The sequence below is a fragment of the Narcine bancroftii genome, chromosome 1 (genome assembly GCF_036971445.1).
Source record: "Narcine bancroftii isolate sNarBan1 chromosome 1, sNarBan1.hap1, whole genome shotgun sequence".
Taxonomy (NCBI): Eukaryota; Metazoa; Chordata; class Chondrichthyes; order Torpediniformes; family Narcinidae; genus Narcine; species Narcine bancroftii.
Genome location: NC_091469.1, coordinates 181,656,141 through 181,728,081, shown reverse-complemented (window position 1 = coordinate 181,728,081; position 71,941 = coordinate 181,656,141).

The window sequence follows — 71,941 nt, the reverse complement described above, 5'->3', positions numbered from 1 at the left end:
TGGGGAATCAGTGCGGGGAATCAGAGTTGGGGAATCAGATGCGAGGAATTAGATATGGGGAAACAGAGGCGGGGAATCAGAGGCGGGGAAACAGAGGCGGGGAATCAGATATGGGGAATCAGAAGTGGGGAATCAGAGGCAGGGAATCAGATGTGCGGAATCAGAGATGGGGAATCAGAGGCAGGGAATCAGAATCAGAAGCGGGGAATCAGAGGCCGGGAATCAGAGGCCGGGAATCAGATGCCGGGAATAAGAGGCCGGGAATCAGAGGTGGGGAATCAGAGTCCGGGAATCAGATATGGGGAATCAGAGGTGGGGAATCAGAGGCCGGGAATCAGAGGCCGGGAATTAGAGGTGGGGAATAAGAGGCAGGGAATCAGATGTGCAGAATCAGAGTTGGGGAATCAGAGGCGGGGAATCAGATATTGGGTAACAGAGGCGGGGAATCAGAGGCAGGGAAATGGAGGTGGGGAATCAGATATGGGGAATCAGAGGAGGGGAATCAGAGGTTGGGAATCAGAGGCAGGGAATCAGAGGTGGGGATTCAGAGGCAGGGAATCAGATGTGGGGAATCAGAGGCGGGGAATCAGAGGCGGGGAATAAGAGGCAGGGAATCACAGGCAGGGAATCAGACGTGGGGAATCAGATGCGGGGAATCATAGCTGGCGAATCACAGGCGGGGAATCAGAGTTGGGGAATCAGAGGCGGGGAATCAGAGGCAGGGAAATGGAGGCGGGGAATCAGATATGGGGAATCAGAGGAGGGGAATCAGAGGTTGGGAATCAGATGCGGGGAATCAGAGGCGGGGAATAAGAGGCAGGGAATCAGAGGCGGGGAATCAGATATGGGGAATCAGAGGCGGGGAATCAGAGGTGGGGAAACAGAGGCGGTGAATCAGACATGGGGAATCAGAGGCGGGGGATCAGAGGTGGTGAATCAGAGATGGGGAATCAGAGGCGGGGAATCAGAGGCAGGGATTCAGACGCGGGGAATCAGAGGCGGGGAATCAGAGCTGGGGAATCAGAGGCGGGCTATTAGAGTTGGGGAATCAGCGGCGGGGAATCAGATATGGGGAATCAGAGGCGGGGAATCAGAGCTGGGGAATGAGAGGCCGGGAATCAGATATGGGGAAACAGAGGCGGGGAATAAGAGGCGGGGAAACAGAGGCGGGGAATCAGAGGTGGGGAATCAGAGGTTAGGAATCAGAGGCAGGGAATCAAAGGCGGGGAATCAGAATTGGGGAATCAGAGGAGGGGAATCAGCGGTTGGGAATCAGAGGCAGGGAATCAGAGGTGGGGATTCAGAGGCAGGGAATCAGATGCGGGGAATCTGAGGCGGGGATTCAGAGCTGGGGAATCAGTGCGGGGAATCAGAGTTGGGGAATCAGATGCGAGGAATTAGATATGGGGAAACAGAGGCGGGGAATCAGAGGCGGGGAAACAGAGGCGGGGAATCAGATATGGGGAATCAGAAGTGGGGAATCAGAGGCAGGGAATCAGATGTGCGGAATCAGAGATGGGGAATCAGAGGCAGGGAATCAGAATCAGAAGCGGGGAATCAGAGGCCGGGAATCAGAGGCCGGGAATCAGATGCCGGGAATAAGAGGCCGGGAATCAGAGGTGGGGAATCAGAGTCCGGGAATCAGATATGGGGAATCAGAGGTGGGGAATCAGAGGCCGGGAATCAGAGGCCGGGAATTAGAGGTGGGGAATAAGAGGCAGGGAATCAGATGTGCAGAATCAGAGTTGGGGAATCAGAGGCGGGGAATCAGATATTGGGTAACAGAGGCGGGGAATCAGAGGCAGGGAAATGGAGGTGGGGAATCAGATATGGGGAATCAGAGGAGGTGAATCAGAGGTTGGGAATCAGAGGCAGGGAATCAGAGGTGGGGATTCAGAGGCAGGGAATCAGATGTGGGGAATCAGAGGCGGGGAATCAGAGGCGGGGAATAAGAGGCAGGGAATCACAGGCAGGGAATCAGACGTGGGGAATCAGATGCGGGGAATCATAGCTGGCGAATCACAGGCGGGGAATCAGAGTTGGGGAATCAGAGGCGGGGAATCAGAGGCAGGGAAATGGAGGCGGGGAATCAGATATGGGGAATCAGAGGAGGGGAATCAGAGGTTGGGAATCAGATGCGGGGAATCAGAGGCGGGGAATAAGAGGCAGGGAATCAGAGGCGGGGAATCAGATATGGGGAATCAGAGGCGGGGAATCAGAGGTGGGGAAACAGAGGCGGTGAATCAGACATGGGGAATCAGAGGCGGGGGATCAGAGGTGGTGAATCAGAGATGGGGAATCAGAGGCGGGGAATCAGAGGCAGGGATTCAGACGCGGGGAATCAGAGGCGGGGAATCAGAGCTGGGGAATCAGAGGCGGGCTATTAGAGTTGGGGAATCAGCGGCGGGGAATCAGATATGGGGAATCAGAGGCGGGGAATCAGAGCTGGGGAATGAGAGGCCGGGAATCAGATATGGGGAAACAGAGGCGGGGAATAAGAGGCGGGGAAACAGAGGCGGGGAATCAGAGGTGGGGAATCAGAGGTTAGGAATCAGAGGCACGGAATCAAAGACGGGGAATCTGAATTGGGGAATCAGAGATAGGGAATCAGAGATGGGGAATCAGAGGCGGGGAATCAGACGCGGGGAATCAGAGGTGGTGAATCAGAGCTGGGGAATCAGAGGCGGGGAATCAGTGTTGGGGAATCAGAGGCGGGGAATCAGATATGAGGAAACAGAGGCAGGGAATCAGAGGCGGGGAAACAGAGGCGGGGAATCAGATATGGGGAATCAGAGGTGGGGAATCAGAGGTTGGGAATCAGAGGCATGGAATCAGAGGTGGGGCATCAGAGGCGGGGAAACATAGGTGGGGAATCAGAGGCAGGGAATCAGATGTGCGGAATCAGAGATGGGGAATCAGAGGCAGGGAATCAGAGGCGGGGAATCAGAGCCGGGGTATCAGAGGCCGGGAATCAGAGGCCGGGAATGAGAGGTCGGGAATCAGAGGCCGGGAATCAGAGGCCGGGAATCAGAGGTGGGGAATAAGAGGCCGGGAATCAGAAGCGGGGAATCAGACGCGGGGAATCAGAGGTGGTGAATAAGAGCTGGGGAATCAGAGGCGGGGAATCAGTGTTGGGGAATCAGAGGCGGGGAATCAGATATGAGGAAACAGAGGCAGGGAATCAGAGGCGGGGAAACAGAGGCGGAGAATCAGATATGGGGAATCAGAGGTGGGGAATCAGAGGTGGGGAATCAGAGGCGGGGAATCAGAGATGGGGAATCAGAGGCGGGGAATCAGAGGCGGGGAAACATAGGTGGGGAATAAGATATGGGGAATCAGAGGTGGGGAATCAGAGGGGATGAATCAGAGATGGCGAATCAGAGGCGGGGAATCAGAGGCAGGAAATCAGACATGGGGAATCAGAGGCTGGGAATCAGACGCGGGGAATCAGAGGCGGGGAATCAGAGCTGGGGAATCAGAGGCGGGGAATCAGAGTTGGGGAATCAGAGGCGGGGAATCAGATATGGGGAAACAGAGGCGGGCAATCAGAGACAGGGAAACAGAGGCGGGGAATCAGATATGGGGAATCAGAGGAGGGGAATCAGAGGTTGGGAATCAGAGGCAGGGAATCAGAGGTGGGGATTCAGAGGCAGGGAATCAGATGCGGGGAATCAGAGGCGGGGAATGAGATATGGGGTATCAGAGGCGGGGAATCAGAGGCGGGGAAACAGAGTCAGGGAATCAGAGGCGGGGAATCAGATATGGGGAATCAGAGGCGGGGAATCAGAAGTGGGGAAACAGAGGCGGTGAATCAGACATGGGGAATCAGAGGCGGGGGATCAGAGGTGGTGAATCAGAGATGGGGAATCAGAGGCGGGGAATCAGAGGCAGGGATTCAGACGCGGGGAATCAGAGGCGGGGAATCAGAGCTGGGGAATCAGCGTTGGGGAATCAGCGGCGGGGAATCAGATATGGGGAATCAGAGGCGGGGAATCAGAGCTGGGGAATGAGAGGCCGGGAATCAGATATGGGGAAACAGAGGCATGGAATAAGAGGCGGGGAAACAGAGGCGGGGAATCAGATATGGGGAATCAGAGGTGGGGAATCAGAGGTTGGGAATCAGAGGCAGGGAATCAAAGGCGGGGAATCAGAATTGGGGAATCAGAGATAGGGAATCAGAGCTGGGGTATCAGAGGAGGGGAATCAGTGTTGGGGAATCAGAGGCGGGGAATCAGATATGAGGAAACAGAGGCAGGGAATCAGAGGCGGGGAAACAGAGGCGGGGAATCAGATATGGGGAATCAGAGGTGGGGAATCAGAGGTTGGGAATCAGAGGCATGGAATCAGAGGCGGGGCATCAGAGGCGGGGAAACATAGGTGGGAATCAGATATGGGGAATCAGAGGTGGGGAATCAGAGGCGATGAATCAGAGATGGCGAATCAGAGGCGGGGAATCAGAGGCGGGGAATAAGACATGGGGAATCAGAGGCTGGGAATCAGACGCGGGGAATCAGAGGCGGGGAATCAGAGCTGGGGAATCAGAGGCGGGGAATCAGAGTTGGGGAATCAGAGGCGGGGAATCAGAGTTGGGGAATCAGAGGCGGGGAATCAGATATGGGGAAACAGAGGCGGTTAATCAGAGGCAGGGAAACGGAGGCGAGGAATCAGATATGGGGAATCAGAGGAGGGGAATCAGAGGTTGGGAATCAGAGGCAGGGAATCAGAGGTGGGGATTCAGAGGCAGGGAATCAGATGCGGGGAATCAGAGGCGGGGAATGAGATATGGGGAAACAGAGGAGGGGAATCACATATGGGGAATCAGAGGTGGCGAATCAAAGGCGGTGAATCAGACATGGGGAATCAGAGGCGGGGGATCAGAGGTGGTGAATCAGAGATGGGGAATCAGAGGCGGGGAATCAGAGGCAGGGATTCAGACGCGGGGAATCAGAGGCGGGGAATCAGAGCTGGGGAATCAGAGGCGGGCTATTAGAGTTGGGGAATCAGCGGCGGGGAATCAGATATGGGGAATCAGAGGCGGGGAATCAGAGCTGGGGAATGAGAGGCCGGGAATCAGATATGGGGAAACAGAGGCGGGGAATAAGAGGCGGGGAAACAGAGGCGGGGAATCAGAGGTCGGGAATCAGAGGTTAGGAATCAGAGGCACGGAATCAAAGACGGGGAATCAGAATTGGGGAATCAGAGATAGGGAATCAGAGATGGGGAATCAGAGGCGGGGAACCAGACGCGGGGAATCAGAGGTGGTGAATCAGAGCTGGGGAATCAGAGGCGGGGAATCAGTGTTGGGGAATCAGAGGCGGGGAATCAGATATGAGGAAACAGAGGCAGGGAATCTGAGGCGGGGAAACAGAGGCGGGGAATCAGATATGGGGAATCAGAGGTGGGGAATCAGAGGTTGGGAATCAGAGGCATGGAATCAGAGGTGGGGCATCAGAGGCGGGGAAACATAGGTGGGGAATCAGAGGCAGGGAATCAGATGTGCGGAATCAGAGATGGGGAATCAGAGGCAGGGAATCAGAGGCGGGGAATCAGAGCCGGGGTATCAGAGGCCGGGAATCAGAGGCCGGGAATGAGAGGTCGGGAATCAGAGGCCGGGAATCAGAGGCCGGGAATCAGAGGTGGGGAATAAGAGGCCGGGAATCAGAAGCGGGGAATCAGACGCGGGGAATCAGAGGTGGTGAATCAGAGCTGGGGAATCAGAGGCGGGGAATCAGTGTTGGGGAATCAGAGGCGGGGAATCAGATATGAGGAAACAGAGGCAGGGAATCAGAGGCGGGGAAACAGAGGCGGAGAATCAGATATGGGGAATCAGAGGTGGGGAATCAGAGGTGGGGAATCAGAGGCGGGGAATCAGAGATGGGGAATCAGAGGCGGGGAATCAGAGGCGGGGAAACATAGGTGGGGAATAAGATATGGGGAATCAGAGGTGGGGAATCAGAGGGGATGAATCAGAGATGGCGAATCAGAGGCGGGGAATCAGAGGCAGGAAATCAGACATGGGGAATCAGAGGCAGGGAATCAGACGCGGGGAATCAGAGGCGGGGAATCAGAGCTGGGGAATCAGAGGCGGGGAATCAGAGTTGGGGAATCAGAGGCGGGGAATCAGATATGGGGAAACAGAGGCGGGCAATCAGAGACAGGGAAACAGAGGCGGGGAATCAGATATGGGGAATCAGAGGAGGGGAATCAGAGGTTGGGAATCAGAGGCAGGGAATCAGAGGTGGGGATTCAGAGGCAGGGAATCAGATGCGGGGAATCAGAGGCGGGGAATGAGATATGGGGAATCAGAGGCGGGGAATCAGAACGGGGAAACAGAGTCAGGGAATCAGAGGCGGGGAATCAGATATGGGGAATCAGAGGCGGGGAATCAGAAGTGGGGAAACAGAGGCGGTGAATCAGACATGGGGAATCAGAGGCGGGGGATCAGAGGTGGTGAATCAGAGATGGGGAATCAGAGGCGGGGAATCAGAGGCAGGGATTCAGACGCGGGGAATCAGAGGCGGGGAATCAGAGCTGGGGAATCAGCGTTGGGGAATCAGCGGCGGGGAATCAGATATGGGGAATCAGAGGCGGGGAATCAGAGCTGGGGAATGAGAGGCCGGGAATCAGATATGGGGAAACAGAGGCATGGAATAAGAGGCGGGGAAACAGAGGCGGGGAATCAGATATGGGGAATCAGAGGTGGGGAATCAGAGGTTGGGAATCAGAGGCAGGGAATCAAAGGCGGGGAATCAGAATTGGGGAATCAGAGATAGGGAATCAGAGCTGGGGTATCAGAGGAGGGGAATCAGTGTTGGGGAATCAGAGGCGGGGAATCAGATATGAGGAAACAGAGGCAGGGAATCAGAGGCGGGGAAACAGAGGCGGGGAATCAGATATGGGGAATCAGAGGTGGGGAATCAGAGGTTGGGAATCAGAGGCATGGAATCAGAGGCGGGGCATCAGAGGCGGGGAAACATAGGTGGGAATCAGATATGGGGAATCAGAGGTGGGGAATCAGAGGCGATGAATCAGAGATGGCGAATCAGAGGCGGGGAATCAGAGGCGGGGAATAAGACATGGGGAATCAGAGGCTGGGAATCAGACGCGGGGAATCAGAGGCGGGGAATCAGAGCTGGGGAATCAGAGGCGGGGAATCAGAGTTGGGGAATCAGAGGCGGGGAATCAGAGTTGGGGAATCAGAGGCGGGGAATCAGATATGGGGAAACAGAGGCGGTTAATCAGAGGCAGGGAAACGGAGGCGAGGAATCAGATATGGGGAATCAGAGGAGGGGAATCAGAGGTTGGGAATCAGAGGCAGGGAATCAGAGGTGGGGATTCAGAGGCAGGGAATCAGATGCGGGGAATCAGAGGCGGGGAATGAGATATGGGGAAACAGAGGAGGGGAATCACATATGGGGAATCAGAGGTGGCGAATCAAAGGCGGTGAATCAGATATGGGGAAACAGAGGCGGGGAATCAGAGGCGGGGAAACAGAGGCGGGGAATCAGATATGGAGAATCAGAGGTGGGGAATCAGAGGCCGGGAATCAGAGGCCGGGAATTAGAGGTGGGGAATAAGAGGCAGGGAATCAGATGTGCAGAATCAGAGTTGGGGAATCAGAGGCGGGGAATCAGATATTGGGTAACAGAGGCGGGGAATCAGAGGCAGGGAAATGGAGGTGGGGAATCAGATATGGGGAATCAGAGGAGGGGAATAAGAGGTTGGGAATCAGAGGCAGGGAATCAGAGGTGGGGATTCAGAGGCAGGGAATCAGATGCGGGGAATCAGACGCGGGGAATCAGAGGTGGTGAATCAGAGCTGGGGAATCAGAGGCGGGGAATCAGTGTTGGGGAATCAGAGGCGGGGAATCAGATATGAGGAAACAGAGGCAGGGAATCAGAGGCGGGGAAACAGAGGCGGGGAATCAGATATGGGGAATCAGAGGTGGGGAATCAGAGGTTGGGAATCAGAGGCATGGAATCAGAGGTGGGGCATCAGAGGCGGGGAAACATAGGTGGGGAATCAGAGGCAGGGAATCAGATGTGCGGAATCAGAGATGGGGAATCAGAGGCAGGGAATCAGAGGCGGGGAATCAGAGCCGGGGTATCAGAGGCCGGGAATCAGAGGCCGGGAATGAGAGGTCGGGAATCAGAGGCCGGGAATCAGAGGCCGGGAATCAGAGGTGGGGAATAAGAGGCCGGGAATCAGAAGCGGGGAATCAGACGCGGGGAATCAGAGGTGGTGAATAAGAGCTGGGGAATCAGAGGCGGGGAATCAGTGTTGGGGAATCAGAGGCGGGGAATCAGATATGAGGAAACAGAGGCAGGGAATCAGAGGCGGGGAAACAGAGGCGGAGAATCAGATATGGGGAATCAGAGGTGGGGAATCAGAGGTGGGGAATCAGAGGCGGGGAATCAGAGGCGGGGAAACATAGGTGGGGAATAAGATATGGGGAATCAGAGGTGGGGAATCAGAGGGGATGAATCAGAGATGGCGAATCAGAGGCAGGGAATCAGAGGCAGGAAATTAGACATGGGGAATCAGAGGCTGGGAATCAGACGCGGGGAATCAGAGGCGGGGAATCAGAGCTGGGGAATCAGAGGCGGGGAATCAGAGTTGGGGAATCAGAGGCGGGGAATCAGATATGGGGAAACAGAGGCGGGCAATCAGAGACAGGGAAACAGAGGCGGGGAATCAGATATGGGGAATCAGAGGAGGGGAATCAGAGGTTGGGAATCAGAGGCAGGGAATCAGAGGTGGGGATTCAGAGGCAGGGAATCAGATGCGGGGAATCAGAGGCGGGGAATGAGATATGGGGAATCAGAGGCGGGGAATCAGAGGCGGGGAAACAGAGTCAGGGAATCAGAGGCGGGGAATCAGATATGGGGAATCAGAGGCGGGGAATCAGAAGTGGGGAAACAGAGGCGGTGAATCAGACATGGGGAATCAGAGGCGTGGGATCAGAGGTGGTGAATCAGAGATGGGGAATCTGAGGCGGGGAATCAGAGGCAGGGATTCAGACGCGGGGAATCAGAGGCGGGGAATCAGAGCTGGGGAATCAGCGTTGGGGAATCAGCGGCGGGGAATCAGATATGGGGAATCAGAGGCGGGGAATCAGAGCTGGGGAATGAGAGGCCGGGAATCAGATATGGGGAAACAGAGGCATGGAATAAGAGGCGGGGAAACAGAGGCGGGGAATCAGATATGGGGAATCAGAGGTGGGGAATCAGAGGTTGGGAATCAGAGGCAGGGAATCAAAGGCGGGGAATCAGAATTGGGGAATCAGAGATAGGGAATCAGAGATGGGGAATCAGAGGCGGGTAATCAGACGCGGGGAATCAGAGGTGGTGAATCAGAGCTGGGGTATCAGAGGAGGGGAATCAGTGTTGGGGAATCAGAGGCGGGGAATCAGATATGAGGAAACAGAGGCAGGGAATCAGAGGCGGGGAAACAGAGGCGGGGAATCAGATATGGGGAATCAGAGGTGGGGAATCAGAGGTTGGGAATCAGAGGCATGGAATCAGAGGCGGGGCATCAGAGGCGGGGAAACATAGGTGGGAATCAGATATGGGGAATCAGAGGTGGGGAATCAGAGGCGATGAATCAGAGATGGCGAATCAGAGGCGGGGAATCAGAGGCGGGGAATAAGACATGGGGAATCAGAGGCTGGGAATCAGACGCGGGGAATCAGAGGCGGGGAATCAGAGCTGGGGAATCAGAGGCGGGGAATCAGAGTTGGGGAATCAGAGGCGGGGAATCAGAGTTGGGGAATCAGAGGCGGGGAATCAGATATGGGGAAACAGAGGCGGTTAATCAGAGGCAGGGAAACGGAGGCGAGGAATCAGATATGGGGAATCAGAGGAGGGGAATCAGAGGTTGGGAATCAGAGGCAGGGAATCAGAGGTGGGGATTCAGAGGCAGGGAATCAGATGCGGGGAATCAGAGGCGGGGAATGAGATATGGGGAAACAGAGGAGGGGAATCACATATGGGGAATCAGAGGTGGCGAATCAAAGGCGGTGAATCAGATATGGGGAAACAGAGGCGGGGAATCAGAGGCGGGGAAACAGAGGCGGGGAATCAGATATGGAGAATCAGAGGTGGGGAATCAGAGGCCGGGAATCAGAGGCCGGGAATTAGAGGTGGGGAATAAGAGGCAGGGAATCAGATGTGCAGAATCAGAGTTGGGGAATCAGAGGCGGGGAATCAGATATTGGGTAACAGAGGCGGGGAATCAGAGGCAGGGAAATGGAGGTGGGGAATCAGATATGGGGAATCAGAGGAGGGGAATAAGAGGTTGGGAATCAGAGGCAGGGAATCAGAGGTGGGGATTCAGAGGCAGGGAATCAGATGCGGGGAATCAGAGGCGGGGAATAAGAGGCAGGGAATCACAGGCAGGGAATCAGACGTGGGGAATCAGATGCGGGGAATCATAGCTGGCGAATCACAGGCGGCGAATCAGAGTTGGGGAATCAGAGGCGGGGAATCAGATATGGGGAATCAGAGGCGGGGAATCAGAGGTGGGGAAACAGAGGCGGTGAATTAGACATGGGGAATCAGAGGCGGGGGATCAGAGGTGGTGAATCAGAGATGGGGAGTCAGAGGCAGGGAATCAGAGGCTGGGATTCAGACGCGGGGAATCAGAGGCGGGGAATCAGAGCTGGGGAATCAGAGGCGGGCTATCTGAGTTGGGGAATCAGCGGCGGGGAATCAGATATGGGGAATCAGAGGCGGGGAATCAGAGCTGTGGAATGAGAGGCCGGGAATCTGATATGGGGAAACAGAGGCGGGGAATAAGAGGCGGGGAAACAGAGGCGGGGAATCAGATATGGGATATCAGAGGTGGGGAATCAGAGGTTGGGAATCAGAGGCAGGGAATCAAAGGCGGGGAATCAGAAATGGGGAATCAGAGATAGGGAATCAGAGATGGGGAATCAGAGGCGGGGAATCAGACGCGGGGAATCAGAGGTGGGGAATCAGAGGCGGGGAATCAGTGTTGGGGAATCAGAGGCGGGGAATCAGATATGAGGAAACAGAGGCAGGGAATCAGAGGCGGGGAAACAGAGGCGGGGAATCAGATATGGGGAATCAGAGGTGGGGAATCAGAGGTTGGGAATCAGAGGCATGGAATCAGAGGTGGGGCATCAGAGGCGGGGAAACATAGGTGGGGAATCAGATATGGGGAATCAGAGGTGGGGAATCAGAGGCGATGAATCAGAGATGGCGAATCAGAGACGGGGAATAAGACATGGGGAATCAGAGGCTGGGAATCAGACGCGGGGAATCAGAGGCGGGGAATCAGAGCTGGGGAATCAGAGGCAGGGAATCAGAGTTGGGGAATCAGAGGCGGGGAATCAGATATGGGGAAACAGAGGCGGGGAATCAGAGGCAGGGAAACGGAGGCGGGGAATCAGATATGGGGAATCAGAGGAGGGGAATCAGAGGTTGGGAATCAGAGGCAGGGAATCAGAGGTGGGGATTCAGAGGCAGGGAATCAGATGCGGGGAATCTGAGGCGGGGATTCAGAGCTGGGGAATCAGTGCGGGGAATCAGAGTTGGGGAATCAGATGCGAGGAATTAGATATGGGGAAACAGAGGCGGGGAATCAGAGGCGGGGAAACAGAGGCGGGGAATCAGATATGGGGAATCAGAAGTGGGGAATCAGAGGCAGGGAATCAGATGTGCGGAATCAGAGATGGGGAATCAGAGGCAGGGAATCAGAATCAGAAGCGGGGAATCAGAGGCCGGGAATCAGAGGCCGGGAATCAGATGCCGGGAATAAGAGGCCGGGAATCAGAGGTGGGGAATCAGAGTCCGGGAATCAGATATGGGGAATCAGAGGTGGGGAATCAGAGGCCGGGAATCAGAGGCCGGGAATTAGAGGTGGGGAATAAGAGGCAGGGAATCAGATGTGCAGAATCAGAGTTGGGGAATCAGAGGCGGGGAATCAGATATTGGGTAACAGAGGCGGGGAATCAGAGGCAGGGAAATGGAGGTGGGGAATCAGATATGGGGAATCAGAGGAGGGGAATCAGAGGTTGGGAATCAGAGGCAGGGAATCAGAGGTGGGGATTCAGAGGCAGGGAATCAGATGCGGGGAATCAGAGGCGGGGAATCAGAGGCGGGGAATAAGAGGCAGGGAATCACAGGCAGGGAATCAGACGTGGGGAATCAGATGCGGGGTATCATAGCTGGCGAATCACAGGCGGGGAATCAGAGTTGGGGAATCAGAGGCGGGGAATCAGAGGCAGGGAAATGGAGGCGTGGAATCAGATATGGGGAATCAGAGGAGGGGAATCAGAGGTTGGGAATCAGATGGGGGAATCAGAGGCGGGGAATAAGAGGCAGGGAATCAGAGGCGGGGAATCAGATATGGGGAATCAGAGTCGGGGAATCAGAGGTGGGGAAACAGAGGCGGTGAATCAGACATGGGGAATCAGAGGCGGGGGATCAGAGGTGGTGAATCAGAGATGGGGAATCAGAGGCGGGGAATCAGAGGCAGGGATTCAGACGCGGGGAATCAGAGGCGGGGAATCAGAGCTGGGGAATCAGAGGCGGGCTATCAGAGTTGGGGAATCAGCGGCGGGGAATCAGATATGGGGAATCAGAGGCGGGGAATCAGAGCTGGGGAATGACAGGCCGGGAATCAGATATGGGGAAACAGAGGCGGGGAATAAGAGGCGGGGAAACAGAGGCGGGGAATCAGAGGTGGGGAATCAGAGGTTAGTAATCAGAGGCAGGGAATCAAAGGCGGGGAATCAGAATTGGGGAATCAGAGATAGGGAATCAGAGATGGGGAATCAGAGGCGGGGAATTAGACGCGGGGAATCAGAGGTGGTGAATCAGAGCTGGGGAATCAGAGGCGGGGAATCAGTGTTGGGGAATCAGAGGCGGGGAATCAGATATGAGGAAACAGAGGCAGGGAATCAGAGGCGGGGAAACAGAGGCGGGGAATCAGATATGGGGAATCAGAGGTGGGGAATCAGAGGTTGGGAATCAGAGGCATGGAATCAGAGGTGGCGCATCAGAGGCGGGGAAACATAGGTGGGGAATCAGATATGGGGAATCAGAGGTGGGGAATCAGAGGCGATGAATCAGAGATGGCGAATCAGAGGCGGGGAATAAGACATGGGGAATCAGAGGCTGGGAATCGGACGCGGGGAATCAGAGGAGGGGAATCAGAGCTGGGGAATCAGAGGCGGGGAATCAGAGTTGGGGAATCAGAGGCGGGGAATCAGATATGGGGAAACATAGGCGGGGAATGAGAGGCAGGGAAACGGAGGCGGGGAATCAGATATGGGGAATCAGAGGAGGTGAATCAGAGGTTGGGAATCAGAGGCAAGGAATCAGAGGTGGGGATTTAGAGGCAGGGAATCAGATGCGGGGAATCTGAGGCGGGGATTCAGAGCTGGGGAATCAGTGCGGGGAATCAGAGTTGGGGAATCAGAGGCGGGGAATTAGATATGGGGAAACAGAGGCGGTGAATCAGAGGCGGGGAAACAGAGGCGGGGAATCAGATATGGGGAATCAGAAGTGGGGAATCAGAGGCAGGGAATCAGATGTGCGGAATCAGAGATGGGGAATCAGAGGCAGGGAATCAGAATCAGAAGCGGGGAATCAGAGGCCGGGAATCAGAGGCCGGGAATCAGATGCCAGGAATCAGATGCCGGGAAAAAGAGGCCGGGAATCAGAGGTGGGGAATCAGAGTCAGGGAATCAGATATGGGGAATCAGAGGCGGGGAATGAGATATGGGGAATCAGAGGCGGGGAATCAGATGCGGGGAAACAGAGGCGGGGAATCACATATGGGGAATCAGAGGTGGCCAATCAAAGGCGGGGAATCAGATATGGGGAAACAGAGGCGGGGAATCAGAGGCGGGGAAACAGAGGCGGGGAATCAGATATGGGGAATCAGAGGTGGGGAATCAGAGGTTGGGAATCAGAGGCAGGGAATCAGAGGCAGGGAATCAAACACGGGGAATCAGAAGCGGGGAATCAGATATGGGGAAACAGAGGCGGGGAATCAGAGGCGGGGAAGCAGAGGCGGGGAATCAGATATGGGGAATCAGAGGTGGGGAATCAGAGGTTGGGAATCAGAGGCAGGGAATCAGAGGCAGGGAATCAGAGGCGGGGAATCAGAGGCAGGGAATCAGATGTGCGGAATCAGAGATGGGGAATCAGAGGCAGGGAATCAGAGGCGGGGAATCAGAGGCGGGGAATCAGAGGCCGGGAATCAGAGGCCGGGAATGAGAGTTCGGGAATCAGAGGCCGGGAATCAGAGGCCGGGAATCAGAGGTGGGGAATAAGAGGCCGGGAATCAGAAGCGGGGAATCAGACGCGGGGAATCAGAGGTGGTGAATCAGAGCTGGGGAATCAGAGGCGGGGAATCAGTGTTGGGGAATCAGAGGCGGGGAATCAGATATGAGGAAACAGAGGCAGGGAATCAGAGGCGGGAAAACAGAGGCGGGGAATCAGATATGGGGAATCAGAGGTGGGGAATCAGAGTTGGGGAATCAGAGTCGGGGAATCAGAGGCAGGGAATCGGATGTGCAGAATCAGAGATAGGGAATCAGAGGTGGGGAATCAGAGTCTGGGAATCAGAGATGGGGAATCAGAGGCGGGGAATCAGAGGCGGGGAAACATAGGTGGGGAATAAGATATGGGGAATCAGAGGTGGGGAATCAGAGGGGATGAATCAGAGATGGCGAATCAGAGGCGGGGAATCAGAGGCAGGAAATCAGACATGGGGAATCAGAGGCTGGGAATCAGACGCGGGGAATCAGAGGCGGGGAATCAGAGCTGGGGAATCAGAGGCGGGGAATCAGAGTTGGGGAATCAGAGGCGGGGAATCAGATATGGGGAAACAGAGGTGGGCAATCAGAGGCAGGGAAACGGAGGCGGGGAATCAGATATGGGGAATCAGAGGAGGGGAATCAGAGGTTGGGAATCAGAGGCAGGGAATCAGAGGTGGGGATTCAGAGGCAGGGAATCAGATGCGGGGAATCAGAGGCGGGGAATGAGATATGGGGAATCAGAGGCGGGGAATCAGAGGCGGGGAAACAGAGGCGGGGTATCACATAAGGGGAATCAGAGGTGGCGAATCAAAAGCGGTGAATCAGAGATGGGGAAGCAGAGGCGGGGAATCAGAGGCAGGTAATCAAACACGTGGAATCAGAGTCGGGGAATCAGACCTGGGGAATCAGAGGCGAGGAATCAGAGTTGGGGAATCAGAGGCGGGGAATCAGATATGGGGAAACAGAGGTGGGGAATCAGAGGCGGGGAAACAGAGGCGGGGAATCAGATATGGAGAATCAGAGGTGGGGAATCAGAGGCCGGGAATCAGAGGCCGGGAATTAGAGGTGGGGAATAAGAGGCAGGGAATCAGATGTGCAGAATCAGAGTTGGGGAATCAGAGGCGGGGAATCAGATATGGGGTAACAGAGGCGGGGAATCAGAGGCAGGGAATTGGAGGCGGGGAATCAGATATGGGGAATCAGAGGAGGGGAATCAGAGGTTGGGAATCAGAGGCAGGGAATAGAGGTGGGGATTCAGAGGCAGGGAATCAGATGCGGGGAATCAGAGGCGGGGAATAAGAGGCAGGGAATCACAGGCAGGGAATTAGACGTGGGGAATCAGAGGCGGGGAATCATAGCTGGCGAATCACAGGCGGGGAATCAGAGTTGGGGAATTAGAGGCGGGGAATCAGATATGTGGAATCAGAGGCGGGGAATCAGAGGTGGGGAAACAGAGGCGGTGAATCAGACATGGGGAATCAGAGGCGGGGAATCAGAGCTGGGGAATGAGAGGCCGGGAATCAGATATGGGGAAACAGAGGCGGGGAATAAGAGGCGGGGAAACAGAGGCGGGGAATCAGATATGGGGAATCAGAGGTGGGGAATCAGAGGTTGGGAATCAGAGGCAGGGAATCAAAGGCGGGGAATCAGAATTGGGGAATCGGAGATAGGGAATCAGAGATGGGGAATCAGAGGCGGGGAATCAGATGCGGGGAATCAGAGGTGGTGAATCAGAGCTGGGGAATCAGAGGAGGGGAATCAGTTTTGGGGAATCAGAGGCGGGGAATCAGATATGAGGAAACAGAGGCAGGGAATCAGAGGAGGGGAAACAGAGGCGGGGAATCAGAGGCAGGGATTCAGACGCGGGGAATCAGAGGCGGGGAATCAGAGCTGGGGAATCAGAGGCGGGCTATCAGAGTTGGGGAATCAGCGGCGGGGAATCAGATATGGGGAATCAGAGGTGGGGAATCAGAGTTGGGGAATGAGAGGCCGGGAATCAGATATGGGGAAACAGAGGCGGGGAATAAGAGGCGGGGAAACAGAGGCGGGGAATCAGAGGTGGGGAATCAGAGGTTAGGAATCAGAGGCAGGGAATCAAAGGCGGGGAATCAGAATTGGGGAATCAGAGATAGGGAATCAGAGATGGGGAATCAGAGGCGGGGAATTAGACGCGGGGAATCAGAGGTGGTGAATCAGAGCTGGGGAATCAGAGGCGGGGAATCAGTGTTGGGGAATCAGAGGCGGGGAATCAGATATGAGGAAACAGAGGCAGGGAATCAGAGGCGGGGAAACAGAGGCGGGGAATCAGATATGGGGAATCAGAGGTGGGGAATCAGAGGTTGGGAATCAGAGGCATGGAATCAGAGGTGGCGCATCAGAGGCGGGGAAACATAGGTGGGGAATCAGATATGGGGAATCAGAGGTGGGGAATCAGAGGCGATGAATCAGAGATGGCGAATCAGAGGCGGGGAATAAGACATGGGGAATCAGAGGCTGGGAATCAGACGCGGGGAATCAGAGGAGGGGAATCAGAGCTGGGGAATCAGAGGCGGGGAATCAGAGTTGGGGAATCAGAGGCGGGGAATCAGATATGGGGAAACATAGGCGGGGAATGAGAGGCAGGGAAACGGAGGCGGGGAATCAGATATGGGGAATCAGAGGAGGTGAATCAGAGGTTGGGAATCAGAGGCAAGGAATCAGAGGTGGGGATTTAGAGGCAGGGAATCAGATGCGGGGAATCTGAGGCGGGGATTCAGAGCTGGGGAATCAGTGCGGGGAATCAGAGTTGGGGAATCAGAGGCGGGGAATTAGATATGGGGAAACAGAGGCGGTGAATCAGAGGCGGGGAAACAGAGGCGGGGAATCAGATATGGGGAATCAGAAGTGGGGAATCAGAGGCAGGGAATCAGATGTGCGGAATCAGAGATGGGGAATCAGAGGCAGGGAATCAGAATCAGAAGCGGGGAATCAGAGGCGGGGAATCAGAGGCCGGGAATCAGATGCCGGGAATCAGATGCCGGGAAAAAGAGGCCGGGAATCAGAGGTGGGGAATCAGAGTCAGGGAATCAGATATGGGGAATCAGAGCGGGGAATGAGATATGGGGAATCAGAGGCGGGGAATCAGATGCGGGGAAACAGAGGCGGGGAATCACATATGGGGAATCAGAGGTGGCCAATCAAAGGCGGGGAATCAGATATGGGGAAACAGAGGCGGGGAATCAGAGGCGGGGAAACAGAGGCGGGGAATCAGATATGGGGCATCAGAGGTGGGGAATCAGAGGTTGGGAATCAGAGGCAGGGAATCAGAGGCAGGGAATCAAACACGGGGAATCAGAAGCGGGGAATCAGATATGGGGAAACAGAGGGGGGGAATCAGAGGCGGGGAAGCAGAGGCGGGGAATCAGATATGGGGAATCAGAGGTGGGGAATCAGAGGTTGGGAATCAGAGGCAGGGAATCAGAGGCAGGGAATCAGAGGCGGGGAATCAGAGGCAGGGAATCAGATGTGCGGAATCAGAGATGGGGAATCAGAGGCAGGGAATCAGAGGCGGGGAATCAGAGGCGGGGAATCAGAGGCCGGGAATCAGAGGCCGGGAATGAGAGTTCGGGAATCAGAGGCCGGGAATCAGAGGCCGGGAATCAGAGGTGGGGAATAAGAGGCCGGGAATCAGAAGCGGGGAATCAGACGCGGGGAATCAGAGGTGGTGAATCAGAGCTGGGGAATCAGAGGCGGGGAATCAGTGTTGGGGAATCAGAGGTGGGGAATCAGAGGGGATGAATCAGAGATGGCGAATCAGAGGCGGGGAATCAGAGGCAGGAAATCAGACATGGGGAATCAGAGGCTGGGAATCAGACACGGGGAATCAGAGGCGGGGAATCAGAGCTGGGGAATCAGAGGCGGGGAATCAGAGTTGGGGAATCAGAGGCGGGGAATCAGATATGGGGAAACAGAGGCGGGCAATCAGAGGCAGGGAAACGGAGGCGGGGAATCAGATATGGGGAATCAGAGGAGGGGAATCAGAGGTTGGGAATCAGAGGCAGGGAATCAGAGGTGGGGATTCAGAGGCAGGGAATCAGATGCGGGGAATCAGAGGCGGGGAATGAGATATGGGGAATCAGAGGCGGGGAATCAGAGGCGGGGAAACAGAGGCGGGGTATCACATATGGGGAATCAGAGGTGGCGAATCAAAAGCGGTGAATCAGAGATGGGGAAGCAGAGGCGGGGAATCAGAGGCAGGTAATCAAACACGTGGAATCAGAGTCGGGGAATCAGACCTGGGGAATCAGAGGCGAGGAATCAGAGTTGGGGAATCAGAGGCGGGGAATCAGATATGGGGAAACAGAGGTGGGGAATCAGAGGCGGGGAAACAGAGGCGGGGAATCAGATATGGAGAATCAGAGGTGGGGAATCAGAGGCCGGGAATCAGAGGCCGGGAATTAGAGGTGGGGAATAAGAGGCAGGGAATCAGATGTGCAGAATCAGAGTTGGGGAATCAGAGGCGGGGAATCAGATATGGGGTAACAGAGGCGGGGAATCAGAGGCAGGGAATTGGAGGCGGGGAATCAGATATGGGGAATCAGAGGAGGGGAATCAGAGGTTGGGAATCAGAGGCAGGGAATAGAGGTGGGGATTCAGAGGCAGGGAATCAGATGCGGGGAATCAGAGGCGGGGAATAAGAGGCAGGGAATCACAGGCAGGGAATTAGACGTGGGGAATCAGAGGTGGGGAATCATAGCTGGCGAATCACAGGCGGGGAATCAGAGTTGGGGAATCAGAGGCGGCGAATCAGATATGTGGAATCAGAGGCGGGGAATCAGAGGTGGGGAAACAGAGGCGGTGAATCAGACATGGGGAATCAGAGGCGGGGAATCAGAGCTGGGGAATGAGAGGCCGGGAATCAGATATGGGGAAACAGAGGCGGGGAATAAGAGGCGGGGAAACAGAGGCGGGGAATCAGATATGGGGAATCAGAGGTGGGGAATCAGAGGTTGGGAATCAGAGGCAGGGAATCAAAGGCGGGGAATCAGAATTGGGGAATCGGAGATAGGGAATCAGAGATGGGGAATCAGAGGCGGGGAATCAGACGCGGGGAATCAGAGGTGGTGAATCAGAGCTGGGGAATCAGAGGAGGGGAATCAGTTTTGGGCAATCAGAGGCGGGGAATCAGATATGAGGAAACAGAGGCAGGGAATCAGAGGAGGGGAAACAGAGGCGGGGAATCAGATATGGGGAAACAGAGGTGGGGAATCAGAGGTTGGGAATCAGAGGCATGGAATCAGAGGCGGGGCATCAGAGGCGGGGAAACATAGGTGGGAATCAGATATGGGGAATCAGAGGTGGGGAATCAGAGGCGATAAATCAGAGATGGCGAATCAGAGGCGGGGAATAAGACATGGGGAATCAGAGGCTGGGAATCAGACGCGGGGAATCAGAGGCGGGGAATCAGAGCTGGGGAATCAGAGGCGGGGAATCAGAGTTGGGGAATCAGAGGCGGGGAATCAGATATGGGGAAACAGAGGCGGGGAATCAGAGGCAGGGAAACGGAGGCGGGGAATCAGATATGGGGAATCAGACGCGGGGAATCAGAGGCGGGGAATCAGAGGCAGGGGAATATGAGGCGGGTAATCAGTGTTGGGGAATCAGATGTGGGGAATCAGATATGAGGAAACAGAGGCAGGGAATCAGAGGCGGGGAAACAGAGGCGGGGAATCAGATATGGGGAATCAGAGTTGGGGAATCAGAGGTTGGGAATCAGAGGCATGGAATCAGAGGCAGGGCATCAGAGGCGGGGAAACATAGGTGGGGAATCAGATATGGGGAATCAGAGGTGGGGAATCAGAGGCGATGAATCAGAGATGGCGAATCAGAGGCGGGGAATCAGAGGCGGGGAATAAGACATGGGAAATCAGAGGCTGGGAATCAGATGCGGGGAATCAGAGGCGGGGAATAAGAGGCGGGGTATCAGATATGGGGAATCAGAGGCGGGGAAACAGAGGATGGGTATCAGATATGGGGAACCAGAGGTGGGGAATCGGAGGGCGGAAATCAGAGATGGGGCATCAGAGGCAGGGAATCAGATATGGGGAATCAGAGGCGGGGAATCAGTGCCAGGGAATCAGAGGCGGGGAATCAGAGGCGGGGAATCAGAGGCAGGGAATCAGATGTGGGGAATCAGAGATGGGGAATCAGAAGCAGGGAATCAGAGGCGGGGAATCAGAGGTGGGGAATCAGAGTCCGGGAATCAGAGATGGGGAATCAGAGGCGGGGAATCAGAGGCGGGGAAACAGAGGTGGCTAATCAGATATGGGGAATCAGATGTGGGGAATCAGAGGCGGTGAATCAGAGATGGGGAATCAGAGGCGGGGAATCAGATATGGGGAATCAGAGGCGGGGAATCAGAGGCGGGGAAACAGAGGTGGCTAATCAGATATGGGGAATCAGATGTGGGGAATCAGAGGCGGTGAATCAGAGATGGGGAATCAGAGGCGGGGAATCAGAGGCAGGGAAACAGTCACGGGGAATCAGAGGCGGGGAATCAGAGCTGGGGAATCAGAGGTGGGGAATCAGAGTTGGGGAATCAGAGGTGGGGAATCAGATATGAGGAAACAGAGGCGGGGAATCAGAGGCGGGGAATCAGAGGCGGGGAATCAGGGGCAGGGAATCAGATGTGGGGAATCAGAGATGGGGAATCAGAGGCAGGGAATCAGAGGCGGGGAATCAGAAGCGGGGAATCATAGGCTGGGAATCAGAGTCCGGGAATCAGAGATGGGGAATCAGAGGCGGGGAATCAGATATTGAGAATCAGAGGCGGGGAATCAGAGGCGGGGAAATATAGGTGGCTAATCAGATATGGGGAATCATAGGTGGGGAATCACAGGCGGTGAATCAGAGATGGGGAATCAGAGGCGGGGAATCAGAGGCAGGGAATCACACAGGGAATCAGAGGCGGGGAATCAGAGCTGGGGAATCAGAGGTGGGGAATCAGAGTTGGGAAATCAGAGGTGGGGAATCAGATATGGGAAAACAGAGGCGGTGAATCAGAGGCGGGGAAACAGAGGCGGGGAATCAGATATTGGGAATCAGAGGTGGGGAATCAGAGGCAGTGAATCAGATGTGGGGAATCAGAGCTGGGGAATTAGAGGCGGGGAATCAGAATTTGGGAATCAGAGATGGGGAATAAGAGATGGGGAATCAGTGGCGGGGAATCAGACGCGGAGAATCAGAGGTGGTTAATCACAGATGGGGAATCAGAGGCAGGGAATCAGAAGCAGGGAATCAGACGCGGGAATCAGAGGCGGGGAATCATAGCTGGGGATTCAGAGGCGGGGAATCAGAGTTGGGGAATCAGAGGCGGGGTATCAGATATGGGGAATCTGAGGCGGGAAATCAGAGGCGGGGAAACAGGCGGGGAATCAGGTATGGGGAATCAGAGGTGGGGAATCAGAGGCGGTGAATCAGAGATGGGGAATCAGAGGCGGCGAATTAGCGTCAGGGAATCAGACACGGGTAATCAGAGGTGGGGAATCAGAGCTGGGGAATCAGAGGCAGGGAATCAGAGTTGGGGAATCAGAGGCGGAGAATCAGAGATGGGGAATCAGAGGCGGGGAATCAGAGTTGGGGAATCAGAGGCGGGGTATCAGATATGGGGAATCTGAGACGGGAAATCAGAGGCGGGGAAACTGAGGCGGGGTATCAGATATGGGGAATCAGAGGTGGGGAATCAGAGGCGGTGAATCAGAGATGGGGAATCAGTGGCGGGGAATTAGCGTCAGGGAATCAGACGCGGGTAATCAGAGGTGGGGAATCAGAGCTGGGGAATCAGGGGCGGGGAATCAGAGTTGGGGAATCAGAGGTGGAGAATCAGAGATGGGAAATCAGAGGCGGGGAATCAGAGGCCGGGAATCAGAGGCCGGGAATCAGAGGCCGGGAATCAGAGGTAGGGAATCAGAGGCGGGGAATGAGCGGTGGTGCATCAGAGATGGGGAATGAGAGGCGGGGATTCAGAGGCGCGGAATCAGACGCGGGGAATCAGAGCTGGGGAATCAGAGCTGGGGAATCAGAGGCGGGGAATAAGAAATGGGGAATCAGAGGCGGGGAATCAGATATGGGGAATCAGAGGAGGGGAATCAGAGGTGGGGCATCAGAGGCGGGAATCAGAATTGGGGAACCTGACATGGGGAATCAGAGAAGGGGAATCAGAGGCAGTGAATCAGAGATGGTGAATCAGAGGCGGGGAATCACAGGCAGCGAATCAGACTCAGGGAATCAGAGGTGGTGAATCAGAGATGGGGAATCAGAGGTGGGGATTCAGAGGCAGGGAATCAGACGCGGGGAATCAGTGGCGGGGAATCAGAGGCAGGGAATCAGACGCGGGGAATCAGTGGCGGGGAATCAGAGCTGAGGAATCAGAGGCGGGGAATCAGACGCGGGGAATCAGAGGTGGTGAATCAGAGCTGGGGAATCAGAGGAGGGGAATCAGTTTTGGGCAATCAGAGGCGGGGAATCAGATATGAGGAAACAGAGGCAGGGAATCAGAGGAGGGGAAACAGAGGCGGGGAATCAGATATGGGGAAACAGAGGTGGGGAATCAGAGGTTGGGAATCAGAGGCATGGAATCAGAGGCGGGGCATCAGAGGCGGGGAAACATAGGTGGGAATCAGATATGGGGAATCAGAGGTGGGGAATCAGAGGCGATAAATCAGAGATGGCGAATCAGAGGCGGGGAATAAGACATGGGGAATCAGAGGCTGGGAATCAGACGCGGGGAATCAGAGGCGGGGAATCAGAGCTGGGGAATCAGAGGCGGGGAATCAGAGTTGGGGAATCAGAGGCGGGGAATCAGATATGGGGAAACAGAGGCGGGGAATCAGAGGCAGGGAAACGGAGGCGGGGAATCAGATATGGGGAATCAGACGCGGGGAATCAGAGGCGGGGAATCAGAGGCAGGGGAATCAGAGGCGGGTAATCAGTGTTGGGGAATCAGATGTGGGGAATCAGATATGAGGAAACAGAGGCAGGGAATCAGAGGCGGGGAAACAGAGGCGGGGAATCAGATATGGGGAATCAGAGTTGGGGAATCAGAGGTTGGGAATCAGAGGCATGGAATCAGAGGCAGGGCATCAGAGGCGGGGAAACATAGGTGGGGAATCAGATATGGGGAATCAGAGGTGGGGAATCAGAGGCGATGAATCAGAGATGGCGAATCAGAGGCGGGGAATCAGAGGCGGGGAATAAGACATGGGAAATCAGAGGCTGGGAATCAGATGCGGGGAATCAGAGGCGGGGAATAAGAGGCGGGGTATCAGATATGGGGAATCAGAGGCGGGGAAACAGAGGATGGGTATCAGATATGGGGAACCAGAGGTGGGGAATCGGAGGGCGGAAATCAGAGATGGGGCATCAGAGGCAGGGAATCAGATATGGGGAATCAGAGGCGGGGAATCAGTGCCAGGGAATCAGAGGCGGGGAATCAGAGGCGGGGAATCAGAGGCAGGGAATCAGATGTGGGGAATCAGAGATGGGGAATCAGAAGCAGGGAATCAGAGGCGGGGAATCAGAGGTGGGGAATCAGAGTCCGGGAATCAGAGATGGGGAATCAGAGGCGGGGAATCAGAGGCGGGGAAACAGAGGTGGCTAATCAGATATGGGGAATCAGATGTGGGGAATCAGAGGCGGTGAATCAGAGATGGGGAATCAGAGGCGGGGAATCAGATATGGGGAATCAGAGGCGGGGAATCAGAGGCGGGGAAACAGAGGTGGCTAATCAGATATGGGGAATCAGATGTGGGGAATCAGAGGCGGTGAATCAGAGATGGGGAATCAGAGGCGGGGAATCAGAGGCAGGGAAACAGTCACGGGGAATCAGAGGCGGGGAATCAGAGCTGGGGAATCAGAGGTGGGGAATCAGAGTTGGGGAATCAGAGGTGGGGAATCAGATATGAGGAAACAGAGGCGGGGAATCAGAGGCGGGGAATCAGAGGCGGGGAATCAGGGGCAGGGAATCAGATGTGGGGAATCAGAGATGGGGAATCAGAGGCAGGGAATCAGAGGCGGGGAATCAGAAGCGGGGAATCATAGGCTGGGAATCAGAGGCCGGGAATCAGAGGTGGGGAATCAGAGTCCGGGAATCAGAGATGGGGAATCAGAGGCGGGGAATCAGATATTGAGAATCAGAGGCGGGGAATCAGAGGCGGGGAAATATAGGTGGCTAATCAGATATGGGGAATCATAGGTGGGGAATCACAGGCGGTGAATCAGAGATGGGGAATCAGAGGCGGGGAATCAGAGGCAGGGAATCACACAGGGAATCAGAGGCGGGGAATCAGAGCTGGGGAATCAGAGGTGGGGAATCAGAGTTGGGAAATCAGAGGTGGGGAATCAGATATGGGAAAACAGAGGCGGTGAATCAGAGGCGGGGAAACAGAGGCGGGGAATCAGATATTGGGAATCAGAGGTGGGGAATCAGAGGCAGTGAATCAGATGTGGGGAATCAGAGCTGGGGAATTAGAGGCGGGGAATCAGAATTTGGGAATCAGAGATGGGGAATAAGAGATGGGGAATCAGTGGCGGGGAATCAGACGCGGAGAATCAGAGGTGGTTAATCACAGATGGGGAATCAGAGGCAGGGAATCAGAAGCAGGGAATCAGACGCGGGAATCAGAGGCGGGGAATCATAGCTGGGGAATCAGAGGCGGGGAATCAGAGTTGGGGAATCAGAGGCGGGGTATCAGATATGGGGAATCTGAGGCGGGAAATCAGAGGCGGGGAAACAGGCGGAGAATCAGGTATGGGGAATCAGAGGTGGGGAATCAGAGGCGGTGAATCAGAGATGGGGAATCAGAGGCGGCGAATTAGCGTCAGGGAATCAGACACGGGTAATCAGAGGTGGGGAATCAGAGCTGGGGAATCAGAGGCAGGGAATCAGAGTTGGGGAATCAGAGGCGGAGAATCAGAGATGGGGAATCAGAGGCGGGGAATCAGAGTTGGGGAATCAGAGGCGGGGTATCAGATATGGGGAATCTGAGACGGGAAATCAGAGGCGGGGAAACTGAGGCGGGGTATCAGATATGGGGAATCAGAGGTGGGGAATCAGAGGCGGTGAATCAGAGATGGGGAATCAGTGGCGGGGAATTAGCGTCAGGGAATCAGACGCGGGTAATCAGAGGTGGGGAATCAGAGCTGGGGAATCAGGGGCGGGGAATCAGAGTTGGGGAATCAGAGGTGGAGAATCAGAGATGGGAAATCAGAGGCGGGGAATCAGAGGCCGGGAATCAGAGGCCGGGAATCAGAGGCCGGGAATCAGAGGTAGGGAATCAGAGGCGGGGAATGAGCGGTGGTGCATCAGAGATGGGGAATGAGAGGCGGGGATTCAGAGGCGCGGAATCAGACGCGGGGAATCAGAGCTGGGGAATCAGAGCTGGGGAATCAGAGGCGGGGAATAAGAAATGGGGAATCAGAGGCGGGGAATCAGATATGGGGAATCAGAGGAGGGGAATCAGAGGTGGGGCATCAGAGGCGGGAATCAGAATTGGGGAACCTGACATGGGGAATCAGAGAAGGGGAATCAGAGGCAGTGAATCAGAGATGGTGAATCAGAGGCGGGGAATCACAGGCAGCGAATCAGACTCAGGGAATCAGAGGTGGTGAATCAGAGATGGGGAATCAGAGGTGGGGATTCAGAGGCAGGGAATCAGACGCGGGGAATCAGTGGCGGGGAATCAGAGGCAGGGAATCAGACGCGGGGAATCAGTGGCGGGGAATCAGAGCTGAGGAATCAGAGGCGGGGAATCAGAGTTGGGGAATCAGAGGCGGGGAATCAGATATGGGGAATCAGAGGCGGGGAATCAGAGGCGGAGAAACAGAGGAGGGGTATCAGATATGGGGAACCAGAGGTGGGGAATCGGAGGGCGGGAATCAGAGATGGGGAATCAGAGGCAGGGAATCAGATATGGGGAATCAGAGGCGGAGAATCAGAGGCAGGGAATCAGATGTGGGGAATGAGTGATGGGGAATCAGAGGCAGGGAATCAGAGGCGGGGAATCAGAAGCGGGGAATCATAGGCCGGGAATCAGAGGCCGGGAATCAGAGGCGGGGAATCTGAGTCCGGGAATCAGAGATGGGGAATCAGAGGCGGGGAATCAGATATGGGGAATCAGAGGCGGGGATTCAGAGGTGGGGAAACAGAGATGGCTTATCAGATATGGGGAATCAGAGGTGGGGAATCAGAGGCGGGGAATCAGATATGGGGAATCAGAGGCGGGGAATCAGAGGCGGGGAAACAGAGGTGACTAATCAGATATGGGGAATCAGAGGTGGGGAATCAGAGGCGGTGAATCAGAGGTGGGGAATCAGAGGTTGGGAATCAGAGGCAGGGAATCAAAGGCGGGGAATCAGAATTGGGGAATCGGAGATAGGGAATCAGAGATGGGGAATCAGAGGCGGGGAATCAGACGCGGGGAATCAGAGGTGGTGAATCAGAGCTGGGGAATCAGAGGAGGGGAATCAGTTTTGGGGAATCAGAGGCGGGGAATCAGATATGAGGAAACAGAGGCAGGGAATCAGAGGAGGGGAAACAGAGGCGGGGAATCAGATATGGGGAATCAGAGGTGGGGAATCAGAGGTTGGGAATCAGAGGCATGGAATCAGAGGCGGGGCATCAGAGGCGGGGAAACATAGGTGGGAATCAGATATGGGGAATCAGAGGTGGGGAATCAGAGGCGATGAATCAGAGATGGCGAATCAGAGGCGGGGAATAAGACATGGGGAATCAGAGGCTGGGAATCAGACGCGGGGAATCAGAGGCGGGGAATCAGAGCTGGGGAATCAGAGGCGGGGAATCAGAGTTGGGGAATCAGAGGCGGGGAATCAGATATGGGGAAACAGAGGCGGGGAATCAGAGGCAGGGAAACGGAGGCGGGGAATCAGATATGGGGAATCAGAGGAGGGGAATCAGAGATTGGGAATCAGAGGCGGGGCATCAGAGGCGGGGAATCAGAGGCAGGGAATCGGATGTGTGGAATCTGAGATAGGGAATCAGAGGTGGGGAATCAGAGTCCGGGAATCAGAGATGGGGAATCAGAGGCGGGGAATCAGAGGCGGGGAATCAGAGGCGGGGAAACATAGGTGGGGAATAAGATATGGGGAATCAGAGGTGGGGAATCAGAGGCGATGAATCAGAGATGGCGAATCAGAGGCGGGGAATCAGAGGCAGGAAATCAGACATGGGGAATCAGAGGCTGGGAATCAGACGCGGGGAATCAGAGGCGGGGAATCAGAGCTGGGGAATCACAGGCGGGGAATCAGAGTTGGGGAATCAGAGGCGGGGAATCAGATATGGGGAAACAGAGGCGGTTAATCAGAGGCAGGGAAACGGAGGCGGGGAATCAGATATGGGGAATCAGAGGAGGGGAATCAGAGGTTGGGAATCAGAGGCAGGGAATCAGAGGTGGGGATTCAGAGGCAGGGAATCAGATGCGGGGAATCAGAGGCGGGGAATGAGATATGGGGAATCAGAGGCGGGGAATCAGAGGCGGGGAAACAGAGGAGAAGAATCACATATGGGGAATCAGAGGTGGCGAATCAAAGGCGGTGAAACAGAGATGGGGAAGCAGAGGTGGGGAATCAGAGGCAGGTAATCAAACACGTGGAATCAGAGGCGGGGAATCTGACCTGGGGAATCAGAGGCGGGGAATCAGAGTTGGGGAATCAGAGGCGGGGAATCAGATATGGGGAAACAGAGGCGGGGAATCAGAGGCGGGGAAACAGAGGCGGGGAATCAGATATGGAGAATCAGAGGTAGGGTATCAGAGGCCGGGAATCAGAGGCCGGGAATTAGAGGTGGGGAATAAGAGGCAGGGAATCAGATGTGCAGAAACAGAGTTGGGGAATCAGAGGTGGGGAATCAGATATTGGGTAACAGAGGCGGGGAATCAGAGGCAGGGAAATGGAGGTGGGGAATCAGATATGGGGAATGAGAGGAGGGGAATCAGAGGTTGGGAATCAGAGGCAGTGAATCAAGGTGGGGATTCAGAGGCAGGGAATCAGATGCGGGGCATCAGAGGCGGGGAATAAGAGGCAGGGAATGACAGGCAGGGAATCAGACGTGGGGAATCAGATGCGGGGAATCAGATATGGAGAATCAGAGGTAGGGTATCAGAGGTTGGGAATCAGAGGCAGGGAATAGAGGTGGGGATTCAGAGGCAGGGAATCAGATGCGGGGAATCAGAGGCGGGGAATAATAGGCAGGGAATCACAGGCAGGGAATTAGACGTGGGGAATCAGAGGACTGGAATCATAGCTGGCGAATCACAGGCGGGGAGTCAGAGTTGGGGAATCAGAGGCGGGGAATCAGATATGTGGAATCAGAGGCGGGGAATCAGAGGTGGGGAAACAGAGGCGGTGAATCAGACATGGGGAATCAGAGGCGGGGGATCAAAGCTGGTGAATCAGAGATGGGGAATCAGAGGCGGGGAATCAGCGGCGGGGAATCAGATATGGGGAATCAGAGGCGGGGAATCAGAGCTGGGGAATGAGAGGCCGGGAATCAGATATGGGGAAACAGAGGCGGGGAATAAGAGGTGGGGAAACAGAGGCGGGGAATCAGATATGGGGAATCAGAGGTGGGGAATCAGAGGTTGGGAATCAGAGGCAGGGATTCAAAGGCGGGGTATCAGAATTGGGGAATCAGAGATAGGGAATCAGAGATGGGGAATCAGAGGCGGGGAATCAGACGCGGGGAATCAGAGGTGGTGAATCAGAGCTGGGGAATCAGAGGTGGGTAATCAGTGTTGGGGAATCAGATGTGGGGAATCAGATATGAGGAAACAGAGGCAGGGAATCAGAGGCGGGGAAACAGAGGCGGGGAATCAGATATGGGGAATCAGAGGTGGGGAATCAGAGGTTGGGAATCAGAGGCATGGAATCAGAGGCAGGGCATCAGAGGCGGGGAAACATAGGTGGGGAATCAGATATGGGGAATCAGAGGTGGGGAATCAGAGGCGATGAATCAGAGATGGCGAATCAGAGGCGGGGAATCAGAGGCGGGGAATAAGACATGGGAAATCAGAGGCTGGGAATCAGATGCGGGGAATCAGAGGCGGGGAATAAGAGGCGGGGTATCAGATATGGGGAATCAGAGGCGGGGAAACAGAGGAGGGGTATCAGATATGGGGAACCAGAGGTGGGGAATCGGAGGGCGGAAATCAGAGATGGGGCATCAGAGGCAGGGAATCAGATATGGGGAATCAGAGGCGGGGAATCAGTGCCAGGGAATCAGAGGCGGGGAATCAGAGGCGGGGAATCAGAGGCAGGGAATCAGATGTGGGGAATCAGAGATGGGGAATCAGAAGCAGGGAATCAGAGGCGGGGAATCAGAGGTGGGGAATCAGAGTCCGGGAATCAGAGATGGGGAATCAGAGGCGGGGAATCAGAGGCGGGGAAACAGAGGTGGCTAATCAGATATGGGGAATCAGATGTGGGGAATCAGAGGCGGTGAATCAGAGATGGGGAATCAGAGGCGGGGAATCAGATATGGGGAATCAGAGGCGGGGAATCAGAGGCGGGGAAACAGAGGTGGCTAATCAGATATGGGGAATCAGATGTGGGGAATCAGAGGCGGTGAATCAGAGATGGGGAATCAGAGGCGGGGAATCAGAGGCAGGGAAACAGTCACGGGGAATCAGAGGCGGGGAATCAGAGCTGGGGAATCAGAGGTGGGGAATCAGAGTTGGGGAATCAGAGGTGGGGAATCAGATATGAGGAAACAGAGGCGGGGAATCAGAGGCGGGGAATCAGAGGCGGGGAATCAGGGGCAGGGAATCAGATGTGGGGAATCAGAGATGGGGAATCAGAGGCAGGGAATCAGAGGCGGGGAATCAGAAGCGGGGAATCATAGGCTAGGAATCAGAGGCCGGGAATCAGAGGTGGGGAATCAGAGTCCGGGAATCAGAGATGGGGAATCAGAGGCGGGGAATCAGAGGCGGGGAAACATAGGTGGGGAATAAGATATGGGGAATCAGAGGTGGGGAATCAGAGGGGATGAATCAGAGATGGCGAATCAGAGGCGGGGAATCAGAGGCAGGAAATCAGACATGGGGAATCAGAGGCTGGGAATCAGACGCGGGGAATCAGAGGCGGGGAATCAGAGCTGGGGAATCAGAGGCGGGGAATCAGAGTTGGGGAATCAGAGGCGGGGAATCAGATATGGGGAAACAGAGGCGGGCAATCAGAGGCAGGGAAACGGAGGCGGGGAATCAGATATGGGGAATCAGAGGAGGGGAATCAGAGGTTGGGAATCAGAGGCAGGGAATCAGAGGTGGGGATTCAGAGGCAGGGAATCAGATGCGGGGAATCAGAGGCGGGGAATGAGATATGGGGAATCAGAGGCGGGGAATCAGAGGCGGGGAAACAGAGGCGGGGTATCACATAAGGGGAATGAGAGGTGGCGAATCAAAAGCGGTGAATCAGAGATGGGGAAGCAGAGGCGGGGAATCAGAGGCAGGTAATCAAACACGTGGAATCAGAGTCGGGGAATCAGACCTGGGGAATCAGAGGCGAGGAATCAAGAGTTGGGGAATCAGAGGCGGGGAATCAGATATGGGGAAACAGAGGTGGGGAATCAGAGGCGGGGAAACAGAGGCGGGGAATCAGATATGGAGAATCAGAGGTGGGGAATCAGAGGCCGGGAATCAGAGGCCGGGAATTAGAGTTGGGGAATAAGAGGCAGGGAATCAGATGTGCAGAATCAGAGTTGGGGAATCAGAGGCGGGGAATCAGATATGGGGTAACAGAGGCGGGGAATCAGAGGCAGGGAATTGGAGGCGGGGAATCAGATATGGGGAATCAGAGGAGGGGAATTAGAGGTTGGGAATCAGAGGCAGGGAATAGAGGTGGGGATTCAGAGGCAGGGAATCAGATGCGGGGAATCAGAGGCGTGGAATAAGAGGCAGGGAATCACAGGCAGGGAATTAGACGTGGGGAATCAGAGGCGGGGAATCATAGCTGGCGAATCACAGGCGGGGAATCAGAGTTGGGGAATCAGAGGCGGGGAATCAGATATGTGGAATCAGAGGCAGGGAATCAGAGGTGGGGAAACAGAGGTGGTGAATCAGACATGGGGAATCAGAGGCGGGGAATCAGAGCTGGGGAATGAGAGGCCGGGAATCAGATATGGGGAAACAGAGGCGGGGAATAAGAGGCGGGGAAACAGAGGCGGGGAATCAGATATGGGGAATCAGAGGTGGGGAATCAGAGGTTGGGAATCAGAGGCAGGGAATCAAAGGCGGGGAATCAGAATTGGGGAATCGGAGATAGGGAATCAGAGATGGGGAATCAGAGGCGGGGAATCAGACGCGGGGAATCAGAGGTGGTGAATCAGAGCTGGGGAATCAGAGGAGGGGAATCAGTTTTGGGGAATCAGAGGCGGGGAATCAGATATGAGGAAACAGAGGCAGGGAATCAGAGGAGGGGAAACAGAGGCGGGGAATCAGAGGCAGGGATTCAGACGCGGGGAATCAGAGGCGGGGAATCAGAGCTGGGGAATCAGAGGCGGGCTATCAGAGTTGGGGAATCAGCGGCGGGGAATCAGATATGGGGAATCAGAGGCGGGGAATCAGAGCTGGGGAATGAGAGGCCGGGAATCAGATATGGGGAAACAGAGGCGGAGAATCAGAGGCAGGGAATCAGATGTGGGGAATGAGTGATGGGGAATCAGAGGCAGGGAATCAGAGGCGGGGAATCAGAAGCGGGGAATCATAGGCCGGGAATCAGAGGCCGGGAATCAGAGGCGGGGAATCTGAGTCCGGGAATCAGAGTTGGGGAATCAGAGGCGGGGAATCAGATATGGGGAATCAGAGGCGGGGATTCAGAGGTGGGGAAACAGAGATGGCTTATCAGATATGGGGAATCAGAGGTGGGGAATCAGAGGCGGGGAATCAGATATGGGGAATCAGAGGCGGGGAATCAGAGGCGGGGAAACAGAGGTGACTAATCAGATATGGGGAATCAGAGGTGGGGAATCAGAGGCGGTGAATCAGAGGTGGGGAATCAGAGGTTGGGAATCAGAGGCAGGGAATCAAAGGCGGGGAATCAGAATTGGGGAATCGGAGATAGGGAATCAGAGATGGGGAATCAGAGGCGGGGAATCAGACGCGGGGAATCAGAGGTGGTGAATCAGAGCTGGGGAATCAGAGGAGGGGAATCAGTTTTGGGGAATCAGAGGCGGGGAATCAGATATGAGGAAACAGAGGCAGGGAATCAGAGGAGGGGAAACAGAGGCGGGGAATCAGATATGGGGAATCAGAGGTGGGGAATCAGAGGTTGGGAATCAGAGGCATGGAATCAGAGGCGGGGCATCAGAGGCGGGGAAACATAGGTGGGAATCAGATATGGGGAATCAGAGGTGGGGAATCAGAGGCGATGAATCAGAGATGGCGAATCAGAGGCGGGAAATAAGACATGGGGAATCAGAGGCTGGGAATCAGACGCGGGGAATCAGAGGCGGGGAATCAGAGCTGGGGAATCAGAGGCGGGGAATCAGAGTTGGGGAATCAGAGGCGGGGAATCAGATATGGGGAAACAGAGGCGGGGAATCAGAGGCAGGGAAACGGAGGCGGGGAATCAGATATGGGGAATCAGAGGAGGGGAATCAGAGATTGGGAATCAGAGGCGGGGCATCAGAGGCGGGGAATCAGAGGCAGGGAATCGGATGTGTGGAATCTGAGATAGGGAATCAGAGCTGGGGAATCAGAGTCCGGGAATCAGAGATGGGGAATCAGAGGCGGGGAATCAGAGGCGGGGAATCAGAGGCGGGGAAACATAGGTGGGGAATAAGATATGGGGAATCAGAGGTGGGGAATCAGAGGCGATGAATCAGAGATGGCGAATCAGAGGCGGGGAATCAGAGGCAGGAAATCAGACATGGGGAATCAGAGGCTGGGAATCAGACGCAGGGAATCAGAGGCGGGGAATCAGAGCTGGGGAATCACAGGCGGGGAATCAGAGTTGGGGAATCAGAGGCGGGGAATCAGATATGGGGAAACAGAGGCGGTTAATCAGAGGCAGGGAAACGGAGGCGGGGAATCAGATATGGGGAATCAGAGGAGGGGAATCAGAGGTTGGGAATCAGAGGCAGGGAATCAGAGGTGGGGATTCAGAGGCAGGGAATCAGATGCGGGGAATCAGAGGCGGGGAATGAGATATGGGGAATCAGAGGCGGGGAATCAGAGGCGGGGAAACAGAGGAGAAGAATCACATATGGGGAATCAGAGGTGGCGAATCAAAGGCGGTGAAACAGAGATGGGGAAGCAGAGGCGGGGAATCAGAGGCAGGTAATCAAACACGTGGAATCAGAGGCGGGGAATCTGACCTGGGGAATCAGAGGCGGGGAATCAGAGTTGGGGAATCAGAGGCGGGGAATCAGATATGGGGAAACAGAGGCGGGGAATCAGAGGCTGGGAAACAGAGGCGGGGAATCAGATATGGAGAATCAGAGGTAGGGTATCAGAGGCCGGGAATCAGAGGCCGGGAATTAGAGGTGGGGAATAAGAGGCAGGGAATCAGATGTGCAGAAACAGAGTTGGGGAATCAGAGGTGGGGAATCAGATATTGGGTAACAGAGGCGGGGAATCAGAGGCAGGGAAATGGAGGTGGGGAATCAGATATGGGGAATGAGAGGAGGGGAATCAGAGGTTGGGAATCAGAGGCAGTGAATCAAGGTGGGGATTCAGAGGCAGGGAATCAGATGCGGGGCATCATAGGCGGGGAATAAGAGGCAGGGAATGACAGGCAGGGAATCAGACGTGGGGAATCAGATGCGGGGAATCAGATATGGAGAATCAGAGGTAGGGTATCAGAGGTTGGGAATCAGAGGCAGGGAATAGAGGTGGGGATTCAGAGGCAGGGAATCAGATGCGGGGAATCAGAGGCGGGGAATAATAGGCAGGGAATCACAGGCAGGGAATTAGACGTGGGGAATCAGAGGCGTGGAATCATAGCTGGCGAATCACAGGCGGGGAGTCAGAGTTGGGGAATCAGAGGCGGGGAATCAGATATGTGGAATCAGAGGCGGGGAATCAGAGGTGGGGAAACAGAGGCGGTGAATCAGACATGGGGAATCAGAGGCGGGGGATCAAAGCTGGTGAATCAGAGATGGGGAATCAGAGGCGGGGAATCAGCGGCGGGGAATCAGATATGGGGAATCAGAGGCGGGGAATCAGAGCTGGGGAATGAGAGGCCGGGAATCAGATATGGGGAAACAGAGGCGGGGAATAAGAGGTGGGGAAACAGAGGCGGGGAATCAGATATGGGGAATCAGAGGTGGGGAATCAGAGGTTGGGAATCAGAGGCAGGGAATCAAAGGCGGGGTATCAGAATTGGGGAATCAGAGATAGGGAATCAGAGATGGGGAATCAGAGGCGGGGAATCAGACGCGGGGAATCAGAGGTGGTGAATCAGAGCTGGGGAATCAGAGGCGGGTAATCAGTGTTGGGGAATCGGATGTGGGGAATCAGATATGAGGAAACAGAGGCAGGGAATCAGAGGCGGGGAAACAGAGGCGGGGAATCAGATATGGGGAATCAGAGGTGGGGAATCAGAGGTTGGGAATCAGAGGCATGGAATCAGAGGCAGGGCATCAGAGGCGGGGAAACATAGGTGGGGAATCAGATATGGGGAATCAGAGGTGGGGAATCAGAGGCGATGAATCAGAGATGGCGAATCAGAGGCGGGGAATCAGAGGCGGGGAATAAGACATGGGAAATCAGAGGCTGGGAATCAGATGCGGGGAATCAGAGGCGGGGAATAAGAGGCGGGGTATCAGATATGGGGAATCAGAGGCGGGGAAACAGAGGAGGGGTATCAGATATGGGGAACCAGAGGTGGGGAATCGGAGGGCGGAAATCAGAGATGGGGCATCAGAGGCAGGGAATCAGATATGGGGAATCAGAGGCGGGGAATCAGTGCCAGGGAATCAGAGGCGGGGAATCAGAGGCGGGGAATCAGAGGCAGGGAATCAGATGTGGGGAATCAGAGATGGGGAATCAGAAGCAGGGAATCAGAGGCGGGGAATCAGAGGTGGGGAATCAGAGTCCGGGAATCAGAGATGGGGAATCAGAGGCGGGGAATCAGAGGCGGGGAAACAGAGGTGGCTAATCAGATATGGGGAATCAGTTGTGGGGAATCAGAGGCGGTGAATCAGAGATGGGGAATCAGAGGCGGGGAATCAGATATGGGGAATCAGAGGCGGGGAATCAGAGGCGGGGAAACAGAGGTGGCTAATCAGATATGGGGAATCAGATGTGGGGAATCAGAGGCGGTGAATCAGAGATGGGGAATCAGAGGCGGGGAATCAGAGGCAGGGAAACAGTCACGGGGAATCAGAGGCGGGGAATCAGAGCTGGGGAATCAGAGGTGGGGAATCAGAGTTGGGGAATCAGAGGTGGGGAATCAGATATGAGGAAACAGAGGCGGGGAATCAGAGGCGGGGAATCAGGGGCAGGGAATCAGATGTGGGGAATCAGAGATGGGGAATCAGAGGCAGGGAATCAGAGGCGGGGAATCAGAAGCGGGGAATCATAGGCTGGGAATCAGAGGCCGGGAATCAGAGGTGGGGAATCAGAGTCCGGGAATCAGAGATGGGGAATCAGAGGCGGGGAATCAGAGGCGGGGAAACATAGGTGGGGAATAAGATATGGGGAATCAGAGGTGGGGAATCAGAGGGGATGAATCAGAGATGGCGAATCAGAGGCGGGGAATCAGAGGCAGGAAATCAGACATGGGGAATCAGAGGCTGGGAATCAGACGCGGGGAATCAGAGGTGGGGAATCAGAGGTGGGGAATCAGAGGCGGGGAATCAGAGTTGGGGAATCAGAGGCGGGGAATCAGATATGGGGAAACAGAGGCGGGCAATCAGAGGCAGGGAAACGGAGGCGGGGAATCAGATATGGGGAATCAGAGGAGGGGAATCAGAGGTTGGGAATCAGAGGCAGGGAATCAGAGGTGGGGATTCAGAGGCAGGGAATCAGATGCGGGGAATCAGAGGCGGGGAATGAGATATGGGGAATCAGAGGCGGGGAATCAGAGGCGGGGAAACAGAGGCGGGGTATCACATAAGGGGAATCAGAGGTGGCGAATCAAAAGCGGTGAATCAGAGATGGGGAAGCAGAGGCGGGGAATCAGAGGCAGGTAATCAAACACGTGGAATCAGAGTCGGGTAATCAGACCTGGGGAATCAGAGGCGAGGAATCAGAGTTGGGGAATCAGAGGCGGGGAATCAGATATGGGGAAACAGAGGTGGGGAATCAGAGGCGGGGAAACAGAGGCGGGGAATCAGATATGGAGAATCAGAGGTGGGGAATCAGAGGCCGGGAATCAGAGGCCGGGAATTAGAGGTGGGGAATAAGAGGCAGGGAATCAGATGTGCAGAATCAGAGTTGGGGAATCAGAGGCGGGGAATCAGATATGGGGTAACAGAGGCGGGGAATCAGAGGCAGGGAATTGGAGGCGGGGAATCAGATATGGGGAATCAGAGGAGGGGAATCAGAGGTTGGGAATCAGAGGCAGGGAATAGAGGTGGGGATTCAGAGGCAGGGAATCAGATGCTGGGAATCAGAGGCGGGGAATAAGAGGCAGGGAATCACAGGCAGGGAATTAGACGTGGGGAATCAGAGGCGGGGAATCATAGCTGGCGAATCACAGGCGGGGAATCAGAGTTGGGGAATCAGAGGCGGGGAATCAGATATGTGGAATCAGAGGCGGGGAATCAGAGGTGGGGAAACAGAGGCGGTGAATCAGACATGGGGAATCAGAGGCGGGGAATCAGAGCGGGGAATGAGAGGCCGGGAATCAGATATGGGGAAACAGAGGCGGGGAATAAGAGGCGGGGAAACAGAGGCGGGGAATCAGATATGGGGAATCAGAGGTGGGGAATCAGAGGTTGGGAATCAGAGGCAGGGAATCAAAGGCGGGGAATCAGAATTGGGGAATCGGAGATAGGGAATCAGAGATGGGGAATCAGAGGCGGGGAATCAGACGCGGGGAATCAGAGGTGGTGAATCAGAGCTGGGGAATCAGAGGAGGGGAATCAGTTTTGGGGAATCAGAGGCGGGGAATCAGATATGAGGAAACAGAGGCAGGGAATCAGAGGAGGGGAAACAGAGGCGGGGAATCAGAGGCAGGGATTCAGACGCGGGGAATCAGAGGCGGGGAATCAGAGCTGGGGAATCAGAGGCGGGCTATCAGAGTTGGGGAATCAGCGGCGGGGAATCAGATATGGGGAATCAGAGGCGGGGAATCAGAGCTGGGGAATGAGAGGCCGGGAATCAGATATGGGGAAACAGAGGCGGGGAATAAGAGGCGGGGAAACAGAGGCGGGGAATCAGAGGTGGGGAATCAGAGGTTAGGAATCAGAGGCAGGGAATCAAAGGCGGGGAATCAGAATTGGGGAATCAGAGATAGGGAATCAGAGATGGGGAATCAGAGGCGGGGAATTAGACGCGGGGAATCAGAGGTGGTGAATCAGAGCTGGGGAATCAGAGGCGGGGAATCAGTGTTGGGGAATCAGAGGCGGGGAATCAGATATGAGGAAACAGAGGCAGGGAATCAGAGGCGGGGAAACAGAGGCGGGGAATCAGATATGGGGAATCAGAGGTGGGGAATCAGAGGTTGGGAATCAGAGGCATGGAATCAGAGGTGGCGCATCAGAGGCGGGGAAACATAGGTGGGGAATCAGATATGGGGAATCAGAGGTGGGGAATCAGAGGCGATGAATCAGAGATGGCGAATCAGAGGCGGGGAATAAGACATGGGGAATCAGAGGCTGGGAATCAGACGCGGGGAATCAGAGGAGGGGAATCAGAGCTGGGGAATCAGAGGCGGGGAATCAGAGTTGGGGAATCAGAGGCGGGGAATCAGATATGGGGAAACATAGGCGGGGAATGAGAGGCAGGGAAACGGAGGCGGGGAATCAGATATGGGGAATCAGAGGAGGTGAATCAGAGGTTGGGAATCAGAGGCAAGGAATCAGAGGTGGGGATTTAGAGGCAGGGAATCAGATGCGGGGAATCTGAGGCGGGGATTCAGAGCTGGGGAATCAGTGCGGGGAATCAGAGTTGGGGAATCAGAGGCGGGGAATTAGATATGGGGAAACAGAGGCGGTGAATCAGAGGCGGGGAAACAGAGGCGGGGAATCAGATATGGGGAATCAGAAGTGGGGAATCAGAGGCAGTGAATCAGATGTGCGGAATCAGAGATGGGGAATCAGAGGCAGGGAATCAGAATCAGAAGCGGGGAATCAGAGGCCGGGAATCAGAGGCCGGGAATCAGATGCCGGGAATCAGATGCCGGGAAAAAGAGGCCGGGAATCAGAGGTGGGGAATCAGAGTCAGGGAATCAGATATGGGGAATCAGAGGCGGGGAATGAGATATGGGGAATCAGAGGCGGGGAATCAGATGCGGGGAAACAGAGGCGGGGAATCACATATGGGGAATCAGAGGTGGCCAATCAAAGGCGGGGAATCAGATATGGGGAAACAGAGGCGGGGAATCAGAGGCGGGGAAACAGAGGCGGGGAATCAGATATGGGGAATCAGAGGTGGGGAATCAGAGGTTGGGAATCAGAGGCAGGGAATCAGAGGCAGGGAATCAAACACGGGGAATCAGAAGCGGGGAATCAGATATGGGGAAACAGAGGGGGGGAATTAGAGGCGGGGAAGCAGAGGCGGGGAATCAGATATGGGGAATCAGAGGTGGGGAATCAGAGGTTGGGAATCAGAGGCAGGGAATCAGAGGCAGGGAATCAGAGGCGGGGAATCAGAGGCAGGGAATCAGATGTGCGGAATCAGAGATGGGGAATCAGAGGCAGGGAATCAGAGGCGGGGAATCAGAGGCGGGGAATCAGAGGCCGGGAATCAGAGGCCGGGAATGAGAGTTCGGGAATCAGAGGCCGGGAATCAGAGGCCGGGAATCAGAGGTGGGGAATAAGAGGCCGGGAATCAGAAGCGGGGAATCAGACGCGGGGAATCAGAGGTGGTGAATCAGAGCTGGGGAATCAGAGGCGGGGAATCAGTGTTGGGGAATCAGAGGTGGGGAATCAGAGGGGATGAATCAGAGATGGCGAATCAGAGGCGGGGAATCAGAGGCAGGAAATCAGACATGGGGAATCAGAGGCTGGGAATCAGACGCGGGGAATCAGAGGCGGGGAATCAGAGCAGGGGAATCAGAGGCGGGGAATCAGAGTTGGGGAATCAGAGGCGGGGAATCAGATATGGGGAAACAGAGGCGGGCAATCAGAGGCAGGGAAACGGAGGCGGGGAATCAGATATGGGGAATCAGAGGAGGGGAATCAGAGGTTGGGAATCAGAGGCAGGGAATCAGAGGTGGGGATTCAGAGGCAGGGAATCAGATGCGGGGAATCAGAGGCGGGGAATGAGATATGGGGAATCAGAGGCGGGGAATCAGAGGCGGGGAAACAGAGGCGGGGTATCACATATGGGGAATCAGAGGTGGCGAATCAAAAGCGGTGAATCAGAGATGGGGAAGCAGAGGCGGGGAATCAGAGGCAGGTAATCAAACACGTGGAATCAGAGTCGGGGAATCAGACCTGGGGAATCAGAGGCGAGGAATCAGAGTTGGGGAATCAGAGGCGGGGAATCAGATATGGGGAAACAGAGGTGGGGAATCAGAGGCGGGGAAACAGAGGCGGGGAATCAGATATGGAGAATCAGAGGTGGGGAATCAGAGGCCGGGAATCAGAGGCCGGGAATTAGAGGTGGGGAATAAGAGGCAGGGAATCAGATGTGCAGAATCAGAGTTGGGGAATCAGAGGCGGGGAATCAGATATGGGGTAACAGAGGCGGGGAATCAGAGGCAGGGAATTGGAGGCGGGGAATCAGATATGGGGAATCAGAGGAGGGGAATCAGAGGTTGGGAATCAGAGGCAGGGAATAGAGGTGGGGATTCAGAGGCAGGGAATCAGATGCGGGGAATCAGAGGCGGGGAATAAGAGGCAGGGAATCACAGGCAGGGAATTAGACGTGGGGAATCAGAGGCGGGGAATCATAGCTGGCGAATCACAGGCGGGGAATCAGAGTTGGGGAATCAGAGGCGGGGAATCAGATATGTGGAATCAGAGGCGGGGAATCAGAGGTGGGGAAACAGAGGCGGTGAATCAGACATGGGGAATCAGAGGCGGGGAATCAGAGCTGGGGAATGAGAGGCCGGGAATCAGATATGGGGAAACAGAGGCGGGGAATAAGAGGCGGGGAAACAGAGGCGGGGAATCAGATATGGGGAATCAGAGGTGGGGAATCAGAGGTTGGGAATCAGAGGCAGAGAATCAAAGGCGGGGAATCAGAATTGGGGAATCGGAGATAGGGAATCAGAGATGGGGAATCAGAGGCGGGGAATCAGACGCGGGGAATCAGAGGTGGTGAATCAGAGCTGGGGAATCAGAGGAGGGGAATCAGTTTTGGGCAATCAGAGGCGGGGAATCAGATATGAGGAAACAGAGGCAGGGAATCAGAGGAGGGGAAACAGAGGCGGGGAATCAGATATGGGGAATCAGAGGTGGGGAATCAGAGGTTGGGAATCAGAGGCATGGAATCAGAGGCGGGGCATCAGAGGCGGGGAAACATAGGTGGGAATCAGATATGGGGAATCAGAGGTGGGGAATCAGAGGCGATAAATCAGAGATGGCGAATCAGAGGCGGGGAATAAGACATGGGGAATCAGAGGCTGGGAATCAGACGCGGGGAATCAGAGGCGGGGAATCAGAGCTGGGGAATCAGAGGCGGGGAATCAGAGTTGGGGAATCAGAGGCGGGGAATCAGATATGGGGAAACAGAGGCGGGGAATCAGAGGCAGGGAAACGGAGGCGGGGAATCAGATATGGGGAATCAGACGCGGGGAATCAGAGGCGGGGAATCAGAGGCAGGGGAATCAGAGGCGGGTAATCAGTGTTGGGGAATCAGATGTGGGGAATCAGATATGAGGAAACAGAGGCAGGGAATCAGAGGCGGGGAAACAGAGGCGGGGAATCAGATATGGGGAATCAGAGTTGGGGAATCAGAGGTTGGGAATCAGAGGCATGGAATCAGAGGCAGGGCATCAGAGGCGGGGAAACATAGGTGGGGAATCAGATATGGGGAATCAGAGGTGGGGAATCAGAGGCGATGAATCAGAGATGGCGAATCAGAGGCGGGGAATCAGAGGCGGGGAATAAGACATGGGAAATCAGAGGCTGGGAATCAGATGCGGGGAATCAGAGGCGGGGAATAAGAGGCGGGGTATCAGATATGGGGAATCAGAGGCGGGGAAACAGAGGAGGGGTATCAGATATGGGGAACCAGAGGTGGGGAATCGGAGGGCGGAAATCAGAGATGGGGCATCAGAGGCAGGGAATCAGATATGGGGAATCAGAGGCGGGGAATCAGTGCCAGGGAATCAGAGGCGGGGAATCAGAGGCGGGGAATCAGAGGCAGGGAATCAGATGTGGGGAATCAGAGATGGGGAATCAGAAGCAGGGAATCAGAGGCGGGGAATCAGAGGTGGGGAATCAGAGTCCGGGAATCAGAGATGGGGAATCAGAGGCGGGGAATCAGAGGCGGGGAAACAGAGGTGGCTAATCAGATATGGGGAATCAGATGTGGGGAATCAGAGGCGGTGAATCAGAGATGGGGAATCAGAGGCGGGGAATCAGATATGGGGAATCAGAGGCGGGGAATCAGAGGCGGGGAAACAGAGGTGGCTAATCAGATATGGGGAATCAGATGTGGGGAATCAGAGGCGGTGAATCAGAGATGGGGAATCAGAGGCGGGGAATCAGAGGCAGGGAAACAGTCACGGGGAATCAGAGGCGGGGAATCAGAGCTGGGGAATCAGAGGTGGGGAATCAGAGTTGGGGAATCAGAGGTGGGGAATCAGATATGAGGAAACAGAGGCGGGGAATCAGAGGCGGGGAATCAGAGGCGGGGAATCAGGGGCAGGGAATCAGATGTGGGGAATCAGAGATGGGGAATCAGAGGCAGGGAATCAGAGGCGGGGAATCAGAAGCGGGGAATCATAGGCTGGGAATCAGAGGCCGGGAATCAGAGGTGGGGAATCAGAGTCCGGGAATCAGAGATGGGGAATCAGAGGCGGGGAATCAGATATTGAGAATCAGAGGCGGGGAATCAGAGGCGGGGAAATATAGGTGGCTAATCAGATATGGGGAATCATAGGTGGGGAATCACAGGCGGTGAATCAGAGATGGGGAATCAGAGGCGGGGAATCAGAGGCAGGGAATCACACAGGGAATCAGAGGCGGGGAATCAGAGCTTGGGAATCAGAGGTGGGGAATCAGAGTTGGGAAATCAGAGGTGGGGAATCAGATATGGGAAAACAGAGGCGGTGAATCAGAGGCGGGGAAACAGAGGCGGGGAATCAGATATTGGGAATCAGAGGTGGGGAATCAGAGGCAGTGAATCAGATGTGGGGAATCAGAGCTGGGGAATTAGAGGCGGGGAATCAGAATTTGGGAATCAGAGATGGGGAATAAGAGATGGGGAATCAGTGGCGGGGAATCAGACGCGGAGAATCAGAGGTGGTTAATCACAGATGGGGAATCAGAGGCAGGGAATCAGAAGCAGGGAATCAGACGCGGGAATCAGAGGCGGGGAATCATAGCTGGGGAATCAGAGGCGGGGAATCAGTGTTGGGGAATCAGATGTGGGGAATCAGATATGAGGAAACAGAGGCAGGGAATCAGAGGCGGGGAAACAGAGGCGGGGAATCAGATATGGGGAATCAGAGTTGGGGAATCAGAGGTTGGGAATCAAAGGCATGGAATCAGAGGCAGGGCATCAGAGGCGGGGAAACATAGGTGGGGAATCAGATATGGGGAATCAGAGGTGGGGAATCAGAGGCGATGAATCAGAGATGGCGAATCAGAGGCGGGGAATCAGAGGCGGGGAATAAGACATGGGAAATCAGAGGCGATGAATCAGATGCGGGGAATCAGAGGCGGGGAATCAGAGGCGGGGAATAAGACATGGGAAATCAGAGGCTGGGAATCAGAGGTGGGGAATCAGAGGCGGTGAATCAGAGATGGGGAATCAGAGGCGGCGAATTAGCGTCAGGGAATCAGACACGGGTAATCAGAGGTGGGGAATCAGAGCTGGGGAATCAGAGGCAGGGAATCAGAGTTGGGGAATCAGAGGCGGAGAATCAGAGATGGGGAATCAGAGGCGGGGAATCAGAGTTGGGGAATCAGAGGCGGGGTATCAGATATGGGGAATCTGAGACGGGAAATCAGAGGCGGGGAAACTGAGGCGGGGTATCAGATATGGGGAATCAGAGGTGGGGAATCAGAGGCGGTGAATCAGAGATGGGGAATCAGTGGCGGGGAATTAGCGTCAGGGAATCAGACGCGGGTAATCAGAGGTGGGGAATCAGAGCTGGGGAATCAGGGGCGGGGAATCAGAGTTGGGGAATCAGAGGTGGAGAATCAGAGATGGGAAATCAGAGGCGGGGAATCAGAGGCCGGGAATCAGAGGCCGGGAATCAGAGGCCGGGAATCAGAGGTAGGGAATCAGAGGCGGGGAATGAGCGGTGGTGCATCAGAGATGGGGAATGAGAGGCGGGGATTCAGAGGCGCGGAATCAGACGCGGGGAATCAGAGCTGGGGAATCAGAGCTGGGGAATCAGAGGCGGGGAATAAGAAATGGGGAATCAGAGGCGGGGAATCAGATATGGGGAATCAGAGGAGGGGAATCAGAGGTGGGGCATCAGAGGCGGGAATCAGAATTGGGGAACCTGACATGGGGAATCAGAGAAGGGGAATCAGAGGCAGTGAATCAGAGATGGTGAATCAGAGGCGGGGAATCACAGGCAGCGAATCAGACTCAGGGAATCAGAGGTGGTGAATCAGAGATGGGGAATCAGAGGTGGGGATTCAGAGGCAGGGAATCAGACGCGGGGAATCAGTGGCGGGGAATCAGAGGCAGGGAATCAGACGCGGGGAATCAGTGGCGGGGAATCAGAGCTGAGGAATCAGAGGCGGGGAATCAGAGTTGGGGAATCAGAGGCGGGGAATCAGATATGGGGAATCAGAGGCGGGGAATCAGAGGCGGAGAAACAGAGGAGGGGTATCAGATATGGGGAACCAGAGGTGGGGAATCGGAGGGCGGGAATCAGAGATGGGGAATCAGAGGCAGGGAATCAGATATGGGGAATCAGAGGCGGAGAATCAGAGGCAGGGAATCAGATGTGGGGAATGAGTGATGGGGAATCAGAGGCAGGGAATCAGAGGCGGGGAATCAGAAGCGGGGAATCATAGGCCGGGAATCAGAGGCCGGGAATCAGAGGCGGGGAATCTGAGTCCGGGAATCAGAGATGGGGAATCAGAGGCGGGGAATCAGATATGGGGAATCAGAGGCGGGGATTCAGAGGTGGGGAAACAGAGATGGCTTATCAGATATGGGGAATCAGAGGTGGGGAATCAGAGGCGGGGAATCAGATATGGGGAATCAGAGGCGGGGAATCAGAGGCGGGGAAACAGAGGTGACTAATCAGATATGGGGAATCAGAGGTGGGGAATCAGAGGCGGTGAATCAGTGGTGGGGAATCAGAGGTTGGGAATCAGAGGCAGGGAATCAAAGGCGGGGAATCAGAATTGGGGAATCGGAGATAGGGAATCAGAGATGGGGAATCAGAGGCGGGGAATCAGACGCGGGGAATCAGAGGTGGTGAATCAGAGCTGGGGAATCAGAGGAGGGGAATCAGTTTTGGGGAATCAGAGGCGGGGAATCAGATATGAGGAAACAGAGGCAGGGAATCAGAGGAGGGGAAACAGAGGCGGGGAATCAGATATGGGGAATCAGAGGTGGGGAATCAGAGGTTGGGAATCAGAGGCATGGAATCAGAGGCGGGGCATCAGAGGCGGGGAAACATAGGTGGGAATCAGATATGGGGAATCAGAGGTGGGGAATCAGAGGCGATGAATCAGAGATGGCGAATCAGAGGCGGGGAATAAGACATGGGGAATCAGAGGCTGGGAATCAGACGCAGGGAATCAGAGGCGGGGAATCAGAGCTGGGGAATCAGAGGCGGGGAATCAGAGTTGGGGAATCAGAGGCGGGGAATCAGATATGGGGAAACAGAGGCGGGGAATCAGAGGCAGGGAAACGGAGGCGGGGAATCAGATATGGGGAATCAGAGGAGGGGAATCAGAGATTGGGAATCAGAGGCGGGGCATCAGAGGCGGGGAATCAGAGGCAGGGAATCGGATGTGTGGAATCTGAGATAGGGAATCAGAGGTGGGGAATCAGAGTCCGGGAATCAGAGATGGGGAATCAGAGGCGGGGAATCAGAGGCGGGGAATCAGAGGCGGGGAAACATAGGTGGGGAATAAGATATGGGGAATCAGAGGTGGGGAATCAGAGGCGATGAATCAGAGATGGCGAATCAGAGGCGGGGAATCAGAGGCAGGAAATCAGACATGGGGAATCAGAGGCTGGGAATCAGACGCGGGGAATCAGAGGCGGGGAATCAGAGCTGGGGAATCAGAGGCGGGGAATCAGAGTTGGGGAATCAGAGGCGGGGAATCAGATATGGGGAAACAGAGGCGGTTAATCAGAGGCAGGGAAACGGAGGCGGGGAATCAGATATGGGGAATCAGAGGAGGGGAATCAGAGGTTGGGAATCAGAGGCAGGGAATCAGAGGTGGGGATTCAGAGGCAGGGAATCAGATGCGGGGAATCAGAGGCGGGGAATGAGATATGGGGAATCAGAGGCGGGGAATCAGAGGCGGGGAAACAGAGGAGAAGAATCACATATGGGGAATCAGAGGTGGCGAATCAAAGGCGGTGAAACAGAGATGGGGAAGCAGAGGCGGGGAATCAGAGGCAGGTAATCAAACACGTGGAATCAGAGGCGGGGAATCTGACCTGGGGAATCAGAGGCGGGGAATCAGAGTTGGGGAATCAGAGGCGGGGAATCAGATATGGGGAAACAGAGGCGGGGAATCAGAGGCGGGGAAACAGAGGCGGGGAATCAGATATGGAGAATCAGAGGTAGGGTATCAGAGGCCGGGAATCAGAGGCCGGGAATTAGAGGTGGGGAATAAGAGGCAGGGAATCAGATGTGCAGAAACAGAGTTGGGGAATCAGAGGTGGGGAATCAGATATTGGGTAACAGAGGCGGGGAATCAGAGGCAGGGAAATGGAGGTGGGGAATCAGATATGGGGAATGAGAGGAGGGGAATCAGAGGTTGGGAATCAGAGGCAGTGAATCAAGGTGGGGATTCAGAGGCAGGGAATCAGATGCGGGGCATCAGAGGCGGGGAATAAGAGGCAGGGAATGACAGGCAGGGAATCAGACGTGGGGAATCAGATGCGGGGAATCAGATATGGAGAATCAGAGGTAGGGTATCAGAGGTTGGGAATCAGAGGCAGGGAATAGAGGTGGGGATTCAGAGGCAGGGAATCAGATGCGGGGAATCAGAGGCGGGGAATAATAGGCAGGGAATCACAGGCAGGGAATTAGACGTGGGGAATCAGAGGCGTGGAATCATAGCTGGCGAATCACAGGCGGGGAGTCAGAGTTGGGGAATCAGAGGCGGGGAATCAGATATGTGGAATCAGAGGCGGGGAATCAGAGGTGGGGAAACAGAGGCGGTGAATCAGACATGGGGAATCAGAGGCGGGGGATCAAAGCTGGTGAATCAGAGATGGGGAATCAGAGGCGGGGAATCAGCGGCGGGGAATCAGATATGGGGAATCAGAGGCGGGGAATCAGAGCTGGGGAATGAGAGGCCGGGAATCAGATATGGGGAAACAGAGGCGGGGAATAAGAGGTGGGGAAACAGAGGCGGGGAATCAGATATGGGGAATCAGAGGTGGGGAATCAGAGGTTGGGAATCAGAGGCAGGGAATCAAAGGCGGGGTATCAGAATTGGGGAATCAGAGATAGGGAATCAGAGATGGGGAATCAGAGGCGGGGAATCAGACGCGGGGAATCAGAGGTGGTGAATCAGAGCTGGGGAATCAGAGGCGGGTAATCAGTGTTGGGGAATCAGATGTGGGGAATCAGATATGAGGAAACAGAGGCAGGGAATCAGAGGCGGGGAAACAGAGGCGGGGAATCAGATATGGGGAATCAGAGGTGGGGAATCAGAGGTTGGGAATCAGAGGCATGGAATCAGAGGCAGGGCATCAGAGGCGGGGAAACATAGGTGGGGAATCAGATATGGGGAATCAGAGGTGGGGAATCAGAGGCGATGAATCAGAGATGGCGAATCAGAGGCGGGGAATCAGAGGCGGGGAATAAGACATGGGAAATCAGAGGCTGGGAATCAGATGCGGGGAATCAGAGGCGGGGAATAAGAGGCGGGGTATCAGATATGGGGAATCAGAGGCGGGGAAACAGAGGAGGGGTATCAGATATGGGGAACCAGAGGTGGGGAATCGGAGGGCGGAAATCAGAGATGGGGCATCAGAGGCAGGGAATCAGATATGGGGAATCAGAGGCGGGGAATCAGTGCCAGGGAATCAGAGGCGGGGAATCAGAGGCGGGGAATCAGAGGCGGGGAATCAGAGGCAGGGAATCAGATGTGGGGAATCAGAGATGGGGAATCAGAAGCAGGGAATCAGAGGCGGGGAATCAGAGGTGGGGAATCAGAGTCCGGGAATTAGAGATGGGGAATCAGAGGCGGGGAATCAGAGGCGGGGAAACAGAGGTGGCTAATCAGATATGGGGAATCAGATGTGGGGAATCAGAGGCGGTGAATCAGAGATGGGGAATCAGAGGCGGGGAATCAGATATGGGGAATCAGAGGCGGGGAATCAGAGGCGGGGAAACAGAGGTGGCTAATCAGATATGGGGAATCAGATGTGGGGAATCAGAGGCGGTGAATCAGAGATGGGGAATCAGAGGCGGGGAATCAGAGGCAGGGAAACAGTCACGGGGAATCAGAGGCGGGGAATCAGAGCTGGGGAATCAGAGGTGGGGAATCAGAGTTGGGGAATCAGAGGTGGGGAATCAGATATGAGGAAACAGAGGCGGGGAATCAGAGGCGGGGAATCAGAGGCGGGGAATCAGGGGCAGGGAATCAGATGTGGGGAATCAGAGATGGGGAATCAGAGGCAGGGAATCAGAGGCGGGGAATCAGAAGCGGGGAATCATAGGCTGGGAATCAGAGGCCGGGAATCAGAGGTGGGGAATCAGAGTCCGGGAATCAGAGATGGGGAATCAGAGGCGGGGAATCAGATATTGAGAATCAGAGGCGGGGAATCAGAGGCGGGGAAATATAGGTGGCTAATCAGATATGGGGAATCATAGGTGGGGAATCACAGGCGGTGAATCAGAGATGGGGAATCAGAGGCGGGGAATCAGAGGCAGGGAATCACACAGGGAATCAGAGGCGGGGAATCAGAGCTGGGGAATCAGAGGTGGGGAATCAGAGTTGGGAAATCAGAGGTGGGGAATCAGATATGGGAAAACAGAGGCGGTGAATCAGAGGCGGGGAAACAGAGGCGGGGAATCAGATATTGGGAATCAGAGGTGGGGAATCAGAGGCAGTGAATCAGATGTGGGGAATCAGAGCTGGGGAATTAGAGGCGGGGAATCAGAATTTGGGAATCAGAGATGGGGAATAAGAGATGGGGAATCAGTGGCGGGGAATCAGACGCGGAGAATCAGAGGTGGTTAATCACAGATGGGGAATCAGAGGCAGGGAATCAGAAGCAGGGAATCAGACGCGGGAATCAGAGGCGGGGAATCATAGCTGGGGAATCAGAGGCGGGGAATCAGAGTTGGAGAATCAGAGGCGGGGTATCAGATATGGGGAATCTGAGGCGGGAAATCAGAGGCGGGGAAACTGAGGCGGGGAATCAGGTATGGGGAATCAGAGGTGGGGAATCAGAGGCGGTGAATCAGAGATGGGGAATCAGAGGCGGCGAATTAGCGTCAGGGAATCAGACACGGGTAATCAGAGGTGGGGAATCAGAGCTGGGGAATCAGAGGCAGGGAATCAGAGTTGGGGAATCAGAGGCGGAGAATCAGAGATGGGGAATCAGAGGCGGGGAATCAGAGTTGGGGAATCAGAGGCGGGGTATCAGATATGGGGAATCTGAGACGGGAAATCAGAGGCGGGGAAACTGAGGCGGGGTATCAGATATGGGGAATCAGAGGTGGGGAATCAGAGGCGGTGAATCAGAGATGGGGAATCAGTGGCGGGGAATTAGCGTCAGGGAATCAGACGCGGGTAATCAGAGGTGGGGAATCAGAGCTGGGGAATCAGGGGCGGGGAATCAGAGTTGGGGAATCAGAGGCGGAGAATCAGAGATGGGAAATCAGAGGCGGGGAATCAGAGGCCGGGAATCAGAGGCCGGGAATCAGAGGCCGGGAATCAGAGGTAGGGAATCAGAGGCGGGGAATGAGCGGTGGTGCATCAGAGATGGGGAATGAGAGGCGGGGATTCAGAGGCGCGGAATCAGACGCGGGGAATCAGAGGTGGGGAATCAGAGCTGGGGAATCAGAGGCGGGGAATAAGAAATGGGGAATCAGAGGCGGGGAATCAGATATGGGGAATCAGAGGAGGAAAATCAGAGGTGGGGCATCAGAGGCGGGAATCAGAATTGGGGAACCTGACATGGGGAATCAGAGAAGGGGAATCAGAGGCAGTGAATCAGAGATGGTGAATCAGAGGCGGGGAATCACAGGCAGCGAATCAGACTCAGGGAATCAGAGGTGGTGAATCAGAGATGGGGAATCAGAGGCGGGGATTCAGAGGCAGGGAATCAGACGCGGGGAATCAGTGGCGGGGAATCAGAGGCAGGGAATCAGACGCGGGGAATCAGTGGCGGGGAATCAGAGCTGAGGAATTAGAGGCGGGGAATCAGAGTTGGGGAATCAGAGGCGGGGAATCAGATATGGGGAATCAGAGGCGGGGAATCAGAGGCGGAGAAACAGAGGAGGGGTATCAGATATGGGGAAACAGAGGTGGGGAATCGGAGGGCGGGAATCAGAGATGGGGAATCAGAGGCAGGGAATCAGATATGGGGAATCAGAGGCGGAGAATCAGAGGCAGGGAATCAGATGTGGGGAATGAGTGATGGGGAATCAGATGCAGGGAATCAGAGGCGGGGAATCAGAAGCGGGGAATCATAGGCCGGGAATCAGAGGCCGGGAATCAGAGGCGGGGAATCTGAGTCCGGGAATCAGAGATGGGGAATCAGAGGCGGGGAATCAGATATGGGGAATCAGAGGCGGGGATTCAGAGGTGGGGAAACAGAGATGGCTTATCAGATATGGGGAATCAGAGGTGGGGAATCAGAGGCGGGGAATCAGATATGGGGAATCAGAGGCGGGGAATCAGAGGCGGGGAAACAGAGGTGACTAATCAGATATGGGGAATCAGAGGTGGGGAATCAGAGGCGGTGAATCAGAGATGGGGAATCAGAGGCGGGGAATCAGAGGCAGGGAATCAGACACGGGGAATCAGAGGCGGGGATTCAGAGCTGGGGAATCAGAGGCGGGGAATCAGAATTTGGGAATCAGAGATGGGGAATCAGAGATGGGGAATCAGAGGCGGGGAATCAGAAGTGGGGAATCAGAGGCAGGGAATCAGATGTGCGGAATCAGAGATGGGGAATCAGAGGCAGGGATTCAGAGGCCGGGAATCTGAGGCCAGTAATGAGAGGCCGTGAATCAGAGGCAGGGAATCAGAGGCCGGTATTCAGAGGTGGGGAATCAGAGGCCGGGAGTAAGAGATGGGGAATCAGAGGTGGGGAATCAGCGGTAGTGAATCAGACGTGGTGATTCAGAAGTTGTAAATCAGAGATGGGGAATCAGAGGCGGGGAATCATAGGCGGGGAATCAGACGCGGGGAATCAGAGGCGGGGAATAAGAGGCGGGGTATCAGATATGGGGAATCAGAGGCGGGGAAACAGAGGAGGGGTATCAGATATGGGGAAACAGAGGTGGGGAATCGGAGGGCGGAAATCAGAGATGGGGCATCAGAGGCAGGGAATCAGATATGGGGAATCAGAGGCGGGGAATCAGTGCCAGGGAATCAGAGGCGGGGAATCAGAGGCGGGGAATCAGAGGCAGGGAATCAGATGTGGGGAATCAGAGTTGGGGAATCAGAGGCAGGGAATCAGAGGCGGGGAATCAGAAGCGGGGAATCATAGGCCGGGAATCAGAGGCCGGGAATCAGAGGTGGGGAATCAGAGTCCGGGAATCAGAGATGGGGAATCAGAGGCGGGGAATCAGATATGGGGAATCAGAGGCGGGGAATCAGAGGCGGGGAAACAGAGGTGGCTAATCAGATATGGGGAATCAGAGGTGGGGAATCAGAGGCGGTGAATCAGAGATGGGGAATCAGAGGCGGGGAATCAGAGGCAGGGAATCAGACACGGGGAATCAGAGATGGGGAATCAGAGGCAGGGATTCAGAGGCCGGGAATCTGAGGCCAGTAATGAGAGGCCGTGAATCAGAGGCAGGGAATCAGAGGCCGGGATTCAGAGGTGGGGAATCAGAGGCCGGGAATAAGAGATGGGGAATCAGAGGTGGGGAATCAGCGGTGGTGAATCAGACGTGGTGATTCAGAAGTTGTAAATCAGAGATGGGGAATCAGAGGCGGGGAATCATAGGCGGGGAATCAGACGCGGGGAATCAGAGGCGGGGAATAAGAGGCGGGGTATCAGATATGGGGAATCAGAGGCGGGGAAACAGAGGAGGGGTATCAGATATGGGGAAACAGAGGTGGGGAATCGGAGGGCGGAAATCAGAGATGGGGCATCAGAGGCAGGGAATCAGATATGGGGAATCAGAGGCGGGGAATCAGTGCCAGGGAATCAGAGGCGGGGAATCAGAGGCGGGGAATCAGAGGCAGGGAATCAGATGTGGGGAATCAGAGATGGGGAATCAGAGGCAGGGAATCAGAGGCGGGGAATCAGAAGCGGGGAATCATAGGCCGGGAATCAGAGGCCGGGAATCAGAGGTGGGGAATCAGAGTCCGGGAATCAGAGATGGGGAATCAGAGGCGGGGAATCAGATATGGGGAATCAGAGGCGGGGAATCAGAGGCGGGGAAACAGAGGTGGCTAATCAGATATGGGGAATCAGAGGTGGGGAATCAGAGGCAGGGAATCAGATGTGGGGAATTTGAGCTGGGGAATTAGAGGCGGGGAATCAGAATTTGGGAATCAGAGATGGGGAATCAGAGATGGGGAAACAGTGGCGGTGAATCAGACGCGGAGAATCAGAGGTGGTTAATCACAGATGGGGAATCAGAGGCAGGGAATCAGAAGCAGGGAATCAGACGCGGGAATCAGAGGCGGGGAATCATAGCTGGGGAATCAGAGGCGGGGAATCAAAAATGGGGAATCAGAGGCGGGGAATCAGATATGGGGAATCAGAGGAGGGGAATCAGAGGTGGGGCATCAGAGGCGGGAATCAGAATTGGGGAACCTGACATGGGGAATCAGAGAAGGGGAATCAGAGGCAGTGAATCAGAGATGGTGAATCAGAGGCGGGGAATCACAGGCAGGGAATCAGACGCAGGGTATCACGGGTGGTGAATCAGAGATGGGGAATCAGAGGCGGGGAATCAGAGGCAGGGAATCAGACGCGGGGAATCAGTGGCGGGGAATCAGAGGCAGGGAATCAGACGCGGGGAATCAGTGGCGGGGAATCAGAGCTGAGGAATCAGAGGCGGGGAATCAGAGCTGGGGAATCAGAGGCAGGGAATCAGATATGGGGAATCAGAGGAGGGGAATCAGAGGTGGAGAAACAGAGGAGGGGTATCAGATATGGGGAACCAGAGGTGGGGAATCGGAGGGCGGGAATCAGAGATGGGGAATCAGAGGCAGGGAATCAGATATGGGGAATCAGAGGCGGAGAATCAGAGGCAGGGAATCAGATGTGGGGAATGAGTGTTGGGGAATCAGAGGCAGGGAATCAGAGGCGGGGAATCAGAAGCGGGGAATCATAGGCCGGGAATTAGAGGCCGGGAATCAGAGGCAGGGAATCTGAGTCCGGGAATCAGAGATGGGGAATCAGAGGCGGGGAATCAGATATGGGGAATCAGAGGCGGGGAATCAGAGGCGGGGAAACAGAGATGGCTTATCAGATATGGGGAATCAGAGGTTGGGAATCAGAGGCGGGGAATCAGATATCGGGAATCAGAGGGGGGGAGTCAGAGGCGGGGAAACAGAGGTGGCTAATCAGATATGGGGAATCAGAGGTGGGGAATCAGAGGCGGTGAATCAGAGATGGGGAATCAGGGGCGGGGAATCAGAGGCAGGGAATCAGACACAAGGAATCAGAGGCGGGGAATCAGAGCTGGGGAATCAGAGGCGGGGAATCAGAGTTGGGGAATCAGAGGTGGGGAATCAGATATGGGGAAACAGAGGCGGGGAATCAGAGGTGGGAAAACAGAGGCGGGGAATCAGATATTGGGAATCAGAGGTGGGGAATCAGAGGCAGGGAATCAGATGTGGGGAATCAGAGCTGGGGAATCAGAGGCGGGGAATCAGAATTTGGGAATCAGAGATGGGGAATCAGAGGCGGGGAATCAGAGGTGGGGAAACAGAGGTGGCTAATCAGATGTGGGGAATCAGAGCTGGGGAATCAGAGGCGGGGAATCAGAGTCGGGGAATCAGAGGCGGGGAATCAGAGATGGTGAATCAGAGGCGGGGAATCAGAGGCCGGGAATCAGAGGCAGGGAATCAGTTGTGGGGAATCAGAGGCAGGGAATAAGCAGTGGTGAATCAGAGATGGGGAATCAGAGGCGGGGATTCAGAGGCGGGGAATCAGACTCGGGGAATCAGAGGCGGGGAATCAGAGCTGGGGAATCAGAGGCGGGGAATCTGAGTTTGAGTATCAGAGGCGGTGAATAAGATATGGGGAATCAGAGGCGGGGAATCAGATATGGGGAATCAGAGGAGGGGAATCAGAGGTGGGGCATCAGAGGCGGGAATCAGAATTGGGGAATCAGACATGGGGAATCAGAGAAGGGGTATCAGAGGCAGTGAATCAGAGATGGTGAATCAGAGGCGGGGAATCACAGGCAGGGAATCAGACGCATGGAATCAGTGGTGTTGAATCAGAGATGAGGAATCAGAGGTGGGGAATCAGAGGCAGGGAATCAGACGCGGGGAATCAGAGGCGGGGAATCAGAGCTGAGGAATCAGAGGCGGGGAATCAGAGTTGGGGAATCAGAGGCGGGGAATCAGATATGGGGAATCAGAGGCGGGGAATCAGAGGCGGGGAAACAGAGGAGGGGTATCAGATATGGGGAACCAGAGGTGGGGAATCGGAGGGTGGAAATCAGAGATGGGGAATCAGAGGCAGGGAATCAGATATGGGGAATCAGAGGCGGTGAATCAGAGGCAGGGAATCAGATGTGGGGAATCAGAGATGGGGAATCAGAGGCAGGGAATCAGAGGCGGGAAAGCAGAAGCGGGGAATCATATTCCGGGAATCAGAGGCTTGGAATCCGAGGTGGGGAATCTGAGTCCGGGAATCAGAGATGGGGAATCAGAGGCGGGGAATCAGATATGGGGAATCAGAGGCGGGGAATCAGAGGCGGGGAAACAGAGATGGCTTATCAGATATGGGGAATAAGAGGTGGTGAATCAGAGGCGGTGAATCAGAGATGGAGAATCAGGGGCGGGGAATAAGAGGCAGGGAATCAGACGGGCAATCAGAGGCGGGGAATCAGAGCTGGGGAATCAGAGGCGGGGAATCAGAGTTGGGGAATCAGAGGTGGGGAATCAGATATGGGGAAACAGAGGCGGGGAATCAGAGGTGGGGAAACAGAGGCAGGGAATCAGATATTGGGAATCAGAGGTGGGGAATCAGAGGCAGGGAATCAGATGTGGGGAATCAGAGCTGGGGATTCAGAGGCGGGGAATCTGAGTTTGGGAATCAGAGGCGGGGAATAAGATATGGGGAATCAGAGGCGGGGAATCAGATATGGGCAATCAGAGGAGGGGAATCAGAGGCGGAGAATCAGAGATGGGGAATCAGAGGCGGGGAATCCGAGTTGGGGAATCAGAGGCGGGGTATCAGATATGGGGAATCTGAGGCGGGAAATCAGAGGCGGGGAAACTGAGGCGGGGAATCAGATATGGGGAATCAGAGGTGGGGAATCAGAGGTGGTGAATCAGAGATGGGGAATCAGAGGTGGGGAATTAGCGTCAGGGAATCAGACGCGGGTAATCAGAGGTGGGGAATCAGAGCTGGGGAATCAGAGGCGGGGAATCAGAGTTGGGGAATCAGAGGCGGAGAATCAGCGATGGGGAATCAGAGGCGGGGAATTAGAGGCCGGGAATCAGAGGCCGGGAATCAGAGGTAGGGAATCAGAGGCGGGGAATGAGCGGTGGTGCATCAGAGATGGGGAATGAGAGGCGGGGATTCAGAGGCGCGGAATCAGACGCGGGGAATCGGAGGTGGGGAATCAGAGCTGGGGAATCAGAGGCGGGGAATAAGAAATGGGGAATCAGAGGCGGGGAATCAGATATGGGGAATCAGAGGAGGGGAATCAGAGGTGGGGCATCAGAGGCGGGAATCAGAATTGGGGAACCTGACATGGGGAATCAGAGAAGGGGAATCAGAGGCAGTGAATCAGAGATGGTGAATCAGAGGCGGGGAATCACAGGCAGGGAATCAGACGCAGGGAATCAGTGGTGGTGAATCAGAGATGGGGAATCAGAGGCGGGGAATCAGAGGCAGGGAATCAGACGCGGGGAATCAGTGGCGGGGAATCAGAGGCAGGGAATCAGACGCGGGGAATCAGTGGCGGGGAATCAGAGCTGAGGAATCAGAGGCGGGGAATAAGTGTTGGGGAATCAGAGGCGGGGAATCAGATATGGGGAATCAGAGGCGGGGAATCAGAGGCGGAGAAACAGAGGAGGGGTATCAGATATGGGGAACCAGAGGTGGGGAATCGGAGGGCGGGATCAGAGATGGGGAATCAGATGCAGGGAATCAGATATGGGGAATCAGAGGCGGAGAATAAGAGGCAGGGAATCACATGTGGGGAATGAGTGATGTGGAATTAGAGGCAGGGAATCAGAGGCGGGGAATCAGAAGCGGGGAATCATAGGCCGGGAATTTGAGGCCGGGAATCAGAGGCGGGGAATCTGTGTCCGGGAATCAGAGATGGGGAATCAGAGGCGGGGAATCAGATATGGGGAATCAGAGGCGGGGAATCAGAGGCGGGGAAACAGAGATGGCTTATCAGATATGGGGAATCAGAGGTGGGGAATCAGAGGCGGGGAATCAGATATGGGGAATCAGAGGCGGGGAGTCAGAGGCGGGGAAACAGAGGTGGCTAATCAGATATGGGGAATCAGAGGTGGGGAATCAGAGGCGGTGAATCAGAGATGGGGAATCAGAGGCGGGGAATCAGAGGCAGGGAATCAGACACAGGGAATCAGAGGCGGGGAATCAGAGCTGGGGAAACAGAGGCGGTGAATCAGACATGGGGAATCAGAGGCGGGGGATCAAAGGTGGTGAATCAGAGATGGGGAATCAGAGGCGGGGAATCAGCGGCGGGGAATCAGATATGGGGAATCAGAGGCGGGGAATCAGAGCTGGGGAATGAGAGGCCGGGAATCAGATATGGGGAAACAGAGGCGGGGAATAAGAGGTGGGGAAACAGAGGCGGGGAATCAGATATGGGGAATCAGAGGTGGGGAATCAGAGGTTGGGAATCAGAGGCAGGGAATCAAAGGCGGGGTATCAGAATTGGGGAATCAGAGATAGGGAATCAGAGATGGGGAATCAGAGGCGGGGAATCAGACGCGGGGAATCAGAGGTGGTGAATCAGAGCTGGGGAATCAGAGGCGGGGAATCAGTGTTGGGGAATCAGATGTGGGGAATCAGATATGAGGAAACAGAGGCAGCGAATCAGAGGCGGGGAAACAGAGGCGGACAATCAGAGGCAGGGAATCAGATGTGGGGAATGAGTGATGGGGAATCAGAGGCAGGGAATCAGAGGCGGGGAATCAGAAGCGGGGAATCATAGGCCGGGAATCAGAGGCCGGGAATCAGAGGCGGGGAATCTGAGTCCGGGAATCAGAGATGGGGAATCAGAGGCGGGGAATCAGATATGGGGAATCAGAGGCGGGGAATCAGACGCGGGGAATCAAGTTGGTGAATCAGAGCTGGGGAATCAGAGGCGGGGAATCAGTGTTGGGGAATCAGATGTGGGGAATCAGATATGAGGAAACAGAGGCAGGGAATCAGAGGCGGGGAAACAGAGGCGGGGAATCAGATATGGGGAATCAGAGGTGGGGAATCAGAGGTTGGGAATCAGAGGCATGGAATCAGAGGCAGGGCATCAGAGGCGGGGAAACATAGGTGGGGAATCAGATATGGGGAATCAGAGGTGGGGAATCAGAGGCGATGAATCAGAGATGGCGAATCAGAGGCGGGGAATCAGAGGCGGGGAATAAGACATGGGGAATCAGAGGCTGGGAATCAGACGCGGGGAATCAGAGGCGGGGAATAAGAGGCGGGGTATCAGATATGGGGAATCAGAGGCGGGGAAACAGAGGAGGGGTATCAGATATGGGGAACCAGAGGTGGGGAATCGGAGGGCGGAAATCAGAGATGGGGCATCAGAGGCAGGGAATCAGATATGGGGAATCAGAGGCGGGGAATCAGTGCCAGGGAATCAGAGGCGGGGAATCAGAGGCGGGGAATCAGAGGCAGGGAATCAAATGTGGGGAATCAGAGATGGGGAATCAGAAGCAGGGAATCAGAGGCGGGGAATCAGAAGCGGGGAATCATAGGCCGGGAATCAGAGGCCGGGAATCAGAGGTGGGGAATCAGAGTCCGGGAATCAGAGATGGGGAATCAGAGGCGGGGAATCAGATATGGGGAATCAGAGGCGGGGAATCAGAGGCGGGGAAACAGAGGTGGCTAATCAGATATGTGGAATCAGATGTGGGGAATCAGAGGCGGTGAATCAGAGATGGGGAATCAGAGGCGGGGAATCAGAGGCAGGGAAACAGTCACGGGGAATCAGAGGCGGGGAATCAGAGCTGGGGAATCAGAGGTGGGGAATCAGAGTTGGGGAATCAGAGGTGGGGAATCAGATATGAGGAAACAGAGGCGGGGAATCAGAGGCGGGGAATCAGAGGCGGGGAATCAGGGGCAGGGAATCAGATGTGGGGAATCAGAGATGGGGAATCAGAGGCAGGGAATCAGAGGCGGGGAATCAGAAGCGGGGAATCATAGGCTGGGGATCAGAGGCCGGGAATCAGAGGTGGGGAATCAGAGTCCGGGAATCAGAGATGGGGAATCAGAGGCGGGGAATCAGATATTGAGAATCAGAGGCGGGGAATCAGAGGCGGGGAAATATAGGTGGCTAATCAGATATGGGGTATCATAGGTGGGGAATCACAGGCGGTGAATCAGAGATGGGGAATCAGAGGCGGGGAATCAGAGGCAGGGAATCACACAGGGAATCAGAGGCGGGGAATCAGAGCTGGGGAATCAGAGGTGGGGAATCAGAGTTGGGAAATCAGAGGTGGGGAATCAGATATGGGAAAACAGAGGCGGTGAATCAGAGGCGGGGAAACAGAGGCGGGGAATCAGATATTGGGAATCAGAGGTGGGGAATCAGAGGCAGGGAATCAGATGTGGGGAATCAGAGCTGGGGAATTAGAGGCGGGGAATCAGAATTTGGGAATCAGAGATGGGGAATAAGAGATGGGGAATCAGTGGCGGGGAATCAGACGCGGAGAATCAGAGGTGGTTAATCACAGATGGGGAATCAGAGGCAGGGAATCAGAAGCAGGGAATCAGACGCGGGAATCAGAGGCGGGGAATCATAGCTGGGGAATCAGAGGCGGGGAATCAGAGTTGGGGAATCAGAGGCGGGGTATCAGATATGGGGAATCTGAGGCGGGAAATCAGAGGCGGGGAAACTGAGGCGGGGAATCAGGTATGGGGAATCAGAGGTGGGGAATCAGAGGCGGTGAATCAGAGATGGGGAATCAGAGGCGGCAAATTAGCGTCAGGGAATCAGACACGGGTAATCAGAGGTGGGGAATCAGAGCTGGGGAATCAGAGGCGGGGAATCAGAGTTGGGGAATCAGAGGCGGAGAATCAGAGATGGGGAATCAGAGGCGGGGAATCAGAGTTGGGGAATCAGAGGCGGGGTATCAGATATGGGGAATCTGAGACGGGAAATCAGAGGTGGGGAAACTGAGGCGGGGTATCAGATATGGGGAATCAGAGGTGGGGAATCAGAGGCGGTGAATCAGAGATGGGGAATCAGTGGCGGGGAATTAGGGTCAGGGAATCAGACGCGGGTAATCAGAGGTGGGGAATCAGAGCTGGGGAATCAGAGGCGGGGAATCAGAGTTGGGGAATCAGAGGCGGAGAATCAGAGATGGGAAATCAGAGGCGGGGAATCAGAGGCCGGGAATCAGAGGCCGGGAATCAGAGGCCGGGAATCAGAGGTAGGGAATCAGAGGCGGGGAATGAGCGGTGGTGCATCAGAGATGGGGAATGAGACGCGGGGATTCAGAGGCGCGGAATCAGACGCGGGGAATCAGAGGTGGGGAATCAGAGCTGGGGAATCAGAGGCGGGGAATAAGAAATGGGGAATCAGAGGTGGGGAATCAGATATGGGGAATCAGAGGAGGGGAATCAGAGGTGGGGCATCAGAGGCGGGAATCAGAATTGGGGAACCTGACATGGGGAATCAGAGAAGGGGAATCAGAGGCAGTGAATCAGAGATGGTGAATCAGAGGCGGGGAATCACAGGCAGCGAATCAGACTCAGGGATTCAGAGGTGGTGAATCAGAGATGGGGAATCAGAGGCGGGGATTCAGAGGCAGGGAATCAGACGCGGGGAATCAGTGGCGGGGAATCGGAGGCAGGGAATCAGACGCGGGGAATCAGTGGCGGGGAATCAGAGCTGAGGAATCAGAGGCGGGGAATCAGAGTTGGGGAATCAGAGGCGGGGAATCAGATATGGGGAATCAGAGGCGGGGAATCAGAGGCGGAGAAACAGAGGAGGGGTATCAGATATGGGGAACCAGAGGTGGGGAATCGGAGGGCGGGAATCAGAGATGGGGAATCAGAGGCAGGGAATCAGATATGGGGAATCAGAGGCGGAGAATCAGAGGCAGGGAATCAGATGTGGGGAATGAGTGATGGGGAATCAGAGGCAGGGAATCAGAGGCGGGGAATCAGAAGCGGGGAATCATAGGCCGGGAATCAGAGGCCGGGAATCAGAGGCGGGGAATCTGAGTCCGGGAATCAGAGATGGGGAATCAGAGGCGGGAATCAGATATGGGGAATCAGAGGCGGGGATTCAGAGGTGGGGAAACAGAGATGGCTTATCAGATATGGGGAATCAGAGGTGGGGAATCAGAGGCGGGGAATCAGATATGGGGAATCAGAGGCGGGGAATCAGAGGCGGGGAAACAGAGGTGACTAATCAGATATGGGGAATCAGAGGTGGGGAATCAGAGGCGGTGAATCAGAGATGGGGAATCAGAGGCGGGGAATCAGGGGCAGGGAATCAGACACGGGGAATCAGAGGCGGGGATTCAGAGCTGGGGAAACAGAGGCGGGGAATCAGAATTTGGGAATCAGAGAAGGGGAATCAGAGATGGGGAATCAGAGGCGGGGAATCAGAAGCGGGGAATCAGAGGCAGGGAATCAGATGTGCGGAATCAGAGATGGGGCATCAGAGGCAGGGATTCAGAGGCCGGGAATCTGAGGCCAGTAATGAGAGGCCGTGAATCAGAGGCAGGGAATCAGAGGCCGGTATTCAGAGGTGGGGAATCAGAGGCCGGGAGTAAGAGATGGGGAATCAGAGGTGGGGAATCAGCGGTGGTGAATCAGACGTGGTGATTCAGAAGTTGTAAATCAGAGATGGGGAATCAGAGGCGGGGAATCATAGGCGGGGAATCAGACGCGGGGAATCAGAGGCGGGGAATAAGAGGCGGGGTATCAGATATGGGGAATCAGAGGCGGGGAAACAGAGGAGGGGTATCAGATATGGGGAAACAGAGGTGGGGAATCGGAGGGCGGAAATCAGAGATGGGGCATCAGAGGCAGGGAATCAGATATGGGGAATCAGAGGCGGGGAATCAGTGCCAGGGAATCAGAGGCGGGGAATCAGAGGCAGGGAATCAGATGTGGGGAATCAGAGTTGGGGAATCAGAGGCAGGGAATCAGAGGCGGGGAATCAGATGCGGGGAATCATAGGCCGGGAATCAGAGGCCGGGAATCAGAGGTGGGGAATCAGAGTCCGGGAATCAGAGATGGGGAATCAGAGGCGGGGAATCAGATATGGGGAATCAGAGGCGGGGAATCAGAGGCGGGGAAACAGAGGTGGCTAATCAGATATGGGGAATCAGAGGTAGGGAATCAGAGGCGGTGAATCAGAGATGGGGAATCAGAGGCGGGGAATCAGAGGCAGGGAATCAGACACGGTGAATCAGAGATGGGGAATCAGAGGCAGGGATTCAGAGGCCGGGAATCTGAGGCCAGTAATGAGAGGCCGTGAATCAGAGGCAGGGAATCAGAGGCCGGGATTCAGAGGTGGGGAATCAGAGGCCGGGAATAAGAGATGGGGAATCAGAGGTGGGGAATCAGCGGTGGTGAATCAGACGTGGTGATTCAGAAGTTGTAAATCAGAGATGGGGAATCAGAGGCGGGGAATCATAGGCGGGGAATCAGACGCGGGGAATCAGAGGCGGGGAATAAGAGGCGGGGTTTCAGATATGGGGAATCAGAGGCGGGGAAACAGAGGAGGGGTATCAGATATGGGGAAACAGAGGTGGGGAATCGGAGGGCGGAAATCAGAGATTGGGCATCAGAGGCAGGGAATCAGATATGGGGAATCAGAGGCGGGGAATCAGTGCCAGGGAATCAGAGGCGGGGAATCAGAGGCGGGGAATCAGAGGCAGGGAATCAGATGTGGGGAATCAGAGATGGGGAATCAGAGGCAGGGAATCAAAGGCGGGGAATCAGAAGCGGGGAATCATAGGCCGGGAATCAGAGGCCGGGAATCAGAGGTGGGGAATCAGAGTCCGGGAATCAGAAGTGGGGAATCAGAGGCAGGGAATCAGATGTGCGGAATCAGAGATGGGGAATCAGAGGCAGGGATTCAGAATCAGAAGCGGGGAATCAGAGGCCGGGAATCAGAGGCCGGGAATCAGATGCCGGGAATCAGATGCCGGGAAAAAGAGGCCGGGAATCAGAGGTGGGGAATCAGAGTCAGGGAATCAGATATGGGGAATCAGAGGCGGGGAATGAGATATGGGGAATCAGAGGCGGGGAATCAGATGCGGGGAAACAGAGGCGGGGAATCACATATGGGGAATCAGAGGTGGCCAATCAAACGCGGGGAATCAGATATGGGGAAACAGAGGCGGGGAATCAGAGGCGGGGAAACAGAGGCGGGGAATCAGATATGGGGAATCAGAGGTGGGGAATCAGAGGTTGGGAATCAGAGGCAGGGAATCAGAGGCAGGGAATCAAACACGGGGAATCAGAGGCGGGGAATCAGAGCTGGGGATCATAGGTGGGGAATCAGAGTTGGGGAATCAGAGGCGGGGAATCAGATATGGGGAAACAGAGGCGGGGAATCAGAGGCGGGGAAGCAGAGGCGGGGAATCAGATATGGTGAATCAGAGGTGGGGAATCAGAGGTTGGGAATCAGAGGCAGGGAATCAGAGGCAGGGAATCAGAGGCGGGGAATCAGAGGCAGGGAATCAGATGTGCGGAATCAGAGATGGGGAATCAGAGGCAGGGAATCAGAGGCGGGGAATCAGAGGCGGGGAATCAGAGGCCGGGAATCAGAGGCCGGGAATGAGAGTTCGGGAATCAGAGGCCGGGAATCAGAGGCCGGGAATCAGAGGTGGGGAATAAGAGGCCGGGAATCAGAAGCGGGGAATCAGACGCGGGGAATCAGAGGTGGTGAATCAGAGCTGGGGAATCAGAGGTGGGGAATCAGTGTTGGGGAATCAGAGGCGGGGAATCAGATATGAGGAAACAGAGGCAGGGAATCAGAGGCGGGAAAACAGAGGCGGGGAATCAGATATGGGGAATCAGAGGTGGGGAATCAGAGGTGGGGAATCAGAGTCGGGGAATCAGAGGCAGGGAATCGGATGTGCAGAATCAGAGATAGGGAATCAGAGGTGGGGAATCAGAGTCTGGGAATCAGAGATGGGGAATCAGAGGCGGGGAATCAGAGGCGGGGAAACATAGGTGGGGAATAAGATATGGGGAATCAGAGGTGGGGAATCAGAGGGGATGAATCAGAGATGGCGAATCAGAGGCGGGGAATCAGAGGCAGGAAATCAGACATGGGGAATCAGAGGCTGGGAATCAGACGCGGGGAATCAGAGGCAGGGAATCAGAGCTGGGGAATCAGAGGCGGGGAATCAGAGTTGGGGAATCAGAGGCGGGGAATCAGATTTGGGGAAACAGAGGCGGGCAATCAGAGGCAGGGAAACGGAGGCGGGGAATCAGATATGGGGAATCAGAGGAGGGGAATCAGAGGTTGGGAATCAGAGGCAGGGAATCAGAGGTGGGGATTCAGAGGCAGGGAATCAGATGCGGGGAATCAGAGGCGGGGAATGAGATATGGGGAATCAGAGGCGGGGAATCAGAGGCGGGGAAACAGAGGCGGGGTATCACATATGGGGAATCAGAGGTGGCGAATCAAAAGCGGTGAATCAGAGATGGGGAAGCAGAGGCGGGGAATCAGAGGCAGGTAATCAAACACGTGGAATCAGAGTCGGGGAATCAGACCTGGGGAATCAGAGGCGGGGAATCAGAGTTGGGGAATCAGAGGCGGGGAATCAGATATGGGGAAACAGAGGTGGGGAATCAGAGGCGGGGAAACAGAGGCGGGGAATCAGATATGGAGAATCAGAGGTGGGGAATCAGAGGCCGGGAATCAGAGGCCGGGAATTAGAGGTGGGGAATAAGAGGCAGGGAATCAGATGTGCAGAATCAGAGTTGGGGAATCAGGGGCGGGGAATCAGATATGGGGTAACAGAGGCGGGGAATCAGAGGCAGGGAATTGGAGGCGGGGAATCAGATATGGGGAATCAGAGGAGGGGAATCAGAGGTTGGGAATCAGAGGCAGGGAATAGAGGTGGGGATTCAGAGGCAGGGAATCAGATGCGGGGAATCAGAGGCGGGGAATAAGAGGCAGGGAATCACAGGCAGGGAATTAGACGTGGGGAATCAGAGGCGGGGAATCATAGCTGGCGAATCACAGGCGGGGAATCAGAGTTGGGGAATCAGAGGCGGGGAATCAGATATGTGGAATCAGAGGCGGGGAATCAGAGGTGGGGAAACAGAGGCGGTGAATCAGACATGGGGAATCAGAGGCGGGGGATCAGAGGTGGTGAATCAGAGATGGGGAATCAGAGGCGGGGAATCAGAGGCAGGGATTCAGACGCGGGGAATCAGAGGCGGGGAATCAGAGCTGGGGAATCAGAGTTGGGGAATCAGCGGCGGGGAATCAGATATGGGGAATCAGAGGCGGGGAATCAGAGCTGGGGAATGAGAGGCCGGGAATCAGATATGGGGAAACAGAGGCGGGGAATAAGAGGCGGGGAAACAGAGGCGGGGAATCAGATATGGGGAATCAGAGGTGGGGAATCAGAGGTTGGGAATCAGAGGCAGGGAATCAAAGGCGGGGAATCAGAATTGGGGAATCGGAGATAGGGAATCAGAGATGGGGAATCAGAGGCGGGGAATCAGACGCGGGGAATCAGAGGTGGTGAATCAGAGCTGGGGAATCAGAGGAGGGGAATCAGTTTTGGGGAATCAGAGGCGGGGAATCAGATATGAGGAAACAGAGGCAGGGAATCAGAGGAGGGGAAACAGAGGCGGGGAATCAGATATGGGGAATCAGAGGTGGGGAATCAGAGGTTGGGAATCAGAGGCATGGAATCAGAGGCGGGGCATCAGAGGCGGGGAAACATAGGTGGGAATCAGATATGGGGAATCAGAGGTGGGGAATCAGAGGCGATGAATCAGAGATGGCGAATCAGAGGCGGGGAATAAGACATGGGGAATCAGAGGCTGGGAATCAGACGCGGGGAATCAGAGGCGGGGAATCAGAGCTGGGGAATCAGAGGCGGGGAATCAGAGTTGGGGAATCAGAGGCGGGGAATCAGATATGGGGAAACAGAGGCGGGGAATCAGAGGCAGGGAAACGGAGGCGGGGAATCAGATATGGGGAATCAGAGGAGGGGAATCAGAGATTGGGAATCAGAGGCGGGGCATCAGAGGCGGGGAATCAGAGGCAGGGAATCGGATGTGTGGAATCAGAGATAGGGAATCAGAGGTGGGGAATCAGAGTCCGGGAATCAGAGATGGGGAATCAGAGGCGGGGAATCAGAGGCGGGGAATCAGAGGCGGGGAAACATAGGTGGGGAATAAGATATGGGGAATCAGAGGTGGGGAATCAGAGGCGATGAATTAGAGATGGCGAATCAGAGGCGGGGAATCAGAGGCAGGAAATCAGACATGGGGAATCAGAGGCTGGGAATCAGACGCGGGGAATCAGAGGCGGGGAATCAGAGCTGGGGAATCACAGGCGGGGAATCAGAGTTGGGGAATCAGAGGCGGGGAATCAGATATGGGGAAACAGAGGCGGTTAATCAGAGGCAGGGAAACGGAGGCGGGGAATCAGATATGGGGAATCAGAGGAGGGGAATCAGAGGTTGGGAATCAGAGGCAGGGAATCAGAGGTGGGGATTCAGAGGCAGGGAATCAGATGCGGGGAATCAGAGGCGGGGAATGAGATATGGGGAATCAGAGGCGGGGAATCAGAGGCGGGGAAACAGAGGAGGGGAATCACATATGGGGAATCAGAGGTGGCGAATCAAAGGCGGTGAATCAGAGATGGGGAAGCAGAGGCGGGGAATCAGAGGCAGGTAATCAAACACGTGGAATCAGAGGCGGGGAATCAGACCTGGGGAATCAGAGGCGGGGAATCAGAGTTGGGGAATCAGAGGCGGGGAATCAGATATGGGGAAACAGAGGCGGGGAATCAGAGGCGGGGAAACAGAGGCGGGGAATCAGATATGGAGAATCAGAGGTAGTGTATCAGAGGCCGGGAATCAGAGGCCGGGAATTAGAGGTGGGGAATAAGAGGCAGGGAATCTGATGTGCAGAAACAGAGTTGGGGAATCAGAGGCGGGGAATCAGATATTGGGTAACAGAGGCGGGGAATCAGAGGCAGGGAAATGGAGGTGGGGAATCAGATATGGGGAATCAGAGGAGGGGAATCAGAGGTTGGGAATCAGAGGCAGGGAATCAAGGTGGGGATTCAGAGGCAGGGAATCAGATGCGGGGCATCAGAGGCGGGGAATAAGAGGCAGGGAATGACAGGCAGGGAATCAAACGTGGGGAATCTGATGCGGGGAATCAGATATGGGGAAACAGAGGTGGGGAATCAGAGGCGGGGAAACAGAGGCGGGGAATCAGATATGGAGAATCAGAGGTGGGGAATCAGAGGCCGGGAATCAGATGCCGGGAATTAGAGGTGGGGAATAAGAGGCAGGGAATCAGATGTGCAGAATCAGAGTTGGGGAATCAGAGGCGGGGAATCAGATATGGGGTAACAGAGGCGGGGAATCAGAGGCAGGGAAATGGAGGCGGGGAATCAGATATGGGGAATCAGAGGAGGGGAATCAGAGGTTGGGAATCAGAGGCAGGGAATAGAGGTGGGGATTCAGAGGCAGGGAATCAGATGCGGGGAATCAGAGGCGGGGAATAAGAGGCAGGGAATCACAGGCAGGGAATTAGACGTGGGGAATCAGAGGCGTGGAATCATAGCTTCGAATCACAGGCGGGGAATCAGAGTTGGGGAATCAGAGGCGGGGAATCAGATATGTGGAATCAGAGGCGGGGAATCAGAGGTGGGGAAACAGAGGCGGTGAATCAGACATGGGGAATCAGAGGCGGGGGATCAAAGGTGGTGAATCAGAGATGGGGAATAAGAGGCGGGGAATCAGCGGCGGGGAATCAGATATGGGGAATCAGAGGCGGGGAATCAGAGCTGGGGAATGAGAGGCCGGGAATCAGATATGGGGAAACAGAGGCGGGGAATAAGAGGTGGGGAAACAGAGGCGGGGAATAGGATATGGGGAATCAGAGGTGGGGAATCAGAGGTTGGGAATCAGAGGCAGGGAATCAAAGGCGGGGTATCAGAATTGGGGAATCAGAGATAGGGAATCAGAGATGGGGAATCAGAGGCGGGGAATCAGACGCGGGGAATCAGAGGTGGTGAATCAGAGCTGGGGAATCAGAGGCGGGTAATCAGTGTTGGGGAATCAGATGTGGGGAATCAGATATTAGGAAACAGAGGCAGGGAATCAGAGGCGGGGAAACAGAGGCGGGGAATCAGATATGGGGAATCAGAGGTGGGGAATCAGAGGTTGGGAATCAGAGGCATGGAATCAGAGGCAGGGCATCAGAGGCGGGGAAACATAGGTGGGGAATCAGATATGGGGAATCAGAGGTGGGGAATCAGAGGCGATGAATCAGAGATGGCGAATCAGAGGCGGGGAATCAGAGGCGGGGAATAAGACATGGGAAATCAGAGGCTGGGAATCAGACGCGGGGAATCAGAGGCGGGGAATAAGAGGCGGGGTATCAGATATGGGGAATCAGAGGCGGGGAAACAGAGGAGGGGTATCAGATATGGGGAACCAGAGGTGGGGAATCGGAGGGCGGAAATCAGAGATGGGGCATCAGAGGCAGGGAATCAGATATGGGGAATCAGAGGCGGGGAATCAGTGCCAGGGAATCAGAGGCGGGGAATCAGAGGCGGGGAATCGGAGGCAGGGAATCAGATGTGGGGAATCAGAGATGGGGAATCAGAAGCAGGGAATCAGAGGCGGGGAATCAGAAGCGGGGAATCATAGGCCGGGAATCAGAGGCCGGGAATCAGAGGTGGGGAATCAGAGTCCGGGAATCAGAGATGGGGAATCAGAGGCGGGGAATCAGATATGGGGAATCAGAGGCGGGGAATCAGAGGCGGGGAAACAGAGGTGGCTAATCAGATATGGGGAATCAGATGTGGGGAATCAGAGGCGGTGAATAAGAGATGGGGAATCAGAGGCGGGGAATCAGAGGCAGGGAAACAGTCACGGGGAATCAGAGGCGGGGAATCAGAGCTGGGGAATCAGAGGTGGGGAATCAGAGTTGGGGAATCAGAGGTGGGGAATCAGATATGAGGAAACAGAGGCGGGGAATCAGAGGCGGGGAATCAGAGGCGGGGAATCAGGGGCAGGGAATCAGATGTGGGTAATCAGAGATGGGGAATCAGAGGCAGGGAATCAGAGGCGGGGAATCAGAAGCGGGGAATCATAGGCTGGGAATCAGAGGCCGGGAATCAGAGGTAGGGAATCAGAGTCCGGGAATCAGAGATGGGGAATCAGAGGCGGGGAATCAGATATTGAGAATCAGAGGCGGGGAATCAGAGGCGGGGAAATATAGGTGGCTAATCAGATATGGGGAATCGTAGGTGGGGAATCACAGGCGGTGAATCAGAGATGGGGAATCAGAGGCGGGGAATCAGAGGCAGGGAATCACACAGGGAATCAGAGGCGGGGAATCAGAGCTGGGGAATCAGAGGTGGGGAATCAGAGTTGGGAAATCAGAGGTGGGGAATCAGATATGGGAAAACAGAGGCGGTGAATCAGAGGCGGGGAAACAGAGGCGGGGAATCAGATATTGGGAATCAGAGGTGGGGAATCAGAGGCAGTGAATCAGATGTGGGGAATCAGAGCTGGGGAATTAGAGGCGGGGAATCAGAATTTGGGAATCAGAGATGGGGAATAAGAGATGGGGAATCAGTGGCGGGGAATCAGACGCGGAGAATCAGAGGTGGTTAATCACAGATGGGGAATCAGAGGCAGGGAATCAGAAGCAGGGAATCAGACGCGGGAATCAGAGGCGGGGAATCATAGCTGGGGAATCAGAGGCGGGGATCAGAGTTGGGGAATCAGAGGCGGGGTATCAGATATGGGGCATCTGAGGCGGGAAATCAGAGGCGGGGAAACTGAGGCGGGGAATCAGGTATGGGGAATCAGAGGTGGGGAATCAGAGGCGGTGAATCAGAGATGGGGAATTAGAGGCGGCGAATTAGCGTCAGGGAATCAGACACGGGTAATCAGAGGTGGTGAATCAGAGCTGGGGAATCAGAGGCAGGGAATCAGAGTTGGGGAATCAGAGGCGGAGAATCAGAGATGGGGAATCAGAGGCGGGGAATCAGAGTTGGGGAATCAGAGGCGGGGTATCAGATATGGGGAATCTGAGACGGGAAATCAGAGGCGGGGAAACTGAGGCGGGGTATCAGATATGGGGAATCAGAGGTGGGGAATCAGAGGCGGTGAATCAGAGATGGGGAATCAGTGGCGGGGAATTAGCGTCAGGGAATCAGACGCGGGTAATCAGAGGTGGGGAATCAGAGCTGGGGAATCAGGGGCGGGGAATCAGAGTTGGGGAATCAGAGGCGGAGAATCAGAGATGGGAAATCAGAGGCGGGGAATCAGAGGCCGGGAATCAGAGGCCGGGAATCAGAGTCCGGGAATCAGAGGTAGGGAATCAGAGGCGGGGAATGAGCGGTGGTGCATCAGAGATGGGGAATGAGAGGCGGGGATTCAGAGGCGCGGAATCAGACGCGGGGAATCAGAGGTGGGGAATCAGAGCTGGGGAATCAGAGGTGGGGAATAAGAAATGGGGAATCAGAGGCGGGGAATCAGATATGGGGAATCAGAGGAGGGGAATCAGAGGTGGGGCATCAGAGGCGGGAATCAGAATTGGGGAACCTGACATGGGGAATCAGAGAAGGGGAATCAGAGGCAGTGAATCAGAGATGGTGAATCAGAGGCGGGGAATCACAGGCAGCGAATCAGACTCAGGGAATCAGAGGTGGTGAATCAGAGATGGGGTATCAGAGGCGGGGATTCAGAGGCAGGGAATCAGACGCGGGGAATCAGTGGCGGGGAATCAGAGGCAGGGAATCAGACGCAGGGAATCAGTGGCGGGGAATCAGAGCTGAGGAATCAGAGGCGGGGAATCAGAGTTGGGGAATCAGAGGCGGGGAATCAGATATGGGGAATCAGAGGCGGGGAATCAGAGGCGGAGAAACAGAGGAGGGGTATCAGATATGGGGAACCAGAGGTGGGGAATCGGAGGGCGGGAATCAGAGATGGGGAATCAGAGGCAGGGAATCAGATATGGGGAATCAGAGGCGGACAATCAGAGGCAGGGAATCAGATGTGGGGAATGAGTGATGGGGAATCAGAGGCAGGGAATCAGAGGCGGGGAATCAGAAGCGGGGAATCATAGGCCGGGAATCAGAGGCCGGGAATCAGAGGCGGGGAATCTGAGTCCGGGAATCAGAGATGGGGAATCAGAGGCGGGGAATCAGATATGGGGAATCAGAGGCGGGGAATCAGACGCGGGGAATCAGAGGTGGTGAATCAGAGCTGGGGAATCAGAGGCGGGGAATCAGTGTTGGGGAATCAGATGTGGGGAATCAGATATGAGGAAACAGAGGCAGGGAATCAGAGGCGGGGAAACAGAGGCGGGGAATCAGATATGGGGAATCAGAGGTGGGGAATCAGAGGTTGGGAATCAGAGGCATGGAATCAGAGGCAGGGCATCAGAGGCGGGGAAACATAGGTGGGGAATCAGATATGGGGAATCAGAGGTGGGGAATCAGAGGCGATGAATCAGAGATGGCGAATCAGAGGCGGGGAATCAGAGGCGGGGAATAAGACATGGGGAATCAGAGGCTGGGAATCAGACGCGGGGAATCAGAGGCGGGGAATAAGAGGCGGGGTATCAGATATGGGGAATCAGAGGCGGGGAAACAGAGGAGGGGTATCAGATATGGGGAACCAGAGGTGGGGAATCGGAGGGCGGAAATCAGAGATGGGGCATCAGAGGCAGGGAATCAGATATGGGGAATCAGAGGCGGGGAATCAGTGCCAGGGAATCAGAGGCGGGGAATCAGAGGCGGGGAATCAGAGGCAGGGAATCAGATGTGGGGAATCAGAGATGGGGAATCAGAAGCAGGGAATCAGAAGCGGGGAATCAGAAGCGGGGAATCATAGGCAGGGAATCAGAGGCCGGGAATCAGAGGTGGGGAATCAGAGTCCGGGAATCAGAGATGGGGAATCAGAGGCGGGGAATCAGATATGGGGAATCAGAGGCGGGGAATCAGAGGCGGGGAAACAGAGGTGGCTAATCAGATATGGGGAATCAGATGTGGGGAATCAGAGGCGGTGAATCAGAGATGGGGAATCAGAGGCGGGGAATCAGAGGCAGGGAAACAGTCACGGGGAATCAGAGGCGGGGAATCAGAGCTGGGGAATCAGAGGTGGGGAATCAGAGTTGGGGAATCAGAGGTGGGGAAACAGAGGCGGGGAATCAGAGGCGGGGAATCAGAGGCGGGGAATCAGGGGCAGGGAATCAGATGTGGGGAATCAGAGATGGGGAATCAGAGGCAGGGAATCAGAGGCGGGGAATCAGAAGCGGGGAATCATAGGCTGGGAATCAGAGGCCGGGAATCAGAGGTGGGGAATCAGAGTCCGGGAATCAGAGATGGGGAATCAGAGGCGGGGAATCAGATATTGAGAATCAGAGGCGGGGAATC